This window comes from Gossypium hirsutum, chromosome A13 (assembly GCF_007990345.1).
Source record: "Gossypium hirsutum isolate 1008001.06 chromosome A13, Gossypium_hirsutum_v2.1, whole genome shotgun sequence".
Lineage (NCBI taxonomy): Eukaryota > Viridiplantae > Streptophyta > Magnoliopsida > Malvales > Malvaceae > Gossypium > Gossypium hirsutum.
This window is the reverse complement of record NC_053436.1, coordinates 10,989,411-11,061,499: the sequence shown is the minus strand read 5'-3', so window position 1 is coordinate 11,061,499 and position 72,089 is coordinate 10,989,411. Positions and strand designations below refer to the sequence as shown.

Here is a 72,089-nt window from a genome sequence, read left to right as displayed (position 1 = left end):
TTAGATAATATGAGATATGATCAAAATTTATCAAATGCAAAAACCATAGCTAGAAACTCTTTTTCCGTAGTAGTATAATTTTCTTGTTCAGCCGTTAAGGTTTTGCTGGCGTAATAGATAGGTTGAAAATGCTTGTCTCTTCGCTATCCCAGTACTGCACCTACTACAAAGTCACTCGCATCACACGTTAGTTCAAATAGTAAGTTCCAATCAGGTGCAATTATGATTGAAGCATTAATTAATTTATCCTCTAAAGTATTAAATGCTTCTAAACATTCTTGGTCGAAGTTAAAAGGTATATCTTTTTTTAGCAATTTAGTCAAAGGCTTAGCTATTTTAGAAAAATCCTTAATAAATCTTCTAGAAAAACCAGCATGTCCTAAAAAGCTTCTAACAGCCTTAACCGAACTAGGAGGTGGTAATTTTTCGATTGTTTCTATTTTAGATTTATCCACCTCAATCCCTTTACTAGAAATTTTATGCCCTAATACAATACCTTCTTGAATCATGAAGTGACATTTGTCCCAGTTAAGCACAAGGTTTGTTTCCTTACATCTTATTAAAACTCGTTTTAAATTTTTAAGGTAGAGATGGAAAGAGTTACCAAATACTGAAAAATCATCCATAAATACTTCCATGATATCTTCCACGAGTTCGTCGAATATAGCCATCATACAACACTGAAAAGTGGCAGGAGCATTACATAATCCAAAAGGCATTCTACAATAAGCGAACATACCATATGGGCATGTGAATGTTGTCTTTTCTTGATCTTCAGGAGCTATTGGGATTTGGAAGTAACCAGAGAGTCCGTCTAGAAAGCAGTAATACATGTGTCCGGATAATCTTTCCAACATTTGGTCAATGAATGGCAAGGAGAAGTGATCTTTTCTTGTGGCATCATTCAGTTTCCTGTAGTCTATGCAAACTAACCACCCTGTGACTGTTCTTGTTGGGATTAATTCATTCTTCTCATTGGTCACAACCGTCATGCCTCCTTTCTTGGGGACAACCTGCACTGGACTTACCCAAGAACTGTCACAAATAGGATAAATAATTCCAACATCTAGAAGTTTAATTACCTCGGCTTTTACAACTTCCTTCATGTTGGGGTTCAGAATTCTTTGAGCTTGCACACACGGTTTGTATTCATCTTCCATCAAAATTTTGTAGGTGCAAAAAGAAGGACTGATTCCTTTAATGTTAGAAATTTTCCAAGCTATGGCCTTTTTATGTTCTTTTAATACTTGGATTAATTCCTCTTTCTCCTTGGGTTGCAAGTTAGAAGCAATAATAACTGGTAATGTAGAATTATTTCCAAGGAATGCGTATTCTAAGTGGTTTGGTAATTATTTAAGTTCTAGTTTGGGAGGCTCCTCAATAGAGGGTTTTTGCTTAAGTTCATCGTTTATCTTAATGCCCTCATATTCTACTTGTCTTGACGAATGGTCATTAGGTTCCTCACCTGTCTGCTCGCCTTGAGCTGGATACGGTTCGGTCGTCTCCTTCTGTATAATTTCTTGAAAAGAATCTTGAGTAATATGATCAATAGAGTCAATAAAATAACATGAATCATCATGTTCCCTAGAGAATCTCATAGCATAGTAAATTTTAAAGATAATCTCCTCGTCACCTACTCTAAGTACCAATTTACCGTCACCCACATCGATTACAGCCCTAGCAGTGGCTAGAAATGGGCACTCTAAAATTAAGGGTACTTCCACATCTTCATCCATGTCAAGCACAACAAAATCAACAGAGAATATGAATTTATCTACTTTCACGAGTATGTCTTCTATAATACCCCTAGGATATTTAACAGATCTATCGGCTAATTGAATACTCATTCTAGTAGGTTTAGGTTCCCTAAGACCAAGTTGTTTGAACATTTTATATGGCATCAAATTAATGCTAGTGCCTAAATCAGCTAGTGCTTTTTCAACATTCAGACTACCAATTAAGCAAGGGATAGTAAAACTTCCTAGATCTTTCAGTTTGGTTGGCAGCTTGTTTTGGAGTATGGCTGAGCACTCATTGTTGAGTTCTACTGTAGATAAGTCCTCGAAATTCCTTTTATTTGTTAGAAGCTCCTTCAAAAATTTGGCGTATGTAGGCATCTGCGAGATGGCTTCAACAAAAGGTAAGTTTATATGTAAATGCTTAAAAAGTTCAAGAAACTTACCGAATTGTGCATCAATGCGATCTTTTTTCAATTTTTCTGGATATGGAACTGGTGGTTTGTATTCCTCCGGCACTGGTTTGTCATTATTTTCGGGTTTTCTTCCCTCCTTTCGCTTTCTACGGCTTCTTGTGCTAACTTCTTTTCAGATTCCGCTAACACTTTCCCACTCCTTAGTGTAACTACTTTGACATGCTCTTTTGATTTGGTGTTACTACGTAAACTTCCTAGTGGTCTTTCCGAGATCAGTTTGGACAGCTGGCCTATCTGAGTTTCGAGCCCTTGGATTGTTGATTCTTAAGTGCTGTCTCGGTGTTCTAGAAACAGGTTTCTGATACTGATATAAACTTTGAGAGCATCTCTTCAAGGTTTGGCTTCTTTTCCTGTTCGTAGGGTGGTTGTTGAAAACCCGGAGGATGTTGTGGCCTTTGATTTCCTTGGCCTCCCCACGAAAAATTGGGATGGTTCCTCCAACCTACATTATAAGTCTTACTATATGGATTGTTTTGAGGTCGAGGATTATTACCCATGTAATTTAATTGCTCGTTATCCATGTTGTGGCCATAAGGTTGGTATTCCAAATAGCTTGTTCCACCGCTACTTGCTTCGCACTGCATTACTAGGTGAACCTGTGAAGAACTAAGAAAACCATCAATCTTTTTATTTAAGAGTTCTACCTGATTAGAGATCATGGAGGCCGTATTGACGTTATAAATGCCGGCTGTTTTCGTTGGCTTTGTCCTCATGACTTGCCACTGATAGTTATTCAGTGACATCTCCTCAATAAACTCATAGGGATCTTCAGGTGTTTTATTATTGATGGTTCCGCCAGCAGCTGCATCAATCATTTACCGAGTCGAAGGATTCAGACCATTGTGGAATGTTTGTACTTGGAGCCAAAGTGGTAACCCATGGTGGGGGCATCTTCTCAAAAGGTCCTTGTATTTCTGCCATACATCGTAGAGTGTTTCTAAATCCATATGCACCAAAGAAGAGATATCATTACGTAATTTAGCCGTTTTAGCCGGCGAAAAATATTTTAGTAAAAATTTTTCGGTCATTTGTACCCAAGTAGTAATTGACCCTCATGGTAACGAGTTCAACCACTGTTTAGCTTTGTTCCCCAATGAAAATGGAAACAACCGAAGACGTATGGCATCATCATAAACGCCATTAATTTTAAATGTATCGCATAGTTCTAAGAAGTTGGCTAAATGAGCGTTGGGATCCTCATCCTGCAAACCATCAAACTGAACAAATTGTTGTATCATTTGAATGGTGTTAGGTTTTAATTCAAAAGTATTTGCAGCTATAGCAGGTCTAACAATGCTTGATTCAGCTCCTATTAAAGAAGGTTTAGCATAATCATACATAGTGCGTGCAGCAGGATTTTGATTAACCGCAATTGCAGGAGGTAGTTGATTGCCTTTGTTTTCAGCCATCTCTTCGGTTGGGGGTTGAGTATTGTCTTCTTGCTCATTCTCCGTGTATCTTAAGCCGTGCCTTATTTCTCTTTGGTTTCTACGAACTGTACGATCAATTTCTTCGTCAAAAAGTAATGGTCTTGACGGGTTTCTTCTAGTCATAAGCTATAAAAACCTGCCAAGAGAAAGAAAGAGTAGGTTAATAAATAATAATAAAAAAATTAAATTAAATTGCAAGAAAAATAAATGGCTAAAGTAATAAAAATTGAGCGTTCCTAATATCTTAGATCCCCAGCAACGGCGCCAAAAACTTGATCGCGTGATTTCGTGATAGGTTTTAAATATTTATAATTACTCGTTCTTGAACTAACTATTATTGCGATGCAGGCAAGTGTACCTATCGAACAATAGTATAGTTTTAGCAAGATCGGATTGTCGAACCCAAAGGAACTAAAAGTACTAGTAATGACTATCTTTTTATTATCTAGCCTAAGAATAAAGAAGTTTTGTTTTAATTAACTAATTATCTAAACTAAGAATGTAACACCCCTTACCTGTATCCGAGGCCGGGCTAAGGTACGAGGCGTTACCAGACAAACATACAAACATTAAACTAAAATACGACCCATAAAATTTTATTCATATTTCAAAGCATTCATTCTCTTACACATAGTCCCTTATTTGAGCCTACGGAGCCCAAAACATACTTTAGAAAGGGTTTGGGACTAAACCGAGAACTTACGAAAATCTTGGAAATTTCATGCTTTAAGGCTCCACACGCCCGTGTCCCAAAGTCGTGTTCCATACACGGCTGAGACACATGGTCGTGTCTCTGCCTGTGTGGAATATACCTAGGCTATTTTCCAAGCTTTGGTCAACCTTGATCTCTTACGCACTTATACAAAATCAAAAGCATATAACATGGTATTCATTTAATGATTAAACATCCTCAATTAAACCACAAACATAGCATTTGTATGTCATCATACATGTGTCTCTCATACTCATTTTACCTTGTTTATTATAGTACCACTTATACATTTATACCAAGATTATCATCTTACCAAATATCTTCAGCTTAATCATCAAGCATTCATATTTAAAGCTAGATCATATCTTTATAAAATACCATGATTCAGATGCACAGAATAACATGTTTGCCTGAAACATTTCAATTCAATTCCATACCCAACAAGCATTACATTGAGACTAGTCATATATATATATACATGTCATGATACATAACATTCTCTTTTTGTTTTCTTATAAACACATATCATTTATTTCATTATATCAATATTTCATATACCATAGTTTCCATGTATTCCACATATATTTATTTTCCTCCTCCTCCTCTCCATTCCACATCCTTAACGTATATAGCATTCTTGTAAGTACGATTTCACAATTTACTAATAAATGTTCACATCAAACTGTCCACACAAGTCATAGTCACTTAATTATTTATAATTTGAGATACAGAGCTCCAAATTAAGATCCGTAAATTTCCCCTGAAACTAGACTCACATATCTTTCCACCATAAAATTTTAATAATTTTTGGTTTAGCCAATTAGTACAGTTTATTCATTAAAATTTCCCCTGTTTCACTTTCTGACAGTTCTGACCTCTCTTCACTAAAAAATAATTATCTCACAATACAGAACTCGGATAATGTTCTTGTTGATTTATCTTAAAAATAGACTCATTATGGATTTTAAAAATATAATTTTAAGCCTCTAATTTTTTTTTGTCCAAATTTTTGTGATTTTTCAAAGTCAGAAAAGGGGATCACGTAATCATTCTGAATCAGTCTCACAAAAACATAAATATCTCAAAATATAGAACTCCTTTGATTTTTATGTTTCTTTTATATGAAAATAAACTCATTAAGATTTAATATGATATCTCATTCAGTCTCTGATTCAATTTATACTATTTTTGGTGATTTTTCAAAATCACGTCACTGCTACTGTCCAAAACAGTTTTATTGCTAATTCACTCTTTCACACTTTCTTTGTATTAACCTCATTTTAACATACATACCACAAATCATTTTCACCACATTTCATACATCACAAGTATAGGCCCATGATCACAAGGTCACCATAAAATCATCCTCATGTATAACTTACTTGTTTATAACCTTACCACATCCTGGTCACTTAATGAACACATCATTCACATAACCAAGTTCCTGCACTTATTCATCACAAAATTCACAAAGCAATACATAGAGAGTCTCCCGTTGAACACTTTGGATCAATCCTCGATACTTGGTGGTTTCAGCACATAGCTCCACCCATCATATAGTTCGGCTCTCTTGTACACATGGTGAACACTTAGTACCACCCATGTGACCTAGCCAGTTTATCTCGTAGCTCTCTTGTCTACATGGTGTCCTTCACTTGGAACCACACATGCGACCTAGCTACATATATCCCGTAGCTCTCTTGTCTACATGGTGTACACATAGTATCACCCATGCGACCTAGCTACATCATAATGTCTTGTAGCTCTCTTGTACACATGATGTGCACTCAGCACTATACATGTGACCTAGCTACATACCATCTGTATCATCCAATCTTTCCGAAGGTTCAACCGGGATTTCTCTCTCTTTTCCAACAATTTCACCAATCAAGTAATTATCCACAAACATATTTCAAATATTTTTATAAAATATCATAATACTAATAGTGATGTATTACTTACATATAAACTTACATCTCATTTAATATCAACGCAATAACATTAAATTACACATTGTCTTATTAAAAATCATATGAACTTACAATTTCCCATAATATCCATAATCATAGAAATCACATTTATGTATGATAATCAATGCACTTCATGTACCATAGACATATTTTTAAATCAATTCATAAACTTGGCACCATAATCATTTAATTTAACATAATTCAATTAATTCACTAAATTTAACTTTCAAATATAAATTACAGCATTATTGTTGTATTATTATCATACCAACTTACATACTTTCAACACCTCAGAGATCATAGTAAATATATCAATTTTACATTGAAACATGCATAAATTAATGCTTATTATACATATGAACTTACCTTGATATTAAAACAGCCATTTTACCAACTTTCCCAATTTTCGATTTTTCTCTCATTCTAGGTTCAAATCTCGTTTTCGGGATCTAAAACATCATATTTTACTTATTTAATTAATATACTATTCAAAATAGTCCTTAACTCAAACTTTGGAAAAATTACAATTTTGCCCCTAAACTTTTGCATATTTACACTTTTGCCCCTAGGCTCGGGAATTAAACTTCATCCCTTATTCTTATGTTTTATGACATGATGATCACTTTTCCCTTCTATGGCAACATCAAATTCTCACTCTAACATATACTTATGACTATTAGGTATTTTTACCAATTAAGCCATTTTGCTCGTTTTCACTTAAAACCGAGTAGCACAAGTTGTCTAACATAATTTAAAACCTCATATTGTATCATATAACACCAGAATACACAAATTTTACCCATGGGTATTTTTCCAAATATGAACCCTAGGTTGAATTATTGCTAGCATAAGCTAAATCAAGTTATCGGGACTCCAAAAACGTAAAGAACTTGAAAAACGGGGTTAGAACGGACTTACAATTGAGATTGGGAAGCTTGAAAACCCTAACCATGGAGTCTCCCTTGGTATACACGTCCATGGTGAAGAAGATGAGCAAAATTGGCTTTTAATTTTGTATTTTAATTCATTTTACCCCTAAATGACCAAAATACCCTTACTACTAAACTTTCCAAAAATTCCATCCATGTCCAATTTTTGTCCATAACTTAGAAATTGGTCAAATTGCTATTTAAGACCTCCTAATTAATATTTCAAATCAATTTCATACTAGAAACTTCTAGAATGCAAGTTTTGCAACTTATTCAATTTAGTCCCTAACTTCGAATTAAGCACTTTATGCATAGAATTGCTTCACGAAATTTTCACACAATCATGCAATCATATCATAGACCTCAAAATAATCATAAAATAATTATTTATATCTTAGATTTTGTGATCCTGAAACTTATGTTCCAACTAGACCCAATTTTGGGCTATTACAAAGAACGCATAGGGAAAAGAATTGGGGAATTGCTTTTAGGAAAATCGATTGAATTAAGACAATACCTAAGGAAAAATCCACCTAGACTTTACTTGTTATTTTGGCTCCAAAACGGACAATTTTTTTATTCAACTTGTTCCGTAGAGATCCCTAAGTTATGTTATTATCCCTATTCAAGACTACTAACGTCTAATCGCTAGATTGAATAATCGAGACTTTTCTCTAATTAACACTCTAGGGTTGCATTAACTCGACCTATGGATCCCCTTATTAGGTTTCACCCAAATCCGAAAAAATCTTGTCACTCTATGTCTAGGCGCGCAATCAACTCCGCTTAATTATGACAAATATACTCTTAGACAGGGTCTATTCCTCCTCTGATTAAAAGCATGTCTTGAATCAGTATCTTGAGATATCAAAACAAGAATTAAAAACACATAATTAATAACAAGTTAAATATTTATCATACGATTTAGAAAATAATAACAATATTCATCCTAGGATTTATTCCCCTTAGGTATTTAGGGGTTTTAGTTAATAACTAAATAAGAAAACATCTCAGAATAATAAAGAATACAAAACATAAAGAAAACCCAAAACTCCTAAAGGGAAATTGAGGAGAAATCTTCAGTCTTAATGATGAATCCAACTTCTGAGATGGATCAACCGGCTTTTCATGGAGTAATTCCTTACTCCCTATTCTCCGTCTCCCTTTTCTTCCTCCTCTAGGGTGTATTTATAGGCTTTGGAATGCCTAGAAGCCCTCAAAATTAGCCTTTTTCGAATTGGACTCAACTTGGGCTCGGCAGGGACACGCCCGTGTAACATGCCCGTGTTCGATTACTTCAGGCCATGCTCGAGCCTGCCAAATTGACATGGCCGTGTGGTCTACCCGTGTGAGGAGGTCCAGGTCGTGTTGGTTTTGTACTTTGGCCTATTTTCTCCGTTTTTGGCTCGTTTCTCGTTCCTTTTGCTCTTCTATGCTCTTCTAAGTGTAAAACATGAAATTAAAGCATTAGGAGCATCGAATTCACCAATTCTAATGGAAAATCATCCATAAAATGCGTTAAACACGGGGTAAAAATATGTATAAATTACGATTTATCACATATTTTCAAAGAAGGAAATTGGAGTGTTGATGCTGTAACACCCCATACCCAGCTTGATCGCTGGGTTCGGGTACTAAGTGTCACAATCAACCCAAAATACTTAACAATAATTCTATATTGATTTACTTTCAACTTTTAAATGCCAAGATAGGTTTCTTATAAACAGATAACTTTACTCCAATCTCTTTAGTTAACAACATGTTAAAAAATATCACTATAGATAAATTTTCTACTGTTTCTAAAGTTCTTACAATCAAATTGCCTTATTGAGCAAGTTTAAGTTTATAAGTATACAACAAATTGGGAATTAGAACTTTTATAAAAGCCTTCTTATTCGAACCCCGAGGCGTAGCTTCTAAGGGTGCCCTTTAAATGCATGGTACAACAATGGCACCATTTGCTTAACTTGATTATGTTTGGCATGGTCCCTCCCTAACCCTTGAATCATTCCTTAATCTTGCATACAAGGAAGTAAAATCGTAAGTTTAGATGAACTTAGTGAGATTCTGTACATCAGAAATAAAAGGCTCTCAACTTTTGGGTAAATAAGAATAAGAATATAGAATTTAAAACTCTTTGACAAAGTTAAGGAATTTTGCAGTAACACTAAAGTAGCCGATGCTCATGTGGTTTTTGAACCAATAGTTCGCAGATATACCGGCTGATCTGATATAGGTGCACTCTTTCAAACAACCCATTTCTAAGGCCCAACCTTATCTAGCTCTATCTTAGGCTCCCATTTTACCTTTCTGGCTCGACTCATCAAGGTACTATATACGCGAATATGCGATTTGACGACTACTTTTGGCGAACTATCAAATATCTCACCACAACAGTGGATCCTTACCCTAATCTCTTCATTCCACCCTGAACTCAAAATAGACTTACTATAATACCCCGATAATTTTCTTTTTCTAACTTATCTTGTGTTTAATCCCTTCTTCTAAGGAAGACCCATTTACTGAGAATCTCATTTGCTATCTTGAATTTGAGATTTGGCTGATACATGATCACGTTGTTCTTTGCGGACTTGTACTCATCAATAATCCCGAAAGAATTTCCCACTTCAGACTAAAATACTCCAAGTAATAGATAGTTCCTTGCGGACTATTTCTTTCTTAGATTTCCCTTGGCAGGCTTTCACATTTGATAGTCATAATAGGACTTCCCCGCTCTATACAATCCTGACAGACTTTCATTTCTTTTACTATTTCCTAATGGACTTTCTACTCCAGATAGTCCTAGGTGTTTTTCTTTCTTGAGAAAGTCCTTGGCGGACTTCCTTGTTATTCTAGCGACCTCTTTACCTATGAATACTTAGGATTAATATTTGCATAATAATATCAATTTATTACAACCAAAAACTTATTTACTTATTGAAATTTGGTGGACCTTTATGGCAGATACCTATTTGCAAATACTTTGAAGGAATTGCTCATTCCTTTCACATATACCCGTGTTAAGACATTTTTACCATTTCTACTTACCTTCGTATTCTAGAGGATCCTCTTATTATCATGTTTGCCTACGTTTGCAGATGTTCCACGCTCATTCTGTTAGACTTCTTATCACACGAATCTTACAGTGATTTCCTTTTTTTTTGTGCCCTGATAGGTTTCCTACTTACCATCTTGGGAGACTCCATTTCACCATAAAGTGTACCTATTCACCACTAGATTATGTCATGGATAACGATGGACTTTTGATTTTGAAAAATTAGTAAACCTCTTTCAAAGTGTCACCCCATAGGACCTATATGTCATTTACACAGTGTCGCCTTAAAGGACTTATATATCGTAGTCATGGTGTCACCCTGAAGGACCAGTAGATAATCGTCATCACGGTGTCGCCCTAAAGGACTAGTAGATAATTGTCGTCACAGTGTCACCCTGAAGGACAGTTAGATAACTATCATTATAATGTCGCCCTAAAGGACTAGTACATATCTGTTCCACTATGCCACCAAACTCCCTTGTATCCCATAACAATTCGTCAATTCCTTTATTACGCTAATTTTTCCTATATTCATCAAACCATCATAATAACTCCTTCCATACTTCTCATTTTAAAAACATGTTTTTCACACATAGTGATGTGCATGATAAGTTTTATATTTATGATTGATTGTACTTGAAAACTAACTATTATCACGATAAAGGCAAGTGCACCTATCGAACAATAGTATAGCTTATAGAAAGACCGGAATGTCGAACCCACAAGAACTAAAAGTACCAGTATTAACCTTCTTTTTATTATTTAGCCTAAAAATAAGGGGATTTTCTTTATCTAAAATAATTAACTAAACTAAGAATGCACAGGAAGTAAATTGGGGAAATACTTTTGGAAAAAAACTGATTGATTTAGACAATACCCAATGAAGAATCCACCTAAACTTCACTTGTTATTTGACTCTGAACTAGACGATTTATTCACTTGACTCGATCCATAGAAATCCCTAATTTATATTATTATCTCTCTTGAGACTAACAACGTTTAACCCTAGGTTGATTAATTGAAATCTCTTTCTAATTAAAACCCCTAGTGTTGCATTAACTCAATCTATGGATTCTCTTATTAGGTTTGACCCTAATCCGGCAGATTTATGTCACCCTATGTCTAGGGGTGCAATCAACTCCGCTTAATTATGCTAGATCTACTCTTAGATAGGGACTGAATTAATATCCCGGAATATTAAATCAAGAATTAAGAACACATAATTAAGAACAAATCAAGTATTTATCATATAATTCAAAAAATAGTAACATGATCCATCTTAGGTTTCATCCCCCTTAGGTATTTAGGGGATTTAGTTCATATGTGTAAAAGAAAACATCTCAGAAGAATAATGATAACAAAACATAAAGAAAACCCAAAAACCCTGAAAGAAATTGAAGGGAGATCTTCAGTCTGGAAGGAGAATCCGGCTTCTGAGATGGATCAATCGGCTTTCTTCGAGTAATTTCTTGCCTCCTACTTCGTGTGTTCCCTTTAGGTGCCTCCTCGGGTGTTTATATAGGCTTTAGAATGCTTCCAAACCCTCAAAAGTGCCATTTTCTGAGTAGAACTAGACTTGGGCTCGATAGGGACACGACCGTGTGCCACGCCCGTATGGGGTGGCTTAGGCCATGTTAAAGTCTGCTAAATAGAAAAGGGCGTGTGGTCTACCCGTGGAAGGAAGTCTTGGCCGTGTTGATTTCCCACGTTGACCCATTTTCTCCGTTTTGGCCCGTTTCTCGCTTTTTTTACTCTACTATGCTTACCTAAGTATAAAACATGAAATTAAAGAATTAGGAGCACCAAATTCACTAAAAACAAGGAAAGATCATTCATAAATATACCAAGCATGGGGTAAAAATATGTATACATTACAGTTTATCAAATATCCCCACACTTAAGCATTTGCTTGTCCTCAAGTAAAATCCTCAACTCATAATCAAAATAAATTCTTCTCAACTTATAATTCTCATCAATAATGTTTCAAAATAATCAACAAGTAGTCATACATTGAAAATTTAACTAAAATAACATTAAGGTTTCAAATAGTCAAAGTTGACCATTTTAATCATAAAATTATAGGCATCCCCCTTTATCTAAGTAATTATCTTTAATTCCAAATTGACATTTATTGACATCCTCACTAAAGGTTCACTCAAATCACTCAGTGTGTTTAAGGTTCAATGATTAAGGACTCATTAGTCAAACATGAAAAGTTATTACCATAAGCTTGTATGAAAATCAAATCTCCGCCACATTGAATGAGATGATACACAAATCAAAAGGTCTTAAGCAGGGTTGTAATGGGGCTTGGGTTAAAGGTGTGGATAAAGGCTGCAAAAGAGGGTTAGAATCGAGATTAATTTAATCAATTACCAAACTTAGAAGGATGAAGCAAATTGCTAAATTACAAGAAAGTGCCAGAATTCAGCTACCTAAAGCAAATGATGAGAGATTTTTCTCAATATAATAACTGTACTTAACCAAGATCAATAAATAATTGTAACTATATGATTTTTTTTAGGAACAAATCAATGATGGAAAATACATAATAAGAAATAATTTAGCAACTGGAATGAAAGAACAAAGTTAGGTAACTAATTAAATCAAATCTTGATAAAAAGGAGTCAATGAAAAGGCAGAAATTCTTAATGAATCAAAAAGGGTTAAGTTGTGGGTTATTATTAAGGGTAAAATCAAGAAATAAAAGTTAAGGTCCAAAGGGGTTCACTAGGGGTCAATTATGTGGGTAGGCTTTTATGGGGTAAATGGGTTAAAACCTAAGTGCCTTTATCATTTTCGTATATCAAATCAAAGGTGCGGTCTTAACATGTATAATCGAAGCAAGTTCTAGAATAATGAATCAATGTTGACTCACTCATAACCAATAAAATTAGTGAGCAAGAAAGATATATGCTCTAAAAGGCTCAAAATCTCACAAAATATATGGCTATTTGATGTCAATCCTATAAATTCAAAACTTCAAGATAATACCTCAATTCAGGGAAATAACCTAGCAAATTTTAATTCTCAAAAGTCAACTTATCATGCTTGATTCTCTAATTTCTTTAAAGTTTAAACAATCAATGCACAATTACCTATGATTTACTTCAAAAAGATATCAATAAAAATCATAAATCAATCAGAATTCACTCTAATAATGTTATGAGAAAATTATTTGAGAACAAGATAAAAATTCAGGGATTTCTGATAATCACATTAAAAAAACCTCCCCACACTTAAGATGTACATTGTTCTCAATGTACAAAAATATATAATAATCATATAAGCATAATATCAAAAGAGAGGGATAGAAGCGAAACTTCCCTGAATTTTTGAATGAAATCCTTGAAATAGTGAAGGCTAGATTTGTAGATATGACCAATGAAAGGCATGTTTCTGAGTTACTAATGAAAAAATAAACCCACCGTGGAAGAGAATTACGACTTACTCGATAATAACCATTAGGATAAACATAGTTCAAAATATAAAAACATAAGTCTTCAAAAATAATTAAAAGAAAGATAAAAATAAAAATAAAAATAAAAATAAATAAATGTAGTGGAGAAAGAGAGAAGAATGAAGGAATGTGTAGGGAAAGGAGCACAAGAGAGAAGATTTTTATGCGTATGGAGGAAAATGGAGGAGAAAGGGTGGATGTTGGGGTGATGGTCGGAGCTTAGGTGGCGACGGTGGCGGAGAGAGTAGCGGCTAGGGTTAGGGTGTTGGGGAAGGGGATGATGAATAATGGGGCTTTATATAGATATTGGGGCACACGGCCGTGCCCTTATTTCAGCCTATGTGTTTCGTGGTTTTCTAATTTGGGCGTGTTTGGAATTCGGCCCACACCCGTGTTCTTTGGGCGTGTTGGTGCACACGGCCGTGTTATTTTGAAAGTTTTGACCACGGGAGGTGGCCACGGGGGTGTCGCACGCCCATGTTAATTTCTCAGTTTCTACCACAGCTTATAGACACGGGTATGTTGCACGCCCGTGTTGATTTGGCAGGATTGCCTATGGCCATGTCGCACAGCCGTGGCAATGTATTGAATCTCGTGTCTTGGGAAAAAATTTACTTTGTTTTCACACGACCGTATCGCACGGCCGTGTCGCCATCCGTGGTATGAGCACGGCCAAAGGTACGCCCGTGTGCCTAGCCTTGTGGATGTGGAAAACCTGTGTTCAAGGACTCAGTTAATGATTTAGATGTTAAACTAAAATTTAAAGAAATCAACACCGTTAGTGCTCGAGTTGCCGAGAAGCGCTTATTTATAGTCTAAGCTCGACTTACCTCAATTTCACATAGTCATGGTGGTTCAAGGAGTTGACACTCCTCATTCCTACTATCAATTTTATCAAAATAAGGTTTTAGACGAGTACTATATACCTTAAAAGTGCCGAATTTGGTATGATTTACCTCTACTGGACCGTATGGGAAAATGTTAAGTACCGTAAAAAGGATTGCTCCATTGGGTTCAGGAGTGGCAATATGAGGGTCTGCCGCATCTAATAGTACTTTACCTCCAACCTTAAGTTGATTTAATAAATTATTGAGTCCGTCATGGCTTGGTTTCGGTTTATCATGTGTTCTCGATTTCTATGTCCACCATTCATCTAGTTTCTCGATCTGTAGCCTCTGCTCTTTATAGATGGGTCCTTTGTTGTTACTTGAACATGGCTCATTTATGCTCTTCAAACGTGTTTTCTTCAAAGAAGGTTGCACCACATGATCAGTATTAGTAGCATGATTTATACAACCACCCTCGACATTCAATGTGTTACTCGAATTTTGAGCTTGAAGAGTGATTGTTTCATCACCCACACGAAGTGTGAGTTCACCTGTAGCAACATCAATAATAGTTCTAGCAGTTGCTAAAAAGGATCGTCCTAAAATCAAAGGCACGTCACTATCCTCTTCCATGTCTAGAATAAAAAAATCAATTGGGAATATAAATTTATCGATTTTGACAAGTACATCTTCAATGATACCCCTAGGAAATCTAATGGTTTTACCTGCTAACTGAATGCTCATCCTAGTTTGTTTGGGTTTCCCAAGACCTAGTTGTTTAAACATTTTATAGGGCATGACGTTAATGCTTGCCCCTAAATCGGCCAATGCATTATTAACATCTAAGCTACCAATTATACAAAGAATCGTAAAACTCCCTGGATTTTTCAATTTTTTGGGCAGCTTATTCTGTAGAATGGCTAAGCAAACTGTGCTTAACTCCACATGTGATGCCTCATCCAACTTCTGCTTATTTGCTAAAAGCTCATTTAAAAATTTAACTGGGTTTAGCATCTGCGAAAGAGCTTCAATAAATGGTAAGTTAATATGTAATTTCTTTAATAATTTAAGGAATTTACCAAATTGTTTGTCTGTGTGGTCTTTCCTTATCGCACTGGTATATGGCACACGAGGTTTGTATTCTCTACTTACCAGTTTCTGCTCACTGTGGTCCACCTCACTTTTACCTTTACTTACAAGAATTCCTTGCCTCGAGTCTGGTTTAAGTTCAACTAACCCTTCCTCATCTCGAACGGTAATCGCATTAAGCTGCTCCCTTGGGTTAGTTTCAGTATTACTCAAAAAATTACCTTGTGGTCGATCAGAAATCAATTTTGCAAGCTGGCGTATCTGAGTTTCGAGCCCTTGGATCGACGCTCTTTGATTCTTAAGTGCTATTTTGGTTTTCTGAAAATGAGTTTCTGACACCGAGATGAATTTTGTTAGCATCTCCTCAAGGTTCGGATTCTTTTCCTGCTCATAAGGTGGTTGTTGAAAACTTGAGGGATATTGTGGCCTTTGATTTCCTTGGCCACCCCACGAGAAGTTGGGATGGTTCCTCCAACCTGCATTATAAGTGTTATTGTATGGGTTATTTTGAGGTCTAGAATTATTATTACCCATATATTGAACTTGTTCCTCCTTGGTGCTAGGGTTGAAGGATTGATATTCTGTGTGTACTCCTCCTCCATTTGAATTGCACCTCATCACTAGATGTACCTGAGTAGAACCATACAAACTGTCAAGCTTTTTATTTAATAGTTCTACCTGGTTAGATAGGATAGTAACTGCGTCAAGGCTTAAAACATCGGCTGCTTTTTGTCGGCTTTCTTCTCATGACTTCCCACTAATAGTTATTCAGTGACATCTCTTCAATAAATTCATAAGCCTCTTCAGGTGTTTTTTTGTTTAAAGTTCCACTGGCAGCTGCGTCGATGAATTGTCTTGTTGAAGGGTTCACACCATTGTAAAAAGTCTGAACCTGTAGCCATAGAGGTAAACCATGGTGAGGGCACCTTCTTAATAGGTCATTGTATCTTTCCCATGCATCATACAGGGTTCTAGATCCATCTACACAAAAAAAGAGATACCATTCCTTAGTTTAGCCGTTTTAGTCGGCGGAAAGTATTTTAGTAAAAAATTTTCAGTCATTTGTTCCCAAGTTGTGATTGACCCTCGTGGTAACGAGTTCAACCATTGTTTAGCTTTGTTCCTCAATAAGAATGGAAACAACCGAAGGCGTATGGCATCGACAGAAATGCCATTGATTTTAAAGGTGACGCAGAATTCCAAAAAATTTACCAAATGAGTGTTTGGATCTTCATCCTGCAAACCATCAAACTGAACAAACTGTTGTATCATTTGAATCATGTTAGGTTTCAGTTCAAAATTATTTGCAGCAACAACAGGTCTAACTATACTCGATTCATTTCCTGTTAAATTAGGTTTAGCATAATCATACATAGTAGGAGGAGCAAGATTCTGATTTATTGGATCTACGGCAACCACAGGAGGTAGCTGATTATTCTGATTTTCGGCCATCCCCTCGGTTGTAGTTTGACTATCGTCCTCTTGCCCTTCCTCTATGTATCATAGGCTTCGCCTTATTTCTCTTCGGATTCTGCGAGCTGTGCTTTCGATTTCACTATAAAAAAGTAATGGTCCTGACGGGTTTCTTCTAGCCATAAACTATAAAAACCTACCAGAAGTAAATAAAAGAAAATTTAGTGATATAAACAAAATTAAAATAAAAATTAAATTGCAATAAAATAAATGGCTAAAGTAATAAAAATTAAGCGTTCCTAATATCTTAGTTCCCCCAGCAACGACACCAAAAACTTGATGTGCGTGATAAGTTTTATATTTATGATTGATCCTACTTGAAAAATAACTATTATCACGATAAAGGCAAGCTCACCTGTCGAACAGTAGTATAGCTTATAGCAAGACCGGAATGTCGAACCCACAGGAACTAAAAGTGCTAGTATTAACCTTCTTTTTATTATTTAGCCTAAAAATAAGGGGATTTGCTTTATCTAAACTAATTAACTAAACTAAGAATGCACATGAAGTAAATTGGGGAAATACTTTCGGAAAAAAACTGATTGATTTAGACAATACCCAAGGAAGAATCCACCTAGACTTCACTTATTATTTGACCCTGAACTAGACGATTTATTCACTTGACTCGATCCGTAGAAATCCCTAATTTATATTATTATCTCTCTTGAGACTAACAACGTCTAACCCTAGGTTGATTAATTGAAATCTCTTTCTAATTAAAACCCCTAGTGTTGCATTAACTCGATCTATGGATTCCCTTATTAGGTTTGACCCTAACTCGGTAAATTTATGTCACCCTATGTCTAAGGGTGCAATCATCTCTTCTTAATTATGCTAGATCTACTCTTAGACAGGGACTTTTGCTCCTCTGAATAAGCACATCAATACTTGAATCAATATCCTGGAATATTAAAGTAAGAATTAATAACACATAATTAAGAACAAATCAAGTATTTATCATATAATTCAGAAAATAGTAACAAGATCCGTCTTTGGTTTCATCCCCCTTAGATATTTAGGGGATTTAGTTCATATGTGTACAAGAAAACATCTCAAAAGAATAATGATAACAAAACATAAAGAAAACCCAAAAACCCCTGAAAGAAATTGAAGGGAGATCTTCAGTCTTGAAGGAGAATCCGGCTTCTGAGATGGATCAATCGGCTTTCTTCGAGTAATTCCTGACCTCCTACTCTGTTTGTTCCCTTTAGGTGTATCCTCGAGTGTTTATATAGGCTTTAGAATGCTTCCAAACCCTCAAAAGTGCCATTTTCCAAGTAGAACTAGACTTGGGCTCGATAGGGACACGACCATGTGCCAAGCCCGTGTGGGGTGGCTTAGGCCACATTAAAGTCTGCTAAATAAACACAAGCGTGTGGTCTACCCGTGTAAGGAAGTCCAGGCAGTGTTGATTTCCCACGTTGACTCATTTTCTCTGTTTTTTGCCCGTTTCTCACTCTTTTTACTCTCCTATGCTTACCTAAGTATAAAACATGAAATTAAAGAATTAGGAGCATCAAATTCACTAAAAAATAAGGAAAGATCATTCATAAATATGCCAAGCATGGGGTAAAAATATGTATAGATTATGGTTTATCACATAGCAATTCACTTATTACTATAACATATAACATGCCATATTTCAATACATCAATATTGGTCTGCTACAATTTGTTGAAGCAGAGTAAACCATTTTTCATACTTAAGGAGCTTGAATAAAATCAATTTCATCATGTTTTACTTAGTTTTTCACTTTTAGTTATGAAATAGTAGAGAGTGTGATTTGAGCCTTTTATATGACTTTAGGGCCAAAATAGGTTAAAAGCAAACTAATGTGTTTGGTGAGTGTGCGGACATCATTCAGAGGTATGAGAACCAAGAATGGTTGCCATGTTCTAACACGGAGGTTCAACGTCGCAACATAGTGAGAAGTATACCCAAAATATCAAGACTGCCTTCGTTGTTGCAACACAACCCTGAAAGTAAACTGCAACCAATGTCGCAACATAGGGTAGAGGATGTTATGCCACCGGCTTGATGTGAAGAATTAATGAGTTGAGGTGTTTTGGTCCACACAATGAACTTTAACATAAAAACGTTAGTCAAACTAGGGTTATGGATGATAGCCAACCCTAAATCTGTAAATAGGTTTCACTGCACACTTCTTAGACAACTTTTTTTATATGTTTACACATTTATTCTAGTTTAGGTTGCAAATTTTATTTAGTTTTCAGTTTCTAGGCATTTGTAATTAGGATTTCTTTTCAATTTTATTTTCACTTTTGTTCGACGGAGAATCTAGTTGTTAGGTTCATCAAACTCTTATTAAACAAAATGCTACTTTCCAACCTCCTTATTTGCAGAAATGCTAGTAGAGGGCCAAATCAAGTGACCATGTTGTATGTGGTTAAAGACTGGATTGAATTGAGGGAGAGATACAGTCAATGCAAACTGAAGTGAAATAGGTGCAGTTTAAGTGCACCCAAATGATAAAAACATTGACAAGGCTAAAAGAGAAGATGAGCATGATGAGGGATAACAAAAGGAAAATTGACATTGGGATCCCATGTAGTATCGAGAATAATCCTCAGAGAGAAAGGAATGAGCACATTTGTAACACCCCTTACCCGGCCCAGACATTATGGCCAGATCTGACATGCCACATCGAAGCATTCAAAACATTTCCGATCCAGAAAGAAAACTTACTGAGTGTTTTAAAAGATGATTTCATTATAGGTTAAAGTGAATGGAAGCTGTGCACCAGGTAGGAAATTAGAAAAAAGGAGGTGAGTCCATCGGACTGCTTAAGTACCAAACTCCCTTCGGATCCAATCCTAGACATGCAAACCGCCATTGCCATACCTTAACGTCATGTATATTTCTAGGAAACTGATTTGATTAAGTCCTTTCTAGGAAAAGTGATTAATTTTGGAAAATATCTTCATTGCGGAAGCTTTGCCTGTTTTCGTGTTATTTTGAAATCAATTACTGTTTTTGAAAACGCGCCCTAAAGCTATCCAATTTCAACAGTTAAATATAAATATTACCTATCTTAATAAAACATATAAAAACCATCAAAAATAAATAAGCGACCTTATTACATTTAAAAGCCCAAAACCTCAAACGTAATTAAAAGGATGTCCAGTTCACCAGAAGAAAATCAAACTTTCAGAACGGGTGGCCACTCCGAATTCCCTCACAGCTCCAAGCCCACTATGGTTGGGGATTACCTGCGTGGATGAAAATAAAAGGGGTGAGTTTGGGGAAACTCAGTGTGTAAAATAACCCAACCATAGTCTAAATCAGCTCAACCCACAGAAACAGAATAAGTTGGCCTTAGCCCAGAACAGAAATTCAAAATAAAGCCCATAGGTCCATAACAGAACAGAACAGATATTACATGTTTATGCAGAAACCCAACCCAGATTCATCCATAACACCCCCGTACCAGCCTTACACCATGTGAGGAGACTACTCGACCCACCCAACCGCTACACACCACAGAAATCGCAGCGAGGCTGCCAGATATTATGACGAAGTCACCAGATACAGATATTGTGGCAGAGCCACCAGAACAGATATATGTGGCAGAGCCACCAGATCAGATAATCGTGGCATAGCCACCAGAACAGATATATGTGGCAGAGCTACCAGATCAGATAATTGTCGCATAGCCACCAGGACGCTTCCTCCATAATATAACCCATGTCCCCATGCAACAGATATATAATCATGGCATACATCGTACAGAATCAGATCGTCATGCTTTTCAGTCAAAATTAACCCTAGGGGTATAACGGTAATTTTGCACCTAGGGGTATAACAATAATTTTCCATACATAGGGGTATAATAGCAATTTAGCTGCTTTTAGGGTTTTCATGCATATCCTAACTATTTACGTACTATCAGAACACTTACCGCACATACTTACCGAATTGGGCTCGTTGGCCCATGAACCCGATCTTTGGCCCATTAAGCCCAAATTATCAAAATGTACGAAATCGCGCGTACTGCAGTTTATTACTTTAGATTACCAAATATACAAACCCAACTATCTTACGAGCATTCGCACACTCGCAAATTCCCAAAATACCGACTTTTCGGCATTTCGGCTTTTGCCAATCTAGTCTATGAGAGGGTGTCAGTTACACACTTGTTTGCGACGATATGCTGACGAGATCCACACATGGACTGCCTACAATTGGATTACTAACACGTTAATCTAACTATTCAAATACGAACTACCTATTAACCCCTTACAATATTCGGCCAACCACACCTATAGATCATAGTAAGCTTATAAGAAATCAATAAGCAACTCATTAACAATTTTTTTGTCAATGTTTACCACATAATCCAAATTTCACTGCAAGCTGTCTTCCTGAGCAACAGTCACTAAATCATTTATAAATGGAGCTACGAAACTCCAAATCAAGTGCCGTTAATTTTCCCTGAAAATAAACTCATATATCTTCTATCCATAAAATTTTCAGAATTTTTGGTTTAGCCAATCAATACCAGATTTTTCTCAAAGTTTCCCATGTTTCACTGTTTGACTAATCTGACCGCTCTTCATTACGAATCAAATTTCTCATTGTACAGAATTCAAAATATGTTCTCGTTTATTCCATTTGAAACTAGACTCATTAAGGTTTAATTACATAATTTATGCAGCTTCTAACTCATCTCCCACAATTTATGGTGATTTTCCAAAGTCACGTTACTGCTGCTGTCCCAAGCAGATTTATTACCAAATCACTCTTTCACACCTAACTTGCATGCTTGTTATTTAAACATGTATATCACCAATCAATCATCACATATCTATGATTTTACTTAAGTATAATCTCCATTTCATCATTTTAAAGCACAACATGTTAGCCGATTTTTCCCCTTAGCATCTAAGGCACATGCATGCTCATTTGTTTGGCTCAACTTCACCTATCTTCCATTTTTCATCAAAAGAACATGAAACAACAACCATTTCCTTCATTTTAATTCATGACTAAATGCTCACAACACAACTAAAAACCAAAATATGCTTCAAGAGTTAAGGTAGAATCAAGAAGAACTCATGAACATCAAGATAGAAGCAAACTACCATGAACTTACCTTCAATTTTCTTCCCTAAGTGACCGAACATTCAAGAGCTTTCTCCTCTCCTTTCTCTTCTCTAACTTTCGGCTATGATGAACAAAGATGGACAAAACTTTGTTCTTTTCACCCCTTTTTCTTTTAATAAAATTTCATATTTCATCCATTTAATTCTTTAATACAAAAGACATGAAATGCCCATCATGGAATATTTACTTAAACCATTATCATGGAACATTTACCTAACCCATTTTCATGGAATATTTACCTAATCCATTATCATGGAACATTTACCTAACCCATTATCAATTTGTACCGTGAATTATGGATATCAAATGCTCATATTGTCTACAACAACATGATGGCTGGCCACTTCATGTAAAATGGGAGGTTTGTCATGCAAATCCTCCTATTTTGCACTCCTATTTATTTGGCCACTTCAATTTAGCCTATAGCATTTTCAAACATTTTCACATAGGTCCTATTTCATAATTTCACTCACAAATGACAAAATCAAAGCATGAAATTTTGCCAACATTCACAGAATTCTCGAAAATTGGGGCGTTACAACATTAAAGCAATTGTGCTCTATTTGGGTAAAGTACTCAGTAGCCCAAAGAACCCAACTTAAGAGGAGGGCAAGAAAGATGTTGATGATATTTGAGAAGAAGCTCCTCGAAATGATGATGCTGAACTAAAACCAAAAAAGGTAGTTGAGCTAGTAGCTAAGTCGTTAGTTGAGCCAAACAGAGAACCCGCACTAACCAAGGTGCCATTCCCCTCACAGTTAGAGGATAAGTGGAAATGAGATTAAACAAAATTTTAATTTTTTCTAAAATTATTAAAGTTGCTTAATGTTAACTTACCTCTAATAGAAGTAACTAAAAATGTTCCTAAATACGCAAGTTAATATAGAAGTAACTTAAAAGAATTTATGGCTAAGCATATGAAAATTAAAACAGAAAAGCAAGTTAATATAGATGCATCATGTAGTGCAATGATTTCTAAACAAATATCCCAAAAACTAAAAGATCCGGGGAGTTTTGCAATTTTTATAGAGATAGAGGATATGCACTTTAGTAAGGCTCTATGTAATTTAAAAGCCAATATAAATTTGATGCCCTTATCGATATACAAGAAACTTGGGCTAGGGGAACTTTAAAAAACACATATCACACTACAATTAGCTGGCAGGTCTTTAGTAAAATGAAAAGAAGTACTTGAAGATATGTTGGTTAAGGTGTGTAGCTTTATCATCCCGATCGATTTTGTAATTATGGACTTTAAGGAAGACCGTGAGATACCTATTTGTTAGGTAGACCATTTTTAGCCATGTCAAGGTCCACCATTAATCTAGAAAATAATAAGTTAATCATGAAAATCAATGGTGAGACTGAAGTATTCAAATGCGGTCACCAGTAAAATGAGAGATGTAGGGAAAAGTTAGGGAAAACACGTTTTGAAATATTTGTAAATATCCCTAATTACCTTGAGTTGGAAAATGTATATGTTGTGGGAAGTTCAGGTTCAAAGAGTAGATTCAAGAAGTGGAACAAGGCGGAGTGGCATGATGGATTTTGGACCAACACAGATAGAAGATAGATTAAATGTGCATCCAAGAATTCACTGACTAAGCTAACGAACCAATCCGGCAACAATACTTGATATTTTTAAATTGAGTTAAATTTTTGTGTATTATTTTATTTTAATAGACTTTCGGGTAGTTTAGGAATTAATTTTATAACATTTTGAAACTCGAGAAGAAGGCCCAAAGAAGAACCGATGTTGCAATATAAAGCTGACCACCTCCGGACGTACCAACGTCCAGAGTTTAAAACTATAACTAAAAGATATGGAATTAAGGCAATGTCCGCAAGTATACGGGTCAGGTTGTAATATAATTACAACGAAGCAGGTAAGTACTCCAAGGATCGTACCCAATGGAGACGAATACTAAATTAATGTCAACCTAAAAAAAATAAAAGTAATTAGTAGTTTAAATAAATTATAGTATGATAAAACATAAAATAATGTTTTTAGGGATTTTATAAAGAATGAAATAAAAATAACAAAAAGAAAGTGAGCTTCGGAAATATAAATTCCAACTTAATTAAATCTTAGTATGGGTGATTAGTTCACTTTGGTGATCATAACTAATTCTTATTTTGGGTTTCTACTTAATCAACTAATTGCTACCCTAGGAGGATCTCTCGATCTTCTACTAGACTAACGAGTCGACAAGAACTACTTATCTCTCGACTTTACAGTTCAGACCAATTTGGGGTAAAGGTGTTCACGTATAAGCTATACCAAATTTGGGTCAATTCTAACCTAAATGACTTCCTAGCGTGTCGAGCCTAAGGTTTAAGTTCTTCCTCTCCCTAACAGCTGATCTGCTAAGAAAACCCTACATAGAAATTAATGAATCACACATCCACTCACTAATCCCCCATAAAAGGATTAGTTCCTTTTGGTTCTCATGTACATGGTAATCTTGTTAATAAAGATAAGCATGAATAATGAATCAAGATAAAGGTTTAAGAGAAATCTAAATTGTATTGATTGAAGCACAAAATCTACAATAGTTTGATCACAGTTGCAAATCACGTTCTCTGACGAACGCGAAATAGAACAAAACTGAAATAAACCTAACACCTAAAATAAAGGAAAAACTAAAGGCTAAATTTACAAAGAATCTTAGAATGTAAAAGTTATCATCAACAAGTGTTTTAAGAGCCTATTTATAGAGTTAGGGTTGTTTTTGTCCTCAACCCTAGGTCGGCTAACGTTCTCGTGTTTTAATTTCCATTGTGCAGGCCAAAATGCCCTGATGTCGCGACACCTTAGTTCTTGTGTCGGGACATCAAAGGCAGTATGCATGGTTTAAGGCTAACTTCAGAGGTGTGTCGTGACATCTCTTGGCTATGTTGTGACATCCAAGGTAGTATAGTTGTTCTAGTATTCTGCTCCCTATGTTGCGACATCGAACTCCCCGTATTGCAACATAGTGATTAGCTTTGAGTTCCTATGCCTTTGAATGGTCTCTTGCACACTTACTAAGTATGTTAGCTCGTATATAGGCCTCATTCGACCCCTCAGGTCAATAAAAGACTCAAAATGTACTTTTTATTGAATTTAACTAAACTAAGAAAACACAAGTAAAACATACTAAAATTGCTCATCTTCAAGCTCCTCAAGTGTGAAAACTAGTTTAATATATTACACCGAATTACAACAGATCAAACTCCTCCACACTTAAGTCATTGCTTGTCCTCAAGCAAAGCAAGACATAAGTAAAAAAATAAAAGACAACCCTTGAACAAGTATAGTACAAAGATTGGTTTTGGAGTACATAACTAGGCATTTTCATGTTTACACATAATCCTTGAATGATATATAAACAACTTATTGATAACTCTTGAAAAGAGTTATATTTCATGCTTTTAGACCTAGATAATTTCTTGTACTTAAGTATATTTTGTTACATTTTAGAACATTTTAGTTAGCATTTTTAAATATTGCATTAGGACTTGGATTGTGTTGCAATTAGGTGCTTTTAATCGCTTGCGATAGAGTTTTTTTTATCTAGTAGGAACATGTTTTTGAACGAGAAAATAAATTAGTGAAGTTTTGTTAGGGTAAAGTGTAGATAGTTTGTCAACAAGGATGCCGTGACAATGCCAGGAAGACCAAGTCAACATTTTCTGCACTGCAGTCTCTGTTCAAATTCAAACTTGTACCAGATAAATCCCCTTAAAAGAGGAGAAGATAATCGTGAGCTATTAGTTGACCCTAGCCTAATCTATCTATAAATATCGATAAAGGGGACATCACAAACTATAGAAAAAAGGGGAGAAAGATCCTTAGGCATAAATAAGGTTTCAATTGCACAAAGGAAAGGAAGTTAAAGACAGTCCTTCTTAGCCATCACAGGACGGTTTGTTGCCAAAGTGTGGGCTGGGCAAGCAAAAGCTGTTTCTTGAAGTTCTTCCGTTATTTCCATTAGTGTTCCATCGAAATATTGAATAAAAGTAGTGGAACACAATGTCAGATAATATTTTCATTTGGGATTTTATTTCCTATCCCATAAGCTAAATCTCATAGGGTTGAGATTACTTTCGATGAAATTTTAACTATTTTATGGTGCAGTATATATCTGATTTATTTTACTGTTTCATTTGATTGTTTTTTTCATAATTTAAAGGCAATGATCTCTAGACATAGAAGGCTGTTGACATACAATAAATCGATTCTAATTCCGGAAAGGTTGGATTGGTTGGATCAAAATAAAATGAAATGAGCAACTATCTAATACACTTGTAGTTGACTCTAGACATAGAGTCACGATCATACAGAAGGAACCCAAGCAAGATATCTAAAAAGCCTATAGACACAGGCAAGGTAATTTGAGGTTTTGCTCTCACGAGAGGCATGCCATTTTATAACTCTTCTGTACAGTAAAGTAGATACGAATTTGCCAAGGCATTATTGACAGTAAGGGTCAATTCTGGGTAATCCCGACCTTCCATATTAATGACACTCTATCCTTGTTCTTTATTGTATTATCTTTTCCACAACATATTTTGTTGTTTATTTTTGTTTGGATAATCACTCTCGTTATTGCCATTAGATTTTTGCTTTCACTTTTTCCATAGCATTTCCAATCACTCATCAATTTCATCTATCGCATACTTCACTACATACTTACCTTAGTTTACCATTCATCAGTCTTGTCATAGCATTAACCAAATTATAATAAATTGACCACTTTTGTGTCAATTCGATCCTCGTGGGAACAATACTCACTCATTTCTTTATTACTTGAACCAATGTGTATACTTGCACAAAATCGAATATCATTTTACACGTGACACTTACCACTCCCAATATCAAACATCTAAGTTCCGTATATTAAAAAGTATACAAGCATTAAGGTTTTCAAACATATGCATCCATCAACAAATCATATATGTAATTTGATTATCCTAGCAGAATACAAACAATCGTGAAAGCAATTACTTAGTATGATGTCAATTGATCAATAAGTCTATCTTGGTCACATAAGACTTTTCGGCTTCTATCATTCTGAAGCGTAGGATAGGTATGAAATTCAAGAACAAGAAGCATTGATTTCCTTCAGACGTACCAGCGATTGAAGTAGAAATCCTGCCAGAATATATGAAAAAGATCGTGTTCGCAAGTATACGGGTTAGGTTGTAATACTGTTACAACAGAGTAGATGAGTACTCTGAGGATCGTAACCAAATGAGGCAAACACTAAATTAATTCTAACCTAAACATAAATAGATCTAATTAGTACTTTAAATAGATTATATTATGATAAAGAAAAATGAAGGTTTTGATGATCTATACTAATAATAATAAAATAAATAAATAAGTATGGGAAATAAAATAATAAAATCTATCAAATCTGGGCATGGGTGATTAGCTTGCTTTAGTAATCATAAGCAATTGTTGCTTCGGGTTTTCTTGTTCAATCAACTAGTTGATCTCCCAGTAGGATCTTCTGATCTTCCACTAAAATAATGAGTTGGTAAGAACTACTTATCTGTCGAGCTCACAGTCCAGACCAGTTCAGGGTTAAGGTGTTCACGGATAGACCATAACAAATTTGGGTTAATTCCCACCTTAATGACTTCCTAGGGTTGTCAGGCCTAGGGTTTAGGTTCTTCCTTTCGTGAGCAGTTGATCTGCTAAGAAAACCCTACAAAACAGTTAATCAATCATACATCCACTCACTAATCCCCAACAAGAGGATTAGTTCTTTATGGATCTAATAAAAAAATATAAACTTGATAAAACAAAGTAACCATGAATAATAATTCAAGAGTATAAAGTTTAGTAGAAGCTTGATTTGTATTAGAATTGAGCACAAAATCCTCATAGGGTTTGATTGTCTTTCACAAATTTGATATCTCCCACAAAAGCAAATAACAAGAACTAAAATTAACCTAAAATCTAATAAGGAAAAACTAAAGACTAAATCTAGGACGAAAATTATACAATACAAAAGCCCTTTCCTAACATGTGCAAAATGAGCCTATTTATAGACTTTAGAGTAGTCATCGTCTTTAACCATAGGTAGCTACCATCCTCGTGCTTAACATTTGATTGTGTAGACCAAAATGCCCCTGACTCGTAATTATTTCCTGAACAAAGGTGATGTCAAGACACACTAGGTCTTGTGTTGTGACATCGAGGGTGGTATGCTCATTTTTAGGGTATCTTTAGGGGTATGTCGCGACATCCTCATGCTGTGACTTGACACCGAATGATGTCTTAGAATTCTTCTACTCTGCTTCCTATGTTACGACATCCAATGCTCCGTGTTGCAACACAACGACCAGTATCGAGTTAGCGCACCTTCTAGTGGTCTCCTTCATGCTCATAATGTATATTAGCTCACCCATAGACCTCTTTCGGCCTCTAAGGTTAATAAAAGACTCAAATTACACACTTTAATAAATTTAACTAAATTTACAAAAATGTAATTAAAAATTAACTGAAATGCTTATGTTCAAGCTCTTAAAGTGTGAAAACTAGTTTATTCTACTACACCGAATTATAGTAGATCAAACTCTCCCACACTTAAATTGTTGCTTATCCTCAAGCAAAACAAACAAAAAACAGTAAATGAAAAGATGACCCTTGAGCAAGCATAGTAGAAATGTTAGCTTTGGAGCATATGAATAAGCATTTCGTATTCACACATAATATTGGCATGATATATAGCTGACTTACCACTTTTGATATCATACACCTATGTTCAGTATATTACAAAGAATCCAAGCATTAAAGGTCTTAAATGTAGGAATCCATCAATAAATTATATAAGTAATTTGATTATCCTAGCAGAATATAGACAATCATACATGTAGTTATTTAGTATGATTTCAAATTGTGAATAAGTCTACCTAGATCACATAGGGTTTTTCGACTTGTAACGTTTCGAGGCTTAGGATTGGTATGGATTTCAATAATAGTAAGCATCAAATAGTTTCAACCATGAAAATAGTTTGGCACACCGTATTGCCCTATATTCTCCCTTTTAGTGACCTTTTCTTGTTCACTGCCTTATTTCTCATTCTTTCACCTTTCTTTTATCTCCTTATAGGAAATCTTAGCATCATATAGTAACTACAGCTAGCTCAAGAGTTTTTGTGCAATAATGATCGAGTTTTTCTATAGTTGTGACTTTGTCACCTTTCTTTCTTTTTCATAGTAACTCACTCATAATAGCTTTTATTTTTCACGTATCCTTTTCTACTCTTTTAATTTTCTTTTTAAGTATATCTTTTTTTGCACTTTTAAGCTAACCTATAATCACTATACTCTACTAATATTTCATATCACTTTGTTTTTATAACACAACCGTAATTTATCTATTTAACCCTCAATATGTATGGTTAAGTGTCTATAATCATGCAGTTCAAGACTAAAGAAAAGGGTAAGCACAAATCATCATTTTTATCTCATGTCTTGTATAGAGGTTCATCAATAAGTGTTTTCTGGCTCAAAATAGATACTAAGGATGAATAAATAGGGTTAGCTTTTTTACGTTGGGTGTATCTCAATATTCACAAATTTAGTCAACCAAACAATCACAAATTCAACAATTTATCATTCATACTAGCATACTTGTTTCCTTGTATTCTCTATATCATTTGGAACAATCAATTGCTTCAAACCTATTTACAATGTAATATATAGAACTTAATAGTCTATTAATAAAAAATTTAAAATCACTTATCCCCATGCCAAATTTACTGTAAATACAATCAACCTATGTACATGTTCCTAACCAATCACTTGTACTTCTACAAGCTCAAGCACACAAATGATAAGAAAAATTGAAGAAAAAAAAATAAAACAAATTTTCTATGTTACCCCCAACACTTTAGATAACTCATTATCATCAATGTTGGAGAAACCTATGTTGCCCAGAATGGTTATGGAGAAAGTTTGGAGGAAACCCTCACAAGGTGTGGTTAAGATAAATTTTGTCGCTGCTGTTAATGGAAAGAAAATGAGCTACAGGCTTTTGGCAAGGGATTTTGATGGGTTTGTTCTTGGAGGCCGTGTGAGTTTTTTGGACAAAGACTTGCAAATTGAATGGGCGAAGCTGCAAGCACTGGAAGAAAGTATTAAGTTCGCTCGCTCTAATAATTGGACTAAACTGGAATTTGAATCTGACTGTGTCAGCCTGGTTAATCGCTTTAATAAGACGAATTATGACTTAACTACGATGGGCCATCTCATTCAGGAGACCTATAGGCTATTGGAGTTTTTTTATTTTTCAAATTTAATTGGGCTCCTAGATTTTATAATAAAATTGTGGAGCATCTTTGTAAATTGACTATGGATAAGAATTGTACTCTGGATTTTAATGTGGATTATTCATTGGATATCCATGAGTTAGTCTTAAAAGATGCAATAAATTGAAGTTGACCCTTGGGTCCTTTTTTATAAAAGAAAAAAAGAATGATGGATATATCTGCTAAGTTATTGGACTGAAAAAAAAACTATCCAAAAAGGAGAATTAAAAGCCCAATTTCGACAATAGAAGATGGTTGTCCAAAATATGTTTGAAATATTTAATGGAAGATCCCTACAGTTGGAAAATAATTAGAATTTAGCCAACAACCTCCCTGTTGAAACCATCCACTACATAGCTATTTTTAGCTTGAATTTAAAATTCAAATTAAGAAGACTTGGTCATCCCTTTTTCTTGAAGCATGGTCAGCCACATGAGAGAGAGAAGGAAGATAATTTAAACCTATTTTTAGTAAATTCAAACCATTAGCTTCACCTATAAATACCTTGTCATCACTCACTTTTAAATCCATCTCCTCTCCAATATCTAGCCTCAAAAGCTTTTTCAAAAGAAATCTTTAGTCAGCCACCTTCTAAATCCTTAGAGAAAGAAGCTTCAATCAAAAAGGAAGAGCGCTTCAGTCAGAATAGATCCGAAAGGTTGCTGAACTGAGCAGAGTTGAGCACATCAATCAAAATAGATCAAAAAGGCTGCTGAACTGAGTCTACTATTTCCTTTTGTCATTTATTTTAAACATGTTTGCTTTGAGTTTTATGTTTTTTACATCAACTATGAAGTTTTAATTCATATATGCTAGAATGATTATATTAATTTAATGAGATTTATTTAATTCATGTTAACATGTTTTGTGCCTCAATCGATTATGTTTTCAATTAATATCATGATGCATTTGATTCATACGTTATTGGGAGCACTCAAATTAGTTGAGCAATCCTAACCAGATGACGGCTAGTAGACATATAATTGATAAAGTGAAATTCTTAATTTAGTTAGCTCTATTATCTTGCATGGTTTTTAGATTTATGTAATTAAACTGTTGCAAACCTAAATGTCCCTGTGACCTTGCATAAATGCCAAGAAATCCTTAGTCTAATATGATCGGTAACATGCATATTTAACTAAGTAAAAGATCTGAGAGGACTTAATTTGGTTTCCAAACCTATAAGAGATCGAGTTTTCATGGAAATAATTCCAAAAAGTAAGTTGATTTGATTAATATAATTATCCTAGCCTATTTAATGTTGATTGTTTTTGTTGTTAAAGTTCTCATTTCATACATTTAGGTAAGTTACATCTAGATTAGTTTTGCTTTAAGGATCACTCTTACATTTAATTTATCTAATCATCACTATCCAAATTTACTGAGTTTCTTTACATCAAATTGTTAATTATAATTTTGTAATTAGTTGTTTAAGCTTAAACAGCCCCCGTAGAGATAATAACTCATTTTTTTACTTACCTATTACTTGCACAACTATGTGCACTTGCATAAACACATTACAATTCGTTACAACCTCCTCCTTTGATCATTGATAGCTCAAAATCGTTTCGCTTCTACCATGTGGGGTTCTTGCAGAGAAAATTTAAACACAAAACAACCACTAGTCTATTATTACTCCTACTCCTAACAATTTAAATTAAAAAAATGATCCCCAAAATTGATACAATCTTTAAAAACAAAAATTATAAGTTCAATCATCCTCCTCAAAGATTGTCTCATCATCTTCTTCCCCCTCCTCAGTTCCTTTTTTCTTTTCACGCTTCTACTTTTCCTTTTCCTGTACTGGACGTGTCAACCCAAACATATTCGACGTATAATTAGGTACCCTAATATTATTTTGTTGCACGAATTCCTAAAAAATCAGGCCCAACTCCTGCATCCAGTGTATCATCCAATCTAGCTTAGGATGATTACTCTTGCCAATTTCTTGTTGAGTGGTCAATTTTGCATTCCTTTGAGATGAATTTGGAGAGACCATCATCTTTTGCTGGTGTTTATTCCATTCATTAATCTGTTTAGCCTGAAGTTCAATGTACTATGTATACAATGTGTCACCAATTATACTTTGGGATGGCTTCATTGATTGTTGCATTGATTTCATCGGCACACCTTCTCTTTTGCCTAAGGCCATCACTTAGTGAAGAAAGAAGACTCCGACTCTCCAGTTACTAACGCATTACTTTATATTTTGGTATATCCATGTTCTGATGTGTACCTTTTTTTTTTGTAAAATAGCATAATGCAAAATCGATCGAAAAGTATTGACATTAGAAACATTCAAAGCTGAAGCTATTCTAGTGCACAGAAATTAAATCTATATTTTTTCTTTAGGAAACACTATTACTTGATTAAAGGAGGTTGGAATATCAGTATCTGGGTGACAATTACTTTTACCCCTCCCTTCTGTTATGAAGTTTATAATGTTGCTTATATCTCGAAAATATTTAAAATAAATTTCTTCTGTAAAATATTTTACATAAAATGAAGCATTATAAATTTCACAAATAACCCGAGGGGTAATTCATACATCTTTCCCCCGCACAGGTATCGTTTCCCATGTATGACCTCCAGCTTTCCTAGACTCTTGGTTCCGTAAAGATGCATAAAATTCTAGAACTACAGGGACCATGACAAAGTCCTTTGGGATTGTTCAAAAATGTTCCCATCTTTGATATCTAACTAAAGGTCTTATCTCCTGGCAGAGAACCATCAATGGTTCAAATCCCCTTTCTTGGATAAATATTTTTCCCTAAAGTTCTAAAAAGATTTTTCAAAATTTAGATTCAGTAAATTAGAGGGTTTTAGAACCGTCGATGGTTTCGGTTCATTGGTTCTTCTCACTTTTAGGCATTTTTAATATTGTTCAAGTTCAATAATTAATGAACTAACAGGAAAATTTTCCAATGAAACAATAAAAATAGGAGTTAGAAGCCCTTAATCTTGGAAAATAATGCGTTGGATTCCTTGTAATATTCATTTGTGGTCGCTCCTTTTAGTTCTTCCCATTTGTTTCTATATCAAATAGAGATGAATAGAAGAAATTTTATAGTAAACTAGTAAGAAAAAGTAAGAAAGGAGTTTTAGGGTTTATGAAAATTAAGAGGTTTTAAGGTGTTTAAAGTGTTAATATTGGTTTAGGTGGTGGTTTAATATGTTTTTGGGTTTTAAATAAGGTTTTTTTAGGGTTAAAATTGGATTAATAAGGTGTTTTTGGCTGGTGTGTACAGTTGGGTCGGGCCAACCTTGCAAAACATCCCCAACAGTTAGCCATTGTCGCAACATCAAGGTTCGATGTCGTGACACAATTTGGAACTTTGGGTAAACTATATTTGGTGTCCCAACACATAGAGTTTATGTCGCAGCATCGAATTGGTTTTCTTAATTCCAACGATTTTAGCCTTGGTGTTGCGACACAGGATTGCAGTGTTGCGACATTGGCCTTATTTTTGCCTAAACTTCCAATTTCTAAAGTGTAACAGTTCCTATAAAACATAAATTTCATAAAAACTAAAATCTAGACTAAACAGTTAATTAAATATAAAATAATTTACAAATAATTAAATATCAATTTAAATTATCAAGTTTTACTATTGAATTCATCCAATAGCATCATTAATGCATATAAGGACTTTTTTTGGTTCTTTCAGTGTTAGTCCATCACCCGTCGTGTCACTCCACCTTCTTTCATTTATCTCTTTCTCAGAACCTATTCTTTTGACCTGCATTGATTGTAGGAAGTACGTCCTTTGATTCGTGATTATTAGGGTTAAAAGCAGATAATTCATTACAATTCTCCCCTAGTCCCTTTTATTTTCTCACTTTGTTGGTGACCACATTTAAAAATTTTTGTTTTGTCATTGCTCTTCATAGTTAATTGATTTCTCTCCAGATTAATGGTGGAGCTTGATGTAGCTAAAAAATGCCTGCCTAATAAAATGGGTGTCTCACGGTCCTCTTCAAAGTCTAAAACTACAAAGTCTATCGAAACGATAAAGTTGCGCACTTTGACTAACACATCTTCTAGTATTCCTTTCAGATGTATTGAATATTTGTTAGCCAATTGTAGTGTAATTTGTGCATTCTTGAGGTCCCCTAACCCAAGTTCTTACATATTGATCGAGGCATTAAATTGATTCTAAATCCTAAGTCTCATAGGGCTCTATTGAATTGAATGCTCCTTATCTCTATGGGAATTGTAAAGCTTCCCAGGTCTTTCATCTTTTGGGGAACTGTCTAGAAATAATAGCACTACAGGAAGCACTCATGTTAATTTGTTCTCCTACGCATACTCAGGAACTTTCTCAATTAGTTTAATTAAAGGTATGTTCACATTGAATGTTTTGAACAAGTTTAAAAACCTTACAAACTCGTCTTCATCCCGTTTTTATCTCTTCTAACCTTAAACGAAATAATATCTTTATAATGACAACATCTTTGATTGTCTCTTTCTCTAATTCAACTACCGGTGCAACTACTTCCTCTAGTTTCGGTTGATCATCAGCTTCCAACCTTGAAAGGAACAATATCTTTACAATGGCAGGGTCTTTAATTGTCTCTTTCTCCAATTCAACTACCAGTGCAACTACTTTTTCTAGTTTTGGTTCGTCACCAGCCTCTAAGGTTCCTTTATTAATATCACTTGTACTCCCCTTAGGTTCCTCCTAGTAAGGTTCTTTGGGTTATTCAGTACTTTACCTGATCGAAGCACGATTGCTTTCACATGCCCCTTCTTTTCTCTCCAAGGATTATCTTCGATGTTACTAGGGATACCTGTGCCAATTTGTCTTTTTATATCACCCATCATGCTCTTCAATTGGCTTATCTGATTTTCAAACTTAGTCAATGTTTTTGCTAAATTGGTGCATTCAGACTGCACCTACTTTACTTCTGTCCTCATTGATTACATTTCCCCTTCAATTTGATCCAAACATTGACCACATACAGTATGATCATTTGGGTTGGCCCTTTTCCAAGGTTGATAGTTAGTATTTTTAACCTAATTTAAAGTATTATCTCCTCCTTGATTTCCTCCCCATCTTAGGTTTAGATGATCTCTCCATCCAAGATTGTAAGTATTTGAATAAAGATTTTTACCCCTATTCTCGATGTAATTCATATCCTCAGTGGGATTGTTAATATAGTGGAAGAGCAATTTGTCTCCTCTATATATAGGTGGTGCATTCTTTTTAGATTCTATTTAGTTGATTCTATCTATTAACTATTGATATTTTTCATCCTTCTGGACAGCCTTTACCGTAGATGGTCTTTGGCCATATGTGTGTCGTTCAGTTGGCCACTGGTAGGAGTTCATTGCCATATTTTCTATTAATTTGTACGTACCCTCGTACATTCGGTTCATTAAAACACCTCTTGCTGCTCCGTCCAATCCTAACCTTGAGTGCACATCCAATCCATTGTTGAAAATTTGTAGTTGTAACCACTCAGGCAATCTGTGGTGTAGGCATTTCTGAATCAACTTTTTAAAATACTACCATGCTTCATGAAAAATTTCTCCTTCTAATTGTTTAAACATAGAAATTTCCGTTCTTAGTTGGACCGTCTTACTAATGAGGAAGAACTTTTGTAGGAATTTCCCTTTCGAGTTCGTCCCATGTCGTGACTAATCATGGTGCCTACGAATCTAATCAAGGAAAGACATTATCAATTAATGAAAAGGGAAACAACCGAAGAAGAATAGCGTCACCAATGACCCCACTGTATTTGAAGGTATCACAAAGCTGGATGAACTATTTTAGACCTTGACTTGGATCTTCTGTCATCGTTCCTTAAAACCGCAAATTATTTTGAATCATCTAGATCATAGCTGGCTTGATCTTAAAATTATTGGTCGTGATGGTTGGCCTCGTTATACTCCCTTGAACCATATCCAGATTCAGTGGCACATACTCCTTCAAAGTCCTTTCATTACACCTTGAGATTATTTACAGGTAATTGTGGTGGTGGTGATGGGCAGTTTAGATTGTTATTGTTAGCTTCGTCAAACTGTGGATTCTCAAATGATGGTAAATTACCTTCAATAGGTAGTTGATTTTGCTTTGGCTGTGGCTACTACTGCTGTTGCTGTTGACAGTTTCTAAAGATTATTCATTCTAAATCTATGATTGGCTCTATAGGTGTTCCCCTACTACGAGTCATACACTAAACCAAAAGATAAAAGATTAGCAAAAAATAAGAAAATAAAACCATAGCTATAATCTAAAAAATTCCTAATTATTCTATTAATATGCAAAAAAAAATAAAATTAAATGAATGACATTGCCTCCCTAGAATCAGTGCCAACAACTTGACTGTCTCCAGACATATTAAAGTTCGAAGTGTGAATACTATTACAAAATATATGGAATTTGAGGTAGTTGCCGCAAGTATACGGGTCGGGTTGTAATATAGTTTGTTTACAATGAAACACTTAGTAAGCATTCCAAGGATCGTACCCAATGGAGGCTAGTACTAAATTAATTATAACCTACACGTTAATAGATCTAATTAGTACTTTAAATTAGTTATAGTACGGTAACATAAATAAAAGGGTTTTTTGGGATTTTTATAATAGTAAAATAATAATAATAATAATAATAAACAAGAGATTGAAAACTAGAATTAATCAAATCTGAGTATGGGTTATTAACTCGTTTCGGCGATCCCCATCAATTGTCACTTCAGGTTCATCATAAATCAAATAGTCTCTATTTCAGTAGGATCTTCTTATCTTCTACTAAAATAATGAGTCGATAAGAACTACTTATTTTTTGACCTCACAGTCCAGACCGGCTTAGGGTGAAGGTGTTCACGGATAGGCCATACCAATTTTGGGTTAATTCCCACCTAGATGACTTCTTAGGGTTGTCAAGCCTAGGGTCTTGGTTATTCCTTTCCCAAATAGTTGATCCATTGAGTAACCTTATAAAATAGTTAATATATCATACCTCCACTCATTAATCCCCTATAGAATGATTAGTTCGTCATGGAATCAATAAATACCATAAACTTCATATTGGATATATACATAAAGAATAAAACAAGAGTAGAGTTTAGAGAATCTTGTTTGTATTTGATATATGAAGTGCTGAAATCCTCAACCGTTTTCTTGTGTCTACAAATCAAGTTCTCCAATGAACACGAATGAAAAGAACTGAAAATAAGTCTAAACCCTAAAAGAAAGAAAAATAAACTGAAAACTAAATTGTACAAAAGAAACTAATAATATGAAAGGCTCTCTATAACAAGTGTTAAATGGGACTATTTATAGATTTAGGGTTGTCGTCGTCCTTAACCCTAGTTCAGCTGATGTTCCCATGTTAAACACTTGATTGTGCAGACCAAAATGCCTTAGCTCGTAAGTGCTTCCTGTACAAGACCAAAACACCCTAGTGCCTATGTCGCGACATCAAGGGCAGTATGCTTACATTCAAGGTATCTTCAGGGTTGTGTCGCGACATCCTCAGATCGTGTCGCGACACTGAAGGCAGTCTTGGAATTCTTCTATTCTGCTCCCTATGTTGGGACATCAAACTCTCTGTGTTGCAACACAGTGACTAGTGTCGAGTTAGCATGTCTTCTTATGGTCTCATGCACACTCACAAAATATATTAGCTCACCCTTAGGCCCTATTCAACCCCTAAGGTAAATAAAAGACACGAATTAAATTTTTTATTGAATGTAAATGAAATTATGAAAACTTGATTAACACATAACAAATGTTCTTGTATTCAAGCTCCTCAAATGCGAAAACTAGTTTAATTTGCTACACCAAATTATAGCAGATCATGTACCCACGTCCAGAGTAGAAATCCTGCACAAAAAATATGAAAAAGGCGATATCAGCAAGTACGCAGGTCAAGTTGTAATATAGTTACAATGGAGTAGATGAGTACTCTGAGGATCGTAACCAAGGAAGACAAGCACTAAATTAATTCTAACCCAAACATAACTAGATCTAATTAGTACATTAAATAGATTATATTATAATGAATAAAAAGAAAGATTTTGATTATCTATACTAATAATAATAATAATAAAAGTAATAAATAAGCACAAGAAATCAAATAATAAAATATATCAAATCTGGGCATGGGTGATTAGCTTGCTTCAGTAATCATAACCAATTGTTGCTTCAGGTTTTCTTGTTCAATCGACTAGTCGATATCCCAGCAAGATCTTCGGATCTTACACTAAAATAACGAGTCAGAAAGAACTAGTTATCTCTCAACCTCACTATCTAGACCAGTTCAGGGTTAAGGTGTTCATGGATAGGTGGAACGATGGAAAAATGTGCAAGTGTACACAATCGCAACAAGTAATAAAGTGCCAAGTAATGTCGAGTTATCGTACCCACAGGGACTGTAAAAAGAATTATTTATGAAATTAATTGTAAAACACTTTGGTGAGGTAAAAATAATTTGGTTTTAAAAGATGGTCAAAAACTATTTAAAAAACTAAGTAAATAATTAAAATAAAACAAAGGAGTTCTAATGCACGATTTCAAATAAGATTTAATCAAGGTAACATACTTATGTTGGATTAATTATATTCCTTTAACTTAGAATAAATAAACTCATGTTTACATTATTATGAATAAATTCACAGCAACTCGGTAATTGGCTAACTTCTGAACATACTCACATACAAAAATCCATTCATCTCTTGACATATCTCAATGTCAATTCAATCAACTAAATAGATTCTAATAATCAAACATGTTATTGCACATACATACTCATTAAATTGAACTAATCTCTTGCATATCCCTATGTCAATTCAAACGATTAATTAAATCTAATAAGCATATAAAAGACTATGTGAGGTAACAAGGCATCCCTACTTGAAACAGTTTAATCACAATAATCTTGCAAGTTATGCAAGGCAATAATATCGGTAGATACATTGCTAATTTAACCTCCAGCTACCTTAGAAGAATAAACATGCATTGATTAAGTATTGTGTCAATTAATTATAATTTCAATCCGTTTAAATAATTATTCATTAGTTATTTAACAATTATATTGCAAAAATAACTTAGGCATGATTTTACTTAACCAAGAAATTTACTGAGGCCTATAACAGCATAAACATCATTTTAACAATTCAAGTAGGCAGAATATAATCAACCCAACACAAACTTAATTTTAAGCTAAATTGATTAAAATAACCATTTCAATAGCATAAATATTCATAAACATGTTCGTCAAAACAACAACAAAAATTAAAGAGATAGGGAACAAGAAGCAAATCCAGTGTTTCTCCGTGGCTTGACTAGTTGCTCCGTTCTTCGTTCTTTGTTGCCCTCGGCTATCAAGGTGGCTTATGAACACCTAATTGCTACTCCAAAATGTCTGATGAGAGACTCTTTCCCAAGAGAAGAAATTGGCACTTGAAAAATAAGGGAAATAGGATGGAAAAAGTGAGAGAAAAATGAGAGAGAAGAAGAGAGAATGAGAGAATGTTGTGGAATGAGGGATGGTTTGAATGATCAGAAAAGGGTGGCTTTTATAGCTGATTTTTGCTGCTAAAAATAGCAAATTCCAGCAGCGAAAGAGCCCCCCTATGGCTGGCCATCTACTTGGCAAGAGTTGAGACTTTCAACTTTGCTAAAAATGGCTTGGTGCAAATCTACAAAGCCACAATTAAAGGTGGGGTTTGAATGCAAATTAAAAGTCTTTCGAGGCCCTTTTTGAAAGAATATTTAATCAGCTAAAAATGCTGATTTGGGTCAGCATATGGACGGTTCTGGGCTGCCCAATTAGTGGCTGGTTCGATTCATTCAATATGGTTCGACCAGTGAATCTATTACTTAAAATTTTTAAATGCAATTCAACTGGACCCTTTCTCCATAATTAATTAAAAATAATGTATTTAACCCAAATTAAATGGGGAATAAATTAAAATTAATTAAATTATGAATTAATACACATTTTCTAGACCGTCTTAGGCTGGAAATTCATGTGCCTCGATACTTCAAATTGCTTCTCGGTTTTGTGCTTTCAGTAGTGTCAGTCGAGCCAATTTTCGCCCTTTGCGCGAATCGGTCGAAAATAGCCAAAATTAATCAAAATTAAGTATAAAATTAACTAAATTCACCATGTTCATATTTTTAACACAATTTAATTATTTTATAATATTTAATTATTTTTCAACAAGAATTTAACCGAATTTGCATGAATTTAAGTAAGATTGGGTAAGAAAAACTATATAAATTTTTGTGTTTCCACGCCCCTAAACTTAATTCATTGCTCGTCCCAAGTAATGCACAAATTTTGAAAAGAATTTCTCGAAGACATCCTTGAAAAATTCCTTCAGAACAACATTTTTCCCAAAATTATGAATTTAAAATACTTATGCTCATAGACAAGAAATTTGATAGTTATGCTACTTAAATATACATATTGTTCAAATTAAATTCAACAACTTATTATAATAGCAAAATTTAGACTAAATGCTTTTGTAAAAAAGGCATGTTAACCCTTACCAATTTGATTTTTATTCCTTTATTCAAGACTAAGCTACAATCATTAAGCTTAACTTATGTCTTCATATGTTGATCGTAGCAATTTCTCTCCACTAATTTACGTAGCATTAGGAATTTGAATCAATAGGTCTTTATCAATGTTGTAACGTGGCTAGGCTAGGGGTAGGTGAAAGATAAATTTTGGTTTAAAAACCCTAGACTTAGCGTCATTCGAACCTTCAAAATTTTTACCTTCGATACATCAACTTGACTTTCATATGCTCTTTTATACATCTCATTCAAATACATGTGCCCTCTCTTTTTTTCTTCTTCTTCTTCTTTTTTTTTAGCTAACACGAGCACTTACTTTGTGTACTGCAATTCTCGAGCAATTGATACTTCTTTTCCAATCCCCCAAACTTATTTTCGAAGTACATTTTGAATATTACTGAGTCTAGTGTTTGGGACAATTTTAAGATCATTAAGCGAAAAGTAATGGCTAATCATTGCAAGGGTCAAAATAAAATTAGGTCATATAGTCTCAAAGTTGTGTTTCAAAGGATAAAATTTTACCATGGAGGGCTTGAAAGGCTCAAACGGTCCAAACAATAGTTGCCTAAATCATTTCCAACTTTAAATGCTCCCTAGGATTTCGCCTGAAGAAACTTCTAAATCAATTCTAAAGACTTAAACTTTCATGCATACCTTACTTTTCTAAAGAACTAAAAATTTTATGGTACAAATTTGCATGCTTTATTAAAAATATATTCAAGTCATTATTAAGCTAACATAATAATTTATTGAAATAATAGAACTGTATTCATACTCAAATTGAGCACACTTAACAAAATTCAAATTTTTGAACAAAAAATATCCTAACCCTAATTAAAAGAAAATTTTATTCTGAGTGGAAATAATTCAATTTTTCGGTTGCCCCAACTTAAAATGAACGATGTCCTCATTGCTTAAAGTGAATAGATACTATACATTAGGTAGGATTTTAGAAAAGAGGAGATGAGTCATTTTGACTGCTTAAGTATCAATCTCTTTCTAAATCCAATCCTAGACATGTATATATTTATTACCACACTTTATACTTTGTGACTTGCTCACATTAGTGATTTTCCTCTCTTGTTTTATTATGTAAAAATAAAAAATTCCTAATTAAACTTAATCTTAAAAATAGTTTAAGAACAAAAATAAAGTAAAGTCAAGATCCCTCCCTTTTATTTATTTGCAGATCCTTCCGTTCTGGACTCATCTTTTGCTCCATCATTATTGCCTTCGCATGAATCAATTCGCTCCTTCTTTGATAATTGATCGCGTTATTTCGTCATAGGTTTTAAATATTTATAATTACTCGTTCTTAAACTAACTATTATTGCGAGGTAGGCAAGTGTACCTATCAAACAATAGCATAGCTTTAGCAAGACCGGATTGTCGAACCCAAAGGAACTAAAAGTACTAGTAATGACTGTCTTTTTTTTATCTAGCCTAAGAATAAAGAGGTTTTGTTTTAATTAACTAATTATCTAAACTAAGAATACACAGAGAAAAGAATTAGGGAATTGCTTTTGGGAAAAATTGATTGACTTAAGACAATACCTAAGGAAAAATCCACCTAGACTTTACTTGTTATTCTGGCTCCGAATCGGACGATTTATTCATTCAACTTGTTCCGTAGAGATCCCTAAGTTATGTTATTATCCCTATTCAAGACTAATAACGTCTAATCCCTAGATTTAATAACCGAGACTTGTCTCTAATTAACACTATAGGGTTGCATTAACTTGATCTATAGATCCCCTTATTAGGTTTCACCCTAATCCGACAAAATCTTGTCACCTTATGTCTAGGCGCGCAATCAACTCTGCTTAATTATGACAAATGTACTCTTAGACAGGGTCTATTCCTCCTCTGAATAAGAGCATTTCTTAAATCAGTATCCTGGGATATCAAAACAAGAATTAAGAACACATAATTAAGAATAAGTTAAATATTTATCATACGATTCAGAAAATAATAACAAGATTCGTCTTAGGTTTCATTCCCCTTAGGTATTTAGGGGTTTTAGTTCATAACTAAATAAGAAAACATCTCAGAAGATTAAAGAATACAAAACATAAAGAAAACCCAAAACTCCTGAAAGGAAATTGAGGAGAGATCTTCAGTCTTGATGATGAATCTAGCTTTTGAGATGGATCAATCGGATTCCTTGGCGTAATTCCTTACTCCTCCTTCTTCGTCTCCCTTTTCTTCCTCCTCTAGGGTGTATTTATAGGCTTTGGAATGCCTAGAAGCCCTCAAAATTAGCCTTTTCCAAATTGGACTCAACTTGGGCTCGGCAGGGACACGCCCGTGGCACACGCCCGTGTTCGATTACTTCAGGCCATGCTCGAGCCTGCCAAATTGACACAACTGTGTGGTCTACCCGTGTGAAGAGGTCCAGGCCGTGTTGATTTCGTACTTTGATCCATTTTCTCCATTTTTAGCCCGTTTCTCGTTCCTTTTTCTTTCCTATGCTCTCCTCAATATAAAACATGAAATTAAAGCAGTAGGAGCATCGAGTTCACCAATTCTAATGAGAAATCATCCTAAAATGCATTAAACATGGGGTAAAAATATGTATAACTTACGGTTTATCAAATACCCCTACACTCAAGCATTTGCTTGTCCTCAAGCAAAATTCTCAACTCATAATCAAAATAAATTCTTCTCAACTTATAATTTCTATCAATAATATCTCACATTAATCCATAAGTAATCATACATTGAGAATTCAACTAAAAGAACATAAAAGTTCCAAACATTCTAAGTTGTGCATTTTATTCATGCAAACATAGGCGTCTCCCCTCATCTAAGTAATTACCTTTGATTCAGAATATCACAGAGTTTTACATCCTCACTAAAGATTCACTCAAATCACTCGAGGTTTTTAAGGACAATAAATGAAGCACTCAACATTCAATAATGAAAAGTCATTACCATACGCTTGCATGAAAATCAAATCTCCACCACTATAATTTAGGATGATACATCAATCAAAAGGTCTTTAGAGGGTTGTAATGAGACTTGGTTAGGGGGTGTGGTCACAAGCTGAAAGAAAGGGTTAGAATCGATATTGAATTGAAAAATTACCTAACTAGAAAAAGAGTTAATCATTACTTGCGTACAACAGAGCTTCTTCTCAGACTATGGAATTTAACTTTTGAAGCTTACAAACAGAAGATAACTACTAATGTGTATACATGTTTTTTTCTTTTTTTAAGAACAAGTTAAAATAATATAGACTAAATATTAAGAACAAAACATAGCTAAGCAATCCATTTAACTTAAATCTCAAAAAAAATAGGGATTAATTTAGGGGATTTCAACAATAATGGGTTAAAGGTTAATATTGAGGTTAATACAAGGAATGGCTTGTTAGGCTCAAATGGGTTTACTAAGGGTTAATTGTGGAGGTAGGCTTTTCATGGCATCACTACAGTAAAATTGACTTTTAGCGGCATTTTTTTAGGCCTTTAGCGGCACTTTTAAGCGCCACTAAAACCATTCGCGACGTTTTTGTAAGCGCCGCAAAAAACGCTACTATAGATGACGCCGCTAAAAGTCGGAACCTTTAGCGGCACTTTTCTCGAAAACGCCACTAAAGGTCAATACCATTAGCAACGCTTTTCCAACAAACACTGCTAAAGGTCAGGACCTTTAGCGGCGCTTTTCCAGCAAACGCCGCTAAAGGTCATAAAAATTAAAAAAAATAAAATATTATAAAATATTGTAAAAGTCCTGAAAAATATAAAAAAAACTAAAATTCATTATCAAAATATTGAAAAGAATAATAATCTATGATATAAATATATCCCGCCAAACAAAATACCGCACTTATCATACTACACCAGAAATATAACAAAATACAAATAGAACAAAATAATGATAGAATGCACACTTTAAGATAATCAGTTAGCTTAAACAAGTCACTATGCATGAATTCAGCTAATCCTGAACTATGCATCCACCAAAAACTCAAACCTGAGAAAAAAGAAAAAAAAGTTAATGAATGACACATATAACATCAAATTAATAATAAAATATGCAATTAACAAGTCAATATTAACGCCACATATAACATCAAATTGCACAACTTAATATACTCAATACATTAGCAGAAATAACATCGCATTGAACAATGAATTTAACACATTCAAATAGATCAATTTTAAGCTCACTAATGGTTAATTTAGCATGTGAACAGCATATAAATGTTTGCATTTACAGCATGGTTTAATCAACTTCAAGCAGGGAATTAAATGCTGTAAATTTCCAGCATTCAAATCATATATGGACAACATTAATATGACATTTTCGAGCACTTTGAAGACACATTTGGAAAATTTGAAGAACCATTAATCATGTTATTAATCATGTTATTAATCATATATGCAAGAATTAGAATTTGTTTCGACAAAAGTACCATTTAGAATTATACTTTTGAATCATCTTTTGCATCAAGTGAATTATATGCCCATTTACATGCAGAATTTACAGTATTTACATGCATCAACAACATTAATGATATACCTCATTACATGCAGAATTTACAGTATTTAAGCTCCTTAGAATTATACTTTTGAATCATCTTTTGCATCAAGTGAATTATATGCCCATTTAGAATTTAATGCCAGAAAATGAAACAATGTACCATTTAGAATTATACTTTTGAATCATCTTTTGCATCAAGTGAATTATATGAATTATGATTACCACATCCACAATGTTTGGAATGGAAACGGATTCTAAACATATCAATGTTGGATATGATTAGATGATACCTTCTCCAGAAAGCAAAGTGCAGATAGACCAGCCGTTTGATTGAAAGAGATGTCCACCGGTATGTCATTCACAGTGCATTTCACTATTTTAACCTGAAATCAAATTCCAAAATAACCGAAATGAGCTCAAGATGATTTTAAGGTATATTTGCTGCTTACGTACATATACTAATATGCAATAAATACCATTTAACTGCACGGGAACAACGACAAAGATGCAGCAGAAAATTTAATATCAGTATAATAGCACAAACAGAAGTTGTTGCCAAGTGCCCAACCGCATATGACTTATGTGGATTAACTCTACCTCTTAATAGCATATAATTTTTAGTTAACTTCAATTTCGAATTTAATTTATGGATTAACTCTACCTCTTAATAAGGAAAAATTTTCTGAGATTGTGTTAGCAATAATTATATTACTGCTGCAGTCAGCAAGTCAGATATTTTTTAAAAAATACAACAGTTTAATGATTTTTCTTCCTTTTTCCTGGAAAATTCAGGAACAAGCAGCATTAAAAGAAAATAAATATTAATTAGTTGTTGTTGCAGCTTTCTTAGATACAAAAGAGGGTTTAATTGAAAAACTTTTCTTTTTTTTTTTTGGAAATATTTATGAAAAATATTTTAGAATTTTATCAAATAATATTTAAAAATCATAAAACAAACTAAAGTTAATCAAAATAATACCTAAAATTAATATAAACTGTATGATTAAAACAAGAATGTTAAAATCATGATAATATAACCAATTTATTGTAAATTACTTTGATATCAAAGTAATTTACTCAGATAGTGATTATGGTAGACTTGGATGATCGCAAAAGCACTTTTAGATATTTATTCCATATTGGCTTTGCAACATTTTCAAGGTCATCAAAGGAAAAACAAACAATAGCACTCTCAACATTTAAAGTAGAATATATAGGTGCTTGTCAAACAATTTGGTTAAAGAATATTTTGAATGAATTATCTCTTACACAAAAAGATTCAATTACAATTTATGTTGACAACAAATCTACATTATCTCTTACAAAGAATCTAGTGTTTTACAGCCGAAACAAGCATATTAATATAAAATAACATTTTATTTGGGAAAAGGTGAAGAATAAAAACGTTCAGCTAGTCAAGTGCAAGATGAAAGATTAATTAAATGATATTTTTACAAATTCACTGAAGACAAACATATTCCACAAACTTAAAAGAAAAACATATAATGAAAAAGCTGGATTTGAGGGGAAGTGTTAAAAGTCAAATCCACTTCAAGGTCGGCTAATCATAGAGATAAGTTGATAAGTTGGCTTGCTAGGTGGAAAGTTATAAATGGTTTTAAATTGACAATGCATGATAGAAACAATGTGGCAAGAACCTAAGCAAGGTGGTAGCTTGCTGAAAGTATGGCAGCAAGGTTAAGCCTCTAAGTCGTTTTATATAGCCTATATACATACACGTTTAGATGTGTAGTGTGTATAAGTGAGCAAAGAAAAAAGAAGTATAAGTGAGAAATAGATATTGAGTGTTGAGAAGCATAAGAAATATTAGGCGTGAGAGTGAAAACTAGCAGCAGCTAGGAATTGTGAAAACACAAAATATCAGTTTTGGATTAAATAGCGATGTGAAGAGCAACAAGAACAGAAAAAGATACTTACCTTTTTCTGCATATACTCTATTTCAGCAAACAACAGCTCATTCTGGTAGAGTTTAGAGGGGAATAAATTAAAGGAGAAGGAAAATTTGTCAGTAGCAATAATAATAATAATTATTAATCATCTTAAAGGGACTCTTTTTAATTACATAAATTATTATGAGATACCTTTTTGGAACGGATTCTGCTAATTCCTTTTTCTAAACGACTCTCCAAGCTCTTAAGCTCTTTCATAGGCAATCCCCCTACGGACTCCCCCAGCATGTGCCTGCAAACATATATATATATGCATATAGCTCTGTCAAACAACAAGGGTTTTGAAATAAAATTATATATGATGAAAATGAATTAAAGCCATGAGGAAGTAACCTGTTTGTATTCTGCAAATTCCGGATTTGATTTCGGAGTTTCTCAGCTTCTTGCTGATAGAACTGAGATTTACATCCGCATGGCATTACCAAAGAAATTTTATTAAGTAAACCAAGGAGTTAACAAAACCAGGTAGTAAAAAGCTAGTCAAGCAAAGAACTATTTATATTAAAGGTTCACAGCTTCTCTAGAGAAATGTTAAAATTAAGGACTTATTTGAATGCAAATTGAAATTAAAGGGACTCGCTAAAAGAAAACAATGAAGATTAAGTGAGTTAATACCTGAGCATTAACTTCAGCAACTGACCCAGTATTGGAGGAATCAGAAGCCTTTTTGTACCTCTCAATTGTTGCTTTAACACTGCAAAAACATTGTGTTAAATATTTGAAAAATGTATATACATATATATAACTCATGCAAAAGTACACATATATATATTTTCAAAAAAGTTTCCTGAATAATATATTTTCAGTAAAAATTTTTAAGTTAAGAAAAAAATTATTAGTTATTCTGCTACACTGGAAAAAGCAGTTTCACTCACAGCACTAAACAAGGTTCATTACGCCCTTTAACAAGACACTCTTTGTCATACTTCTCTTTCTTCTTAGAAGGCCATAAGGATTTCACAAAATTAATCCCAGCATGAGTACTCTTGATTTCACAATATGGAGAATCAGTCTCAATCATCATTCTTTCAACAGGTATGCCCCTCACAACATCAAGATTTTCAGCCATCTTCAGAGAGCATCCATTTACACCTGTAAAATAACCAAAGCTAAAAGACTCGCTAGGTTTACAGGAGCCCAATATATCTATAGCAATGAATGACTTCAAACAAGAAGGAAATATCATTTCAATCAACTTGTTTGACTGAGTGAAGAAATGTAAGTGTGCTCAAAGCTATCGCCTGAATAAAAAGACAATAGTTGGAAGATACAAGGTAGCCAGCAGATGCCATATCACTGCATGCATAGCAACAAGACCTGTTTGGTGAAGATGGCGTGTATAAGTTGCATTCTCACCTATATACATGTTATGAAATGAGAGAAGCTTATCACGGTCTTCAGCACTACCGGTAAATGAATGAGTAACCCCACCAGTGAACCTTTCAAAGTGAAAAAAAAAACAAAAAAAAAACAGCAGACTTCAGCATTTACACGTTAACTATAAACCAATTAACTAATATTCTTTTCATATTCAAGAACAAAGATGGTTTACAGTGCTAGCAGGCACAAAAATGAAGAGATTTTCACTAGTGTAGGAAAGATTCAGAAATCTAACTTGTTAATATTTCGTTCCATAATTTCACAGAAATCTTCTGCAGCTGCACGCATATGCAGAAACATGGGCAGCTTTGTGGCATATGCTAATTCAAACTGCTTCTCAAAATACCTAGTTTTGGCAAAGAAAAGTTAGAAATGTTTAATTATACAGAAGAAAACAAACAAATATAAAATAAGAGAAGGAGCATAATCCTTTCTCATGGCAGCCACTTACTTCTTTTGAACTTCTGGTGGGCAAAAGTGAAGCCTGTCATAATCCAATCCACATTCACCAATTGCAACCACCTAAGTTAAGGCAAAATTCATAGTATCTAACTATAGTAAGACTAAGATTACAATCCTGATAAAATGTAGATATGCAATAGGTTACTAGATCTTTTTGGACCTATATAAACTGATTAAAAGAAAACTACTTTATCCTAGCAATTAATAACATAAATTGCGTTATTATTTTTCCTCCAACAGAAATCCTACATACATGCTAGGGAAACAATTAAATGAACGAGAAGGTATGAAGAAAGTACATATGCAAAGAAAGAAGGGAAAACAGAGCACTAGTATGTTCTAAGATCTTTCAATTGTCTAAACAACAATTCTGCACAGAAAGCAGCTAACAGCTGAAATTCAAACATCTGAATGTATAAATTCCCACAAGTGTTCACATCTCACATCAACAGGCCAGAATGAGAATGCAAAATCTAAAATGTCGCTAAATTTAAAGTTCAATGACCAATAAGGAAAACACACCTTCCCTTTTTGAATTCCCTCCTTAGCCAATGCCAAAAGAGCTTGAAAATGTTTTTTAGGACCCCCACTCTCTTCAAACTCCTAAATAAAATATATGAAGCCATGTTGACAAATTTTGCTGACAAACCACACAGTTAAACATGTAATCCAAAAACAAAAGGACCAAAGACAACGTTTCTAGAAATAAGACTAACCTTGCATCTAGTTGGGTGCACTCCAACTGTGCAGAAAAGCCTCCCTGTAATGAATATCAAACCTTCGACAATGAGCAAAACACATTCTAAAGCAAAATAAAAGGCAGACGTTGCAACAAATAAAGCACTATAAATAGACCATCAGTTTCTGCAATAGCAAGAGCTTCCTTTGACTCCTCAAGGGAACCACCCGTAACCTGCACAACAAATCTATTACCATGAATTATACATTTCCATCAACATAAAAAATTGAAACTCATTATTCTTTTGTACAAGTCGAAATTATTTCCAGCCGCTTCAGAGAAAATACTTTCATTCGGGGTTCAGAAAATTAAAATACCATCTCAATAATTTCATAAAGAAATGAACTCAAATTTATTAAGAGTCCACGAGCTCACTAAAACTCTAAGCTTCCAATGGAACTGAACTATTACAATAATTCAATAACCAAACATAGTAAAATGCAAAGAGAATATGAAAGATGGGGTAACTGACGATAATTCGATCGACGCCAGCGTTCCAAGCTCGACTCAGAACAGTAGCAATATCAGAAACGTGATGTTGCTTGCCGTTATAAATGCCTTTAAACATGCCATCTGTGTGCGAATAAAGGATAATCCAAGTGGAGAATAAGAAGCACAGATTGAGAAAGAAAGATGAATTGAAGACAAAGATCGGAATAGAGCATGACCTATTCGATGAAATGTGTGAAAGAGTTACCTGTGAAGTTGACGGCGATATCTGTGTATTTTGGGACAGAAAAATTGAAACGGATACCTGTGAAGATGTTCCTACAAGGGCATTTGACAGAGCAATCTTTTATGAAGGCACCAATTTCAGAGGCTAGTTTATTATGCTTCAATGTGGAAAACTTTGGAATTGAATTTCCCTAGGTGTAACGTTCACATAAAAGTCTTCACTCCTAAAAAGGCATTTGACAAAGCAAACAATTTCTAGAATTTGTCCAGTTATACAAGGAACACCAACACACAGAAATGAGACCATTTTACAACCCAGGGCTAAAAATTTGAAGGAAAATTAAGTTTACCTCAATCCCATAGTAACCTTTGATTAGCCTCTGAAAGTAAGCAATAATATTTTGTCGATTTTGTTCAGAAACCAAAGAAGGTTGAATGATACAAAGTATCTCCTGCGTTCTTTGCTCAGACAACAGCCACCGCCGCGGGATTTCATGGCACTACCACCCCTATCACCACCTCCTCTTCCTCTCCCTCTTCCACCATCACCTCTGCCCCTAAACCCACCACCACCACGGCCTGAAACATGATTAAACTATTAGGAATGCCATAACGAGAGTCTGTAACTAAAAATGATAGGAAACGTAAGAGACGTTGGTTACTTACCTCTTGGAGGTCTCATCACTGCGAGAGTTTGAAGTAATGAAAGTGAAGAATCAGAAACTAAGTAAAAACAGAGAGTCTGAGGCGATAAAAATGTGTTGAGGCAAATGCTAGGGTTTTGGCGAAAAATGTAAATGGAAAACGACCCCCGTTTAAGTTAAATTTCCAATTAAATTTATAAATACTTAACGTAAATTTACTTAAACCTAATGATATTATTTTAATTTTTTTTATAAATATATACATGTTATTTTCATTTGATATTTATTAATTTTTTAAATATAAACAAGTTAAATATTTTTAATTATTATTATTTTTCTATTAGTCATTGAATTATATGTAAATTGTGGATTTAGTCATTTTACTTTAATTTTATTATTTTTAGTCATTGTAGTTTTGAAATTTTGAAATTGTAGTATTAATTAAATGGTAGCTATTAAACTCATTAAGTTTTGCTATTTCTAAAATCTAATGTAACAAACATATTATTCACAAAAAGTCAGTTACGGATTTAATGGTTGTCATTTGTGTCAAAATTAAAATTTCAAAAGTCGAAAAGTATAGGGACCAAGAATGATCTAATTGGATAACATGAACTCAACCTACAACTTTACGCACAATATCAAGACTAATAGCAGAATTTAACCAAACATATATAATTGCTATCATTTGAGTGATCATTACTAAAATTTTAAATTTTGAAAAGTACAAAAGATAAATTTGATCGATTTGAAAAATACAGGGACTAAAACTAATCAAATTAAGTGTAGATGAATTAATTTGAATTGAATTATTTTTAATATATCAAAATATTTTTAGATTAAATCTTAAACCATTTAATATATATATAAAGTATATCTATTATCTCTTAAATAATTTAAACTATAATCATAAGTTTAATATATTCAAATTAAGATTATCTCTTTTACAATTACATAAGAAATCATTTAATATATAAATTAAAAAATACTAATCAATCTAAACCCTAAACCTTTTAACCCCTATCCCATAAACACTAAACTCTAAACCCTTAACCCTTAACCACAAACCCTTACACCTTAAACTCCAACCCTAACCCCTGAACCCTAAATCATAATCCCTAAACCCATAATTCATCATAAACCTTCAAACACTAGTTAACTCCTAAACCTTAAACCCTAAACCATATATCTTAAACCATAGTTAACTTATAAACCTTAAACCCTAAACCATATATCTTAAACCATAAACCATAAACTATAATGATAATTAATTCGATATTTTAAATTCAGTACTATCTCTTTTATGATTATATAAGAAAATATTTAATATATTGTATAACCATAAATTTTAATAATTATTGTTTTAAGGGCTATAGATTTAGGGGTTATATGACTTTTAGCGGCGTTTTGCCAAAAGCACCGCTAATGCTCTGGTTTTTAGCGGCGTTTTGCCAAAAGCGCCGCTAATTCTCTGGTTTTTAGCGGCGTTTTGCCAAAAGCGCCGCTAATTCTCTGGTTTTTAGTGGCGTTTTGCCAAAAGTGCCGCTAATGCTCTGTTTTTCGCGGCGTTTTTACTAAAACGCCGCTATTGCTCTGTTTTTAGTGGCGTTTTTAGTAAAACGCCGCTATTGCTATGAGTTTTACAATTTTTACGGCGTTTTTTGATAAAACGCCGCTAAAAACGCCACTAAAGCTCTATTTTCCTGTAGTGCATGAGTGGGTTAATCCTAAGTGCCTTAATCATTTTGATATATCAAATCAAATGGTGTGGTCTCGACATGCATAATTAAGCAAGTTCTAGAATAACAGTTCAATACTGACGCACTCAAAACAATAATAAAAGTGAGCATGAAAGGATTAATAGATGCTCAAAAGGCTCAAAAATCTCACAAAAATTATGGGTTTTTGATGTTTAGACTCGTGAATTCCAATTCAAAGTAATACCTAGACTTGGGGAAACAACCTATAATTTTAAATTCTTAAAAATCAACTTATCATGCTTGATTCTCTAATGTCTTAAAGTTTAAACAATCAATGCATAAATCCCTATGTTTTAATTCAAGATGTATCAATCAAAATCATAAATCAATTAAAATTTATCCTAAATATGATATGAGAGCTTTTTAAGAGAATAAGGTAACCATTCAGGGATTTTTCTGATAATGACATGAATGCCCCCCACACTTAAGATGTACATTGCCCTCAATGTACAAAGATAGGTATTATAGAATAAAAATAAGATAGGGAGAGAAGTGAAACTTCCTGCATGATGAATTCCTCGAACTATAGGTTTGGAGAGTAATCGGTTTGAGAGTGGAGGAGGATACTCTGGCGGCGGTAGAAGTTCATTAGTCCATAAGTCCTGCGCCAAAAGAATATTATATCTAGTGGTAGCTATGGTCGTGGTCGATCAGGACATGGCAATCGTGGAGAACCTTTCTCGGTGGAGTTTTAGTTCCTATGTGACGATGAGCTTAAGGGCTCTATATAACTGTGATAAAATCAGGAACTTTTTAGGGGAGATTAGGAAGAATAATTACTCAAAAAGAAATAACCGAAATTAATAATTAAAAATAAAATTTCTAAAATCTAATAAAAATAAAAAGTAGTTTCAATAAAAATTAAAAACATAAAATAATAAATAAATATTTTTTAAACATCTTCATCGCTGGATGGTTAGCGAGGTGGGGCTGGCGATGAGATGTGGAGGTGCTGACAAATCTGCTGTAGAGTACCATCAATGTTGTCAAATCGTTGAAAAAATTGCTGCTCGAATCGGGTGAGGGCTCAGATGTCAGCATATGAAGCCATCACATGAACTGTACGAGAGGGTGGTGGTGGCTGAGTTGGTGGGCCCTCGTGCTATGGGGGGACATCATCAGGAATGTCCTCGTAGGCCTCCTCCTCGGTAGATTGGGCGAGACGATATTGGGGAGGGTAGGTTCCTCGGTGCCTCTCGATCATCCTCATGCTAAGCTTGCTCGAGATGCCTTGTAGAGACATCTGGCCGATGAGGGTGAGTGATGATTCTTGGGCCGCGGTGTTAAGGAGCCTGAAGTGTCGCGTCAGTCGAGTCACGTAAGGGCCAATAGAGATGACCCCCTTCCGATGCCGCTTCGTCTGGTGCTGAATTGCAAGGGTGATGAAATAGGCAAGGTCGATGACGTGCCCTTGCGACATGCACCATAAGAAGTAAACGTCGTGGGTGTTGACTACCCCAGTGCTCTCTCACCTCCCTGTAATCGTGTGAGCTAAATTACCGTGTAAATACCTCAGGGATGGTGGGAAAACTGATGCCTTGGAACGGCTAGGATTGTAAGAAGCCGTGCTAGGGGCCAAAATGTGCTAGCACTTTGAGGGAGAGAAATGTATGTGGCGACTGAGAGCATGTAGTTCATTCTCCTCCTTGAACTCCTCCGTATATAAGCCTAGTGTAGCACCAAACTCTGAAACACTTAGTTGGCGAATTAATCCGCCTAGGCGAAATTGAACCCTACCGGGATCATCATAGTTCGCCATTACGGTCTGAAGATGGAATGTTGAGCATAGTTCCATCGTGAGCTCAAGGTATGTTGGCTCGATAATCCCAAAGACTAGCTCTCAAGGGTCGGTGGTTAGGAGGGCTCAAATCGAATCAGCCAACTGAGCCTGTTTTACAGCAGTCCAGTCGATGCAGCGACCCACAATTAAAGGTTGGGCTCGAAGTATTTGGAACAATTCTTCCTGAGGCCCTCGGGGGAACTGTAGGAGAGGGTGAAGAATTTTTGCGGTGGGACCCGCGAAAGAGGACGCTCCCTTCCTCTTCTTTGAGGCAGGTACGGCGGTTTTCTTTCCTCGTGAAGACGACATCAAAAGGTTGTAATATAAATAATAATAATAATAAGTAAACGAATTCAAAAAAAATAAAATGCATAGATTTGGAACTAACTATTTCAGCCAATACTATTAATATGAAGCAAACTCAACCACAATAACGATAAGAATGAGAATAGAAATGTAATGGGTATGAGGTTTTCCTAATCTCAATTTAACACGGAATGTATGATAACTAACTTAGGAATGCAAATTAAATGATATACATTGCCATGGTAATAGCAGGAGAATAAACATAGTAATGTCATGGGTATGAAGTGTTCTTACTAACTTGATTTAACACAAAATGTATGATAACTAACCTAAGAATGCAAATTAAATGATAGAAAAATGAAAAATAGTTTAAAAGATATAAAGTTTATGTTGATAATAAGCATTAGAAATAAGTAAAATAGAAGTGAAAGGAGTAAACGAACGCTAAGGAAGAGGGATTGAGCATCAAAAATGAAGTAGGAAGCGGTGCACGGGTGTGGAAGGGAGGCCGTGTGGAGTTGCAGCGGCTAGGGTAAGGGTTTTTGAATGGGGAAGAAAGTGAATAGTGCAAGGTATTTATAGATTTTGGGCCACAAGGCAAGGGCACACGCCCGTGTCCCCCAATTTCAGCCCGTGTGATTCACGAATTTCAAATTTGGACGCGTTTGACATTTAGTACACACCCGTGTTCCTTGGGCATATGGGTTCACACAGTCGTGTCGCACAGCCATGTCTAGCTCCGTTCGCTTCTCCCACGCCCGTGTGTGCAAGCCCCACGCCCGTGTTAATTTAATAGGTTCGACTACTGGTGTTCCACACGGGCGTGTCGAACGCCCGTGCTGTTTTAATAGGTTCACCCACGGTTCTTCCACACGAGCGTGTTGCACGCCTGTGTTGTTTTGGTAGGCTCGACTACAGCCATATCACACGGCCGTAGCATTTAATTGTAGCCCGTGTTGGGGAAATCTTTTGCCCTGTTTTCACACGACCTTAACCACGCCCGTGTGATTGGCCGTGTCTCTATGGAAACACCTGTATTCAAGATTTTTATTAGTAAGTTAGGAGTTAAATACCAAAATTTAAAGAAATTAATATTGTTAGTGCTGGGGTTGCCTCCTGAGAAGCTTTTATTTATAGTCTAAGCTTGACTTACCTCTCCAGTGAATGGTCATGGTGGTTTGAGAAGTTTATACTCTTCATTCCTGCTATCAATCTCATCAAAATAGGGATGACTCATCAAAATGCCGAACTTGGGATGACTCACCTCTACCGTACCGAATGGAAAAATACTGAGTACCGTAAGAGGGATTTCGTCATTTGGTGTGGTAGTGACAATGTGGGGATCTGCGGTATCTAATAAGATCTTATCACCAACCTTAAGTTGATTTGGAGAGGTATCGGGCTCGTTTTGGCAAAGTTTCAGTTTGTCGGGTGTTCTTAGTTTGTGCATCCGCCATTCATCGAGTTCCTAGATTTGTAGTCTTCGATCTTCATGAACAGGTCCTCTACTATTTCTTGAGAACGACTCGTGTGCTTCCTTCAGATTCATTTTTTGCAAAGTAGGTTGCACCATATTGTTAGTTTTAGTAGAATGGTTGAAATGATCACCTTCAATTCCTGATATGTTGCCAGAATTGCAAGCTTGAAGGGTGATTGTTTCGTCTCCCACCCGGAGTGTGAGTTCACCTGTGCCAACATCAATGATGGTTTTAGCAGTTACTAAAAAGGGCCTTCCTAGAACTAAGGGAGTGTTGCTATCCTCTTCTATGTCTAGAACAATAAAGTCAACGGGAAATATAAATTTATCGATTTTAACTAGCACATCTTCAATAATACCTCTAGGGAATCTTATAGTTTTATCTGCTAATTGAATGCTCATCCTAATCTATTTGGGTTTCCCGAGACCTAGTTGCTTAAACATTTTCTAAGGCATGACGTTGATACTAGCCCCTAGATCATCTAATAAACGATTAACATCTAAACTACTAATTAAGCAAGGAATAGTAAAGCTCCTTGGGTCTTTTAGTTTGTTGGGTAGTTTATTTTGGAGAATGGTTGAGCAAAATGTGTTCAGCTCCACATGCGATGCCTCTTCCAACTTCCGCTTATTTGCTAAAAGCTCCTTTAAAAATTTCATTGCGTTTGGCATCTACGATATAGCTTCAATAAACGGTAAGTTAATATGTAATTTTTTTAAGAGTTTAAGGAATTTACCAAATTGTTCATCCGAGCGGTCTTTCCTTGTCACGTTGGGGTATGACACACGAGGTTTATATTCAACCATCACTGGTTTGTTTGTATTTTGATCTACCTCAGCTTGACCTTTGCTTACCACAGTTTCTTGCCTCGGTTCTGGTTCAGGCTCAACGACTCCTTCGTCATCTTGAATATTAATTGCGTTGAGTTGTTCTCTTGGGTTAGGTTCGGTATTACTTGGCAAACTACCTTGTGGTCGTTTGGAAATTAGTTTGGAAAGCTGGCCTATCTGAGTTTTGAGGCTTTGGATTGACGCTTGTTGATTTTTAAGTGCTGTCTTGGTGTTCTAAAAACGGGTTTCTGACACTGATATAAACTTTGAGAGCATCTCTTCAAGGTTTGGCTTCTTTTCCTATTGGTAGGGTGGTTTTTGGTAGCTCGGAGGATGTTGTGGTCTTTGATTTCCTTGACCGCCCCACGAGAAATTGGGGTGGTTCCTCTAACCTGCATTATAAGTGTTACTATATGGATTGTTTTGAGGTCAAGGATTATTACCCATGTAGTTTAATTGCTCAATATCCATGCTGTGGCCATAAGGTTGTATTCCGAATGGTTTGTTCCACCGCTACTTGCTTCGCACTGCATTACTGGGTGAACCTGTGAAGAACTAAGAAAACCATCAATCTTTTTATTCAAGAGTTCTACCTGATTTGACAGCATGGTGACCAAATCGACGTTATAAACACCAGTTGTTTTCGTTGGCTTTGTCCTCATGACTTGCCACTGATAGTTATTTAGTGACATCTGCTCTATAAACTCATAGGCATCTTTCGGTGTTTTATTGTTGATGGTTCCACTCGCCGCTGCGTCAACCATTTGCCTAGTCAAAGGATTCAGACCATTGTGGAATTTTGAACTTGGAGCCAAAGCAGTAACCCATGGTGGGGGCATCTTCTCAAAAGGTCCTTATATCTCTCCCATGCATCGTAGAGTGTTTCTAAATCCATATGCACAAAAGAAGAGATATCATTACGTAATTTAGCCGTTTTGGTCATTTGTTCCAAAGTAGTAATTGACCCTCGTGGTAACGAGTTCAACCACTGTTTAGCTTTGTTCCTCAATGAAAAGGGAAACAACCAAAGATGTATGGCATCATTAGAAACGCCATTAATTTTAAATGTATCGCATAGTTCTAAGAAGTTGGCTAAATGAGCGTTGGGATCCTCATCTTGCAAACCATCAAACTAAACAAATTGCTGTATCATTTGAATAGTGTTAGGTTTTAATTCAAAAGTATTTGTAGCTACGGCAGGTCTAACTATGTCTGATTCAGTTCTTGTTAAAGAAGGTTTAGCATAATCATACATAGTGCATGGAACAGGATTTTGATTAACCGCAATTGCAGGAGGTAGCTGATTGCCTTGGTTTTCAGACATCTCTTTGGTTGGGGGTTGAGTATCGTCTTATTGCTTGTTCTCTTTGTATCTTAAGCCGCGCCTTATTTCTCTTTAGTTTCTACGAACTGTACGATCGATTTCTTTGTCAAAAAGTAATGGTCCCGACGGGTTTCTTCTAGTATAAACTATAAAAACCTGCCAAGAGAAAGAAAGAGTAGGTTAATAAATAATAATAAAATTAAATTAAATTGCAAGAAAAATAAATGGCTACAGTAATAAAAATTGAGCGTTCCTAATATCTTAGTTCCCCGGCAATGGCGCCAAAAACTTATCGCGTTATTTCGTGATAGGTTTTAAATATTTATAATTACTCATTCTTGAACTAACTATTATTGCGATGGAGGCAAGTGTACCTATCGAACAATAGTATAGTTTTAGCAAGACCGGATTGTCGAACCCAAAGGAACTAAAAGTACTAGTATAGACTGTCTTTTTATTATCTAGCTTAAGCATAAAGAGGTTTTGTTTTAATTAACTAATTATCTAAACTAAGAACGCACAAATAAAAGAATTGGGGAATTGCTTTTGGGAAAAATCGATTGACTTAAGACAATACCTAAGGAAAAATCCACCTAGATTTTGCTTGTTATTCTGGCTCCGAATCGGACGATTTATTCATTCAACTTGTTCCGTAGAGATCCCTAAGTTATGTTATTATCCCTATTCAAGACTAATAACGTCTAATCCCTAGATTGAATAACCGAGACTTTTCTCTAATTAACACTCTAGAGTTGCATTAACTCGAACTATGGATCCCGTTATTAGGTTTCACCCTAATCCGGCAAAATCTTATCACCCTATGTCTAGGCGACAATCAACTCCTCTTAATTATGACAAATGTATTCTTAGACAGGGTCTATTTCTCCTCTGAATAAGAGTATGTCTTGAATCAATATCTTGGGATATCAAAACAAGAATTAAGAACAAGTTAAATATTTATCATACGATTCAGAAAATAATAACAAGATTCGTCTTAGGTATTTAAGGGTTTTAGTTCATAACTAAATAAGAAAACATCTCAAAAGAATAAAGAATACAAAACATAAAGAAAACCCAAAACTCCTGAAAGGAAATTGAGGAGAGATCTTCAGTCTTGATGATGAATCCGGCTTTTGAGATGGATCAGTAGGCTTCCTTGGCGTAATTCCTTACTCCCCCTTCTCTGTCTCCCTTTTCTTCCTCCTCTAAGGTGTATTTATAGGCTTTGGAATGCCTAGAAGCCCTCAAAATTAGCCTTTTTCAAATTAGACTCAACTTGGGCTCGACAGGGACACGCCCGTGTTTGATTACTTCAGGCCGTTCTCGAGCCTGCCAAATTGACACGACCGTGTGGTCTGTCTATGTAAGGAGGTCCTCCATAAAATGCATTAGGAGCATCTAATTCACCAATTCTAAGCATTAGGTTCTCCAAAAAATCCTAAGTATAAAACATGAAATTAAAGCATTAGGAGCATCGAATTCACCAATTCTAATGAGAAATCATCCATAAAATGCATTAAACATGGGGTAAAAATATGTATAATTTTCGGTTTATCAATAATGGACTCCATGGTTCAAATATGAAATCTGGAAACTCAAACACAAAAATAAACGGGTCATTGTATATTTTCTTAAAAGCACTTCTCATCGAGTCATCCCTTATTTTTTTAGTATCTCCAATAGGCTTGTTGTTGTCATTGCATATGTTGCATTAAGTCCAAAAATTTTGATAGCTCTTATCAAAGGTCTGGGCAAGGCGATTGAGCTCTAAACATTGAAGTTCTAGCATCAGGTTCAGGTTCTGGCTCCACTGATTCTACCTTATTAAGGACTTCAAATGATTGCATTGTGGGATCTTCTTCTTTATTAGGGTCCTCTAGTTCCTCATTTACTTCAACTCGTTGCTGTAGAACTGAGTCTCCAACTACTCAGTAAAGGTCCCAATCTATGATTGTGCCTTGGCTATACCCTGTCTTCCTTACATTCGCAAGAATTTCAGCTTTCAAGCATAAAATTGTTATTGTAAAAGGGAAGTGAGCAGGGACAGAGCGTTTAATAGCACAATCTTGTATTTCCCTCAAGATGATCTTCCCCACATCAATGGTCTTACTAGTTAAGATCAAGTATAATAAGACCATTCACTCTAATGAGATTGTAGTCCCATGTGAGCTAGGCATAAGGCTAAATCGGATGAAGTAAAACCATACCTTCACGAGTGGCGTCAAATATTCTCTTCGACAAGTGTGGATTCCTTGTTTTGACATAGTCCATGTAGAACCCTAAACTGTCAGTTCCTCGAGAATTTCTTGCAAATTTTCAGGCTTGATATTGCTCATCAATGTGGAATATTCATCGTTTTCGAAATTAGGCAATTCAAAGAACTCATTAATAGCATTTGAATTTATCGGTACTTTGATTTCGCGAACTAGAACTTCTGTCATCTCGCTTAAAGTTAAATTCTCATAAAACTCACGAGCTAGCTCCTCGTCCACACTAGGTCTCTTTTCACAAAATAGCTCCCAATTGAGAGTTTTAGCAACTTGAGGAATACTTGCCATAAAGTCTCTGTAATTGCTTTCTTTTAATGTAAAGCCTTTCTCTGGATGCATCTGTTGATTTTGAAGATACTTTTGTATCTCACTCTGGCTTCTTCACAGTGGAACTTGTTTTGTGTTTTATCAATTTGAGCGGAAGCACGAGTTCTATTGTGAGGCATGTTTAACCTGATCATAAGATAGAAGAATTATTTTCTCAAAAAAAATTAATAAAAATTATTAATAATTCAATGAATTAAAAAATTAACTACTTGAATAAAATTAAAAATTAAGAGAAAACTAGGTCTTACCACCTTTTGTGCGGAAATAATAATAATAATAATGAAGGAAAAGATGGCAATTTAAAAGGAGGGTTGGAGGGTTTGTGGCTTAGGATGGATGAATGAAGAATGCCGCACAAGCAGTTAGGGCGTACGAGTGTAGTGCGTGTGGGAGCAGTGATGCGCAGCAGGGCTAGAAGCAGGCAACGACACGGGCGTTCGGCAACAGGTAGCAATTGGGAGCTCGCAAGATGGTGCGAAAGGTAGGTATAGCGCGCGGGATGAAGGCCTGGTGCGAGCTGAGGCTGGTGCAGCAAGCATGTGATGGAGCTAGACATACTTGCAGCCTACTAGGACGTGCGACATGTGCTGCTAACTGAGTGGCTGCTGGGAAAAGGGTTTCGGCACTTTGGTGTTTTAGTGCTTTGGGTTTTGAGTGATAGATGAATGGGAAGATGAGTGGAATTTATAGAGGGAAAAATAGGAATTAGAGTAGAATTCTTAAAACAATTTAATTAATAAAAATTTTAAGTTCTAATCCTATACAAAGATAACAACAAATAATAATTAGATATATGCATATTAAATTATTAATTGCTATTTAATTTATTTAAACAAAGATAAAATATGATTAAGACCAATCCTAATTCTATGCTAAATTGATAAAGATTAATATATAAATTATAACAGATATAATTATATATTAAAGATTATCATCTTATTATTATTATTAAAAACTTATCAAATAAAATATGATTAAATTAACACTAATCCTAAAATTGATAATGATTAATATATATTATAATGGATATAATTATATATTAATAATTATCATTTTTTTATTAAACTAAAAACATTTATTCTAGAAGCCTTTTGAAAATATTTACAAAAAGAAGCATCTAGTTTTTATTATTTACGAAAAGACAACCAAATTTTAAAAATGATTCAATTAAGTCCCTAGACTTAATGAAAATTTGGAATTGAGTTGCAATTTAAGACTTGGATCAAAATTGACCATTTTATTTGAAAAGTCAAAGATTGAAATTTCTATTTAGAGAGTAATTTTTTGAAAATTTATGTTAAAATCAATTCCCAAGAAAGATTGGAGGGGTCACAAGCGTTCCCGCTTAAGTTCCAATCTCCTAGACAGAATTTATTTAAACATACTAATCTCAAAAATATACCCTAAATCATTTATTAAAAAGGAAAATAAGAAAATTTTAAACATCCGATAAAATGAACGAAATTTCATTCTGTTCAATCTTATCTCCCCAATAGTGTTTCAGGCGCTAAGCATTAACTTGAACATTACCTCCCTTACCTTGGAGCTCGACAACTCCGTATGGATAGATGCGATGAATCGTAAATGGACCGGACCAACGTGATTTTAGCTTACCTGGAGAGAACTTTAGTCTGGAATTAAATAATAAGACTCGTTGACCTGCTTCAAATTCTCGAACTCGAATGTGCTTATCATGCCATTTTTTAAGTCTCTCCTTGAGTAATTTGGCATTTTCATAGGAGAACATCTGGAGTTCCTCTAGCTCATTGAGTTGGAGCATCCGTTTCTAGCTTAGGATCCAAGTTGAGTTGTCGAAGAGCCCAGTAAGCCTTGTGCTCTAACTCTAAGGGTAGATAACATGCTTTCCCAAAGACCAACCTATAGGGTGACATCCCTAAAGGTGTCTTGTATGCTGTTTTGTAAGCCCATAAAGCATTATCCAGCCTTTTGGACAAATCTCGTTGGTTTGGGAAAAACTACCTTCTCAAGTATGCCTTTGATTCCCTTATTTGCCAATTCAGCTTGCCCATTCATCTGCAGATGGTAAGCTGTTGCAACCTTTTGTTTCACTCCATACTTGTCTAATAACCATTTTAACCACTTGTTCACGAAAGTGGGACCCTTCATCACTAATGATAGCTCTTAGGGTTCCAAACCTTGTGAACACGCGTTTCTGCAAGAACTTAATTACAACCCTAGCATCGTTTTTCGGATAAGCTTTAGCCTCGACCCACTTGGAAAAAGTCTATTGCTAGCAATATATACTTGTGACCAAAAGACGGAGGGAAAGGACGAAGAAAGTCAATACCCCATACATCAAAAAATTCTACCTCAATGATGTTTTTTCGAGGCATCTCATTTCTATTGGTGACATTTTCGACCCTTTGATATCGATCACAGCTCTTTACGTACGCATATGCATCCTTCAATAGTGTTGGCTAAAAGAATCTGGCTTGCAATACTTTGGCCACCGTACGAGTACCTCTGAAGTGTCCCCTACTCATAGCTGAGTGATAATGGTATAAATTCTTTTGTACTTTATCTTCTGCCATGCATCTCCTAATCATCTGATCTACACACCTTTTAAACAAATATGGCTCTTCCCAGAAATAATACTTCACATCGTGAAAAAACTTTCTCCTTTGTTGATAAGTCTTATCAATTGGCATCAAACCACAAGCTAAATAGTTAGAAATATCAGCAAACCAAGGGGTATTGTGGACATGACTTACCTTTAGTATGTGTTCATTTGGAAATGTTTCATGAATTGGTATAATAGGAGAATTCCCTTCTTGCGGCTCCAATTTGGACAAGTGATCTGCTACTTGGTTTTCTACCCCCTTTCGATCTTGAATTTCTACATCAAACTCTTGAAGTAGAAGTACCCATCATATAAGTCTCGGCTTAGTGTCTTTCTTGGCAAGGAAATACTTAATTGTCGAGTGGTCCGTATAGACAGTTACTTTGGTACCTACAAGATAAGATCGAAACTTGTCAAAAGCAAATACAATAGCAAGTAACTATTTTTCTATTACCGTATAGTTCAGTTGAGCTCCTGTAAGAGTCCGGCTTGCATAATAGATGGGATGAAAAACTTTGTTCCTTCGCTGGCCCATGATAGCTCCTATCGTGAAGTCACTTGCGTCAGACATTAATGCAAATGGGAAATCCCAGTCTGGTGTGACAATTATGGGTGCCGTAACTAATCGACTCTTCAAATCCTTGAAAGCTCTTAAGCATTCATCATCAAACTTGAATGTCGTGTCCTGCTCCAATAATTTACATAAGGGTTTAGCAATTTTGGAGAAGTCCTTGATAAATCTTCGATAGAAATCGGCGTGGCCCAAAAAGCTCCCAACACCTTTTACAGATGTTGGAGGTGGGAGCTTCTCAATAACATCTACCTTTGCTTTGTCTACCTCGATTCCATGTCTCGTTATCCGATGCCCTAGAACAATTCCTTCTCATACCATGAAATGGCATTTCTCCCAATTAAGTACGAGGTTCGTTTCTTCGCATTCTCTTAGTACCCTAGCTAGATTGGCTAAGCAATCATCGTAAGTATCTCCGAATATTGAAAAGTCATCCATAAAAACTTCCAAGTACTTCTCAACCATGTCAGTAAAACTAGACATCATACATCTTTGAAATGTAGCAGGTGCATTACATAAACCAAATGGCATGCGTCTAATTGCAAATGTACCATACGGGTAGGTGAACATTGTCTTGTGTTGATCTTCCGGTGCTACTGTAATCTAATTATACCCCGAGTATCCATCGAGAAAACAGTAATAGTCTTACCCCACGAGTCTATCCAGCATCTGGTCCAAGAACGGCAAAGGAAAATGATCTTTCCTAGTCGCCTTGTTTAGCTTCTGGTAATCGATGCAAATCCTCCATCCCATAACTATTCTAGTTGGTATCAACTTGTTATTCTCGTTCTCTATGATTGTGATACCTCCCTTCTTTGGCATGTACTGGACCGAACTTCCCATGAGCTATCTGAGATGGGATAAATGATACCTGCATCTAACCACTTGATAATCTCCTTTTTCACTACGTCCTTCATAATGGGGTTCAGTATTTGTTGTCCATCAATCGTCCTTTTTTCACCGTCTTCTAGGATAATTTTGTGCATGCATACAGATGGACTGACACCGCGGATATCGGCTATGGTCCATCCGATAGCCTTTTTGAATTGTTTCAACACCAAGATGAGTTTCTCTTCTTGCTTAGTAGTTAACTCTGCTGAAACAATCACAGGCAGAGTAGAAGAGTTACCTAAATAAACATATTTCAAAAATGAAGGAAGTACCTTCAGTTCTAATTTAGGTGGCTCCTCTATTAACGCTTTTGATTTGGCATAATCCCTTTTCTCTAACTCCAAAGATTCAAAGCAAGATTGCGGATTAAATCCCCTTTGATTAGCTTCTAACAAAGCTAAGTATTCATCCTCCTCATCATCATTTGGAGGATCGGATGTCAAAATTTGTTCCAACGGATCCTCAACAAAGTTGAGCTCCTTTTCCACTATTAAATCCTCTAAATCGGAAACTGCAGAACAATCATCAATTGTGTCAGGAAATCACATAGACTTAAAAATGTTAAATGTTACCTGATCATCCTGAACACGCATAGTAAGCTCACCATTCTGCACATCAATAAGGGTCCTTCCGGTTGCTAAGAACGGTATTCCTAGGATAACCGGTACTTCTTTGTCTGCTTCAAAGTCTAGGATCACAAAATCAGCAGGGAAGATAAATTTATCTACTCGTACCAATACGTCCTCGATTTTTCCTTCTGGATGTGCTAAAGATCAATCTGCTAGTTGAAGGGTAACCGTAGCAGGTCTAACTTCACCTATCCCTAACTTTCTAAATATTGACATAGGCATCAAGTTTATACTTGTATCCAAGTCACATAGTGCCTTACCACAATACATTGCTCCAATATTGCAAGGTACGGTAAAACATTCAGGATCCTTCAATTTTGGGGGTAGTTTGTCTTAAAGATATGCGCTGCATTCCTTCGTCCGAGCTACCGTCTCAAATTCTCCAAGTCTTCATTTTTTGGACAGGATATCCTTCATGAATTTGATGTAGTTCGGCATTTGTTCAAGTGCTTCAACCAACGGGATGTTGATGTGAAGTTGCTTGAGTACCTCTAGGAATTTCTTGAATTGAATTTCCTGCTTCTGCTTCTGAAGTCTTTAAGGGTAGGGTGGTGAAGGTTTCTTTATTGGAACTGGTTGATTCATTTTCTGTGGCAATTCTACATCTAACGGAGTTGTTAGTTTATCAGAATTAGCTGGTTCTAGAATTACCTCATCGGGTTTCGTAGATTCTGGTTCTTGTGAAACTGGAATTTCAACACTCGATTGAACTTCCTCTGAGTCTTGAGCATCAGCTGGCTCTTTTTCACCTTCGATAGTGTTGGGCTTTATTGTCTTTCCGCTCCTCAATGTTAACGCCTTGCAATGTTCCTTCCCCGGATTTCTTGGATTCTCTGTATCACTAGGTAAAGCACCTTGTGGTCGGTTCCTAAGTTCAGTTGCAAGCTGGCCCATTTGGTTTTCCAGATTCTTCAATGTAGCTGCTTAGCTTTGAATTAAGGCATCATTCTTTGCCATGTATGCCTTCAGCAGATTCTCCAAGCTATTGGATGGTTCAGCTTAAACTGGATTGCAGTCCTTGCCTTCCTCGATTTTGGTTCTGGTTACCCATGTAATATACGGATTCGAGGTTCGATGGACATTCTTCGAACAAATGTCCTTCCCTACAATAAACACAGGCTATACTTTCAAATTGGTGAGGTGGTTGGGCTGCAAAACTGTTAGACCCATCAGTGGTAAGATTCTTAAGCATTAAGGATATTGAAGATACCTGAGATGCAAGTGAAGTGAGAGTGTCCACTTCATGTATTCTAGCGACTCGTCTTCTTGATGCGGCTCGATTGGTTGGCCATTGATAATTGTTACTGGAGATCCTCTCGATGATTTCGTAAGCCTCATTATAAGACTTAGAAAAGAGAGCACCATTAGCAGAAGCGTCCACTACCATCCTCGTGTGAGCATTGAGACCATTATAAAATGTCTCAAGTTGGATGCAATGTGGGATTCTGTGATGAGGACATTTCCGTAATAGTTCTTTGTATCGTTCCCATGCCTCATACAAGGACTCATCATCCATTTGTTGGAAGGCAGTGATCTCGTTCCTCAACTTAGCATTCTTGCTAGGTGGGAAATACTTCATGAGAAATCTTTCGGCTAACTCTTGTCATGTAGAAATTGAGTTTGGTGGCAATGAATTCAACCAAGATCGAGCTCTGTCCCTTAGTGTGTACAGGAACATCTTCAATCATTCGAGTACTCCAGCTAATTTGAAAGAGTCGCTCACCTCCATAAATAGTCTTAGGTGATAATGAGGATCTTCAGTAGGCATTCCACTGAATTGGCCCACAGTCTGAATCATCTGGAACATGACTGGCTTCAGCTCAAATTGTTGTGCCTCGATTTCAGGTCTCTTAATGCCTGGATTAAGATTGTTAAATACTGGCACAGCATATTGTCTTAAGGCTCTATCCCTATCATCAGCAATAAGGATAGGATTTTGAGCAGGGTTTGCTCCAGTTCCTTGGATCGAATTTTCAAAGTTCATTTCTTCGGTCCTTCTCTGGTTCGCTTGTCTTCTTCGCTGTCAAAAGGTTCAATCTATCTCAGGGTCTACAATGAGTAAGTCAATAATCTAGCAAATATTCATAAACACCTGAAATTATCAGAGAAAAATTAATTAAGTTAAAAATTAAACAGAAAAATAAACCAAAATGTAAAACTAACAAATTCACAAATAATGGCTTTTTAAAACAATCCCCGGCAACGGCGCAAAAAACTTGGAACAACTGAAAAATGTGCAAGTGTACACAATCGCAACAAGTAATAAAGTAACAAGTAATGTCGAGTTATCGTGCCCACAGGGACTGTAAAAAGAATTATTTATGAAATTAATTGTAAAACACTTTGGTGAGGTAAAAATAATTTGGTTTTAAAAGATGGTCAAAAAATATTTAAAAAACTAAGTAAATAATTAAAATAAAACAAAGGAGTTCTAATGCACAATTTCAAATAAGATTTAGTCAAGGTAACATACTTGTGTTGGATTAATTATATTCCTTTAACTTAGAATAATTAAACTCATGTTTACATTGTTACGAATAAATTCATGGCCACTCGATAATTGGCTAACTTCTGAACATACTCACATATAAAAATTCATTCATCTCTTGACATATCCCTATGTCAATTCAATAGACTAAACAGATTCTAATAAGCAAACATGTTATTGCACATACATACTCATTAAATTAAACTAATCTCTTACATATCCCTATGTTAATTCAAACGATTAATTAAATCTAATAAGCATATAAAAGACTATGTGAGGTAGCAAGGCATCCCTACCTGGAGACAGTTTAATCATAATAATCTTGCAAGTTATGCAAGGCAATAATATTGCCAGATACTTTGCTAATTGAACCTTCAGCTACCTTAGAAGAATAAACATTTACTGATTAAGTATTGTGTCAATTAATTATAATTTCAATCCATTTTAATAATTAATTTATTAGTTATTTAACAATTATATTGCAAAAATAACTTAGGCATGATTTTACTTAACCAAGCAATTATTGAGGCCTATAACAGCATAAACATCATTTTAACAATTTGAGTAGGCCGAATATAATCAACCCAACACAAACTTAATTTTAAGATAAATTGATTAAAACAACCATTTCAATAGCATAAATATTCATAAACATGTTCGTCAAAACAACAACAAAAATTAAAGAGATAGGGAACAAGAAGCAAATCCGGTGTTTCTCTGTGGCTTGACTAGTTGCTCTATTCTTCGTTCTTCATTGCCTTAGGCTATCAAGGTGGCTTATGAACACCTAATTGCTGCTCCAAAATGGCTGATGAGAGCCTCTTTTCCAAGAGAAGAAATCGGCACTCCAACAATAAGGGAAATGGGATGGAAAAAGTGAGAGAAAAGTGAGAGAGGAGAAGAGAGAATGAAGGATGGTTTGAATGATCAGCAAAGGGTAGCTTTTATAGCTGATTGTGGATACAAAAAATAGCAAATTCCAGAAGCCAAATAGCCCCCCCATTGGCCAGCCATCTACTTGGCAAGAGTTGAGACTTTCAACTTTGCTAAAAATGGCCTAGGGCAAATCTACAAAGCCACAATTAAAGGTGGGGTATGAATGCAAATTAGAAGTCTTTCGAGGGCCTTTTCGCAATCATATTTAATCAGCTAAAAATGCTGATTTGGGTCAGCATATGGACGGTTCTGGGCTTCCAATTAGTGGCTTTTTCGGTCCATTCAATATGGTTCGACTAGTGCGGTTCAACTGGACCCTTTCTCCATAATTAATTAAAAATAATTTATTTAACCCAAATTAAATGAAGAATAAATTAAAATTAATTAAATTATGAATTAATACACATTTTTTGGACCGTCTTAGGCTGGAAACTCATGTGCCTCGATACTTCAAATTGCTCATCAGTTTTGTGCTTTCAGCAGTGTCAGCCGAGCCAATTTTCACCCTTTGCGCGAATCTGTCGAATATAGTCAAAATTAATCAAAATTGAGTATAAAATTAACTAAATTCACCATGTTCATATTTTTAACATAATTTAATTATTTTATAATATTTAATTTTTTTGAGAAGAATTTAACCGGATTTGCATGAGTTTAAGTAAGAATGGGTATGAAAAAGTATATAAATTTTTGTGTTTCCAATAGGCCATATCAAATTTTGGTTAATTCCCACCTTAATGACTTCCTAGGGTTGTCAGGCCTAGGGTAGGTTCTTCTTTTCCTGAACAGCTGATCCGCTAAGAAAACCCTACAAAATAGTTAATTAATCATACCTTCACTCGCTAATCCCCTAATGGAGGATTAGTTCCTCATGGATCTAATAAATAGTTTAAACTTGATAAAAAGAGTAAACATGAATAATAATTCAAGAGTATAAAGTTTAGAAGAAGCCTAATTTGTATTAGAATTGAGTATAGAATCCTCACAGGGTTTGATTGTGTTTCACAAATCTAATCTTTTCGACAAAAGCAAATAATAAGAATTGAAATCAACCTAAAACCTAAGAAGAGAAAAACTAAAGACTAAATCTAGAAAGAAAATTATTCAATACAAAAGCCCCTTTCTAACATGTGTTAAATGAGCCTATTTATAGACTTTACAGTGGTTTTCATCCTTAACCTAAGGTTAGCTTTCATTCTCGTGCTTAACATTTGATTGTACGAACCAAAAAGCCCCTGGCTCGTAATTATTTCCCGTACAAAGGTGATTTTGGACACACCAGGTCCTGTGTCGCGACATTGAGAGTAGTCTTGGAATTCTTCTATTCTGCTTCCTATGTTGTGACATCCAATACCTCGTGTTAGCTCACCTTAGGCCTCTTTCGGCCCCTAAGGTCAATAAAAGGCTTAAATTACACACTTTATTAAATTTAGTTAAATTTACAAAAACATAATTAAAACTTAACTAAAATGATTATGCTCAAGCTCCTAAAGTGCGAAAACTAGTTTAATCTACTACAAAAAATTATGGAAGATCAAGCATCAAAATAGTTTCAAGCATGAAAATAGTATGGCACATTGTATTGTTCCCTATTCGCCCCCTTAATTACCCTTACCAGCTCACCACCTTATTTCTCCTTCCCTTACCTTCCTTATTTCCCCACATAGGAAGTCACAACATAATATAGCAATTATGACAAGCTCACGAGTTTTTGTGCATCAATGACTGAGTTTTTCTACTTTTCTGACTTTGTCACTTTTTGATCTTTTTAATACATCTCACTCACAATGCTTTTGTTTTTCACGTACTTTTCCTACTTGTTTTGATTTTCTTTTTGAATTTTTCTTTTGTTGCACATATTAGGAAACTTGTAATCACTATACTGATTCTTTCTATTTCACTCTTGTTTTTACAAAATCCGTCATGATGTATCTACTTAACCCTCAATACATATGGCTAGAAGTCTATATTCATGCAGTTCAGGACCAAAGTAAAAGGGTAAATACAATGTAACATTTTTGGCTCGGGTTTTGTATGAAAGTTCATCAAGAAGTGTTTTCTAGCTCAAAATAGGTACTAAGGATAAATAAATAGGGTTAGCTTTTTTACTCTGGGTGTATACCAAACAATGCCTTAGGTCATCCCTAGGTATCTCAATATTCACAAATTTAATCAATCAAACAATCACAAAGTCAACTATTTATCATGCATACTAGCATGCTAGTTTCCTCGTATTTTTTATATCATTTGGTATATTAAATTACTCAATACCTATTTACAATGTAATATATAGAACTTACTAGTCTAAAAATTAAAAATTTAAAACCATTCACTATCGTGCAAATTATAGTAAACACAATCAACCTATTTACATGCTTCTAAACAATCACTTGTACTTCTACAACCTCAAGAACACAAATGATAAGAAAAATCGAAGA

The 72,089-nt window shown here is 35.0% G+C and overlaps 1 protein-coding gene and 4 non-coding genes across 7 annotated transcripts; 4 read left to right on the top strand and 1 right to left on the bottom strand.

Annotated features, from left to right (window-relative positions):
* The first annotated feature begins 16,592 nt into the window (after positions 1-16,592).
* On the top strand, positions 16,593-16,698 carry LOC121213124 (small nucleolar RNA R71). The gene has a single exon (XR_005908492.1). It is a non-coding gene; the product is annotated as a small nucleolar RNA R71 (small nucleolar RNA).
* A 19,358-nt stretch (positions 16,699-36,056) lies between these two features.
* LOC121213295 (small nucleolar RNA R71) lies at positions 36,057-36,163 on the top strand. The gene has a single exon (XR_005908678.1). It is a non-coding gene; the product is annotated as a small nucleolar RNA R71 (small nucleolar RNA).
* An 8,734-nt stretch (positions 36,164-44,897) lies between these two features.
* On the bottom strand, positions 44,898-51,647 carry LOC107932404 (putative deoxyribonuclease TATDN1). Of its 3 annotated transcripts, XM_016864380.2 has the most exons (17): positions 51,503-51,647; positions 51,187-51,415; positions 50,859-50,929; positions 50,634-50,734; positions 50,278-50,335; positions 50,139-50,182; positions 49,945-50,025; positions 49,412-49,482; positions 49,196-49,306; positions 48,937-49,019; positions 48,456-48,672; positions 48,196-48,274; positions 47,914-47,975; positions 47,713-47,812; positions 47,549-47,590; positions 45,901-45,993; positions 44,898-45,100 (listed from the first exon to the last, which is right to left on the bottom strand). In XM_016864380.2, the coding sequence occupies exons 2-17, from the start codon at positions 51,195-51,197 to the stop codon at positions 45,095-45,097; spliced, it is 1,230 nt and encodes a 409-aa protein (XP_016719869.1). In that variant the 5' UTR covers positions 51,198-51,415; positions 51,503-51,647; the 3' UTR covers positions 44,898-45,094. The 3 variants fall into 3 exon arrangements, 2 of the variants coding, with proteins under 2 accessions (XP_016719869.1, XP_016719870.1); XM_016864381.2 differs by lacking the exon at positions 49,945-50,025; XR_005907466.1 differs by lacking the exons at positions 44,898-45,100; positions 47,914-47,975 and having other exon boundaries at positions 45,944-45,993; positions 51,503-51,646.
* Positions 51,648-58,455: 6,808 nt separating this feature from the next.
* LOC121213406 (small nucleolar RNA R71) lies at positions 58,456-58,562 on the top strand. The gene has a single exon (XR_005908788.1). It is a non-coding gene; the product is annotated as a small nucleolar RNA R71 (small nucleolar RNA).
* A 9,107-nt stretch (positions 58,563-67,669) lies between these two features.
* Positions 67,670-67,776, top strand: LOC121213126 (small nucleolar RNA R71). The gene has a single exon (XR_005908494.1). It is a non-coding gene; the product is annotated as a small nucleolar RNA R71 (small nucleolar RNA).
* The last annotated feature ends 4,313 nt before the right edge of the window (positions 67,777-72,089 follow it).

What these genes read in the sequence shown, in the direction of transcription:
- LOC107932404 (XM_016864380.2), bottom strand. An exon ending in TATCGCCGTCAACTTCACAG is followed by an intron (nt 50,735 to 50,858) that starts GTAACTCTTTCA and finishes ATTCGCACACAG; the next exon opens with ATGGCATGTTTAAAGGCATT. An exon ending in TAGAGTATATGCAGAAAAAG is followed by an intron (nt 45,994 to 47,548) that starts GTAAGTATCTTT and finishes ATTTGATTTCAG; the next exon opens with GTTAAAATAGTGAAATGCAC.